Source organism: Zea mays, chromosome 2, assembly GCF_902167145.1.
Source record: "Zea mays cultivar B73 chromosome 2, Zm-B73-REFERENCE-NAM-5.0, whole genome shotgun sequence".
NCBI lineage: Eukaryota > Viridiplantae > Streptophyta > Magnoliopsida > Poales > Poaceae > Zea > Zea mays.
Window position 1 is genome coordinate 68902010 of NC_050097.1, and position 72089 is coordinate 68974098.

General features: G+C 44.8%; 1 protein-coding gene and 1 long non-coding RNA gene across 7 annotated transcripts; both read right to left on the reverse strand.

The window, feature by feature from the left end:
- Window positions 1–4686: 4686 nt before the first annotated feature.
- LOC100284269 (dihydrolipoyllysine-residue succinyltransferase component of 2-oxoglutarate dehydrogenase complex) lies at window positions 4687–46367 on the reverse strand. Of its 6 annotated transcripts, none has more exons than XM_020547783.3 (14): window positions 46140–46366; window positions 41216–45127; window positions 16536–16593; window positions 16422–16461; window positions 16221–16288; window positions 16053–16127; window positions 15916–15971; window positions 15788–15832; window positions 15357–15623; window positions 15185–15279; window positions 6156–6246; window positions 5970–6080; window positions 5377–5571; window positions 4807–5289 (listed from the first exon to the last, which is right to left on the reverse strand). In XM_020547783.3, exons 2-14 carry the CDS (start codon window positions 41381–41383, stop codon window positions 5098–5100), a joined length of 1461 nt encoding a protein of 486 aa, XP_020403372.1. In that variant the 5' UTR covers window positions 41384–45127; window positions 46140–46366; the 3' UTR covers window positions 4807–5097. The 6 variants fall into 6 exon arrangements, with proteins under 6 accessions (NP_001150636.1, XP_020403372.1, XP_020403373.1 ...); XM_020547784.3 differs by having other exon boundaries at window positions 4810–5289; window positions 16221–16285; window positions 46140–46367; NM_001157164.2 differs by lacking the exons at window positions 41216–45127; window positions 46140–46366 and adding an exon at window positions 22280–22583 and having other exon boundaries at window positions 4687–5289.
- Window positions 26532–32296, reverse strand: LOC109944002 (uncharacterized). Its single transcript, XR_002267184.1, has 2 exons — window positions 32257–32296; window positions 26532–26891 (listed from the first exon to the last, which is right to left on the reverse strand). It is a non-coding gene; the product is annotated as an uncharacterized lncRNA (long non-coding RNA).
- Window positions 46368–72089: the final 25722 nt, after the last annotated feature.

Genomic DNA, 72089 nt, shown 5'->3' on the forward strand with positions numbered 1-72089 from the left:
CCTTCATCCAGTCTCCGGGCCATCTCTTCCGAAAAGTCGGCACGAGACAGCTTGACCCAGAGCGAGCACCGAAGCTATAACAGCCAAAATTGTTGTGATATTGCTCTTTACCCAGGGTTTCGTCTCATACACTAGCTCGTGTATATTGCAAAAACTTTTTGCATTCGGCTTCAAAACCTGGCTTCACGGCCCATACGAAGATTCCCATTCTTATTATAGCTTCGGGAGTAAGTTGGTGAAGCTAGACCTGATATATCTTCAGAACTTCAACCACAAATCTGTTTAAAGGGAACCGAAGCCCAGCTTTAAAAAAGCTTCGGAAGATCACGACTTCATTATCTTCGGGAGTTGGCATAGTCCTCTCTCCGTCATCTGCCCTGCCCTCACAGTAGACATGTCTCGAAAATATCTCCCCTCATGTTATCAAGATGACTTTGTTTAATACTCGATTTTCCGAAGGCTGAGTGGCTTGGTCGCCATGGTCGATCTTCGGAGTCTTCACCTCCACTTTCTACATCATAACTATCACTTTCACCGGTATCTTCAGATAAGCCTTCTAAAATTTCTCTAGTAATCTTCTTCATATTTGTTTTCGCTATCGATTCAATGAAGCCCAGATTTTTCTCCTCAGAAAGGCTCAGTTTCATTTCGGCAACAGCTTTCTTTTCCTGAGACATCTCTTTGAAAATGCTGAAAATGCGCTCGTACGGCCGAAGCTAAAAAATCTAGAAAGCTGGGCAAGCGTTTGTAGGCAAAGAGCTATTTGAGCAGGCAAAGCAGATGGCAAGAAAGCGTACCAAATGAGTTCGCGGTCGATCATATTTATACGCCCAGGGCGATGCAAATGGGAGGGTCCCGCTTGTCATTGACTGTTGCTATTCTGGCAAAGGGAAGGTGTTTTTTCGGACCTTCGGCTTAGGGCCTTCGTCCATATCGCAATCCGAATTTATCATCTTAATAAATTAGTATTGCGAGGGGCTACTGTTGGGGGCCTTTGGCTTACGATGGTCCTCAAAAACGTGATTTAACAATGTTTCTGGAGTGTAATACATGAACAGGTACCTTCGGACTTGGATCAAAATCACAGTGTGAAGAAGTACAAGGAATACGAAGAATGGCACAGAGCCGAAGTTATGCGCAGGGGAGCTTCGGCATGATAGCAGAAAAGGAAACCGACTTAAAGATGAAAAGGCTATTTAGACCTCGATGGATTACTATAAAGTTATTAGCAAATGTAAAGGACATGGGTGTAATTTTACATGGGCTGCGTCCTGTGCCTATAAATAGATGAACAGTGCTCCCGTACGGTTCAGGCTGACTTGGCATTTGCTTTTGCGTCACGCTTGTACTTTTGCTTTCAAGCCGAAGGTACACTTGTAATTTAATGTCATTTCTATTTTTCCGTGTTAATAAAATAGAAATGAGTTAATAATGATATATAAATGTTCATGTTATCTTTTATATTTCATGTGTTTCTCATTTTCACTATCATATACCGTAGTGATGAAGATATGTCTTCCATGACCTTCGTCCGAAGATCGTTATATCCGAAGGGAAATAATGCTTCGAAGGACGAAGGACATTAATTATTTAACCTTCTCTTGTGTTGCCTTGTTTTTAACTCATAGCATTTGAGAACAAGTCCCCAACAGTATCTTTGTCGTATTATATCTACTCAAGGTGTTGCCACAGATCCAGCAAAGACATCAACTATGAGGCAATGGCCACAACCTACTAATTCCACCGAGATCAGGCCTTTTCTGGGGTTAACCAGTTATTACAGAATCTTTGTCAAGAATTATGGCACTATTGCCAAACCTCTAACCCAACTATTGCAGAAAGGAAAATTTACTTGGACTGAGGAATCCATATAGGCTTTCCAGATGTTGAAACAGGCTATGAGCTCCACATCTGTTCTTGCATTACCTGATTTTCACAAGCCCTTTGTGGTGGAGACTGTTGCCAGTGATCATGGTCTAGGAGCAGTGTTAATGCAGCAAGGCAGGCCACTGGCATTCCTGACCAAAGCTTTGGGAGCACAAAATCAGTTTTTGCCAATCTATGACAAGGAGTTCTTAGCCTTGATAATAGGTGTGGACAAATGGAGACATTACTTGCAGAGGAGTGAATTTGAAATCCATACTGACCATAAGGCTCTTAGTTTTCTAGGTCAGCAGGAACTTCATTCTGATTTGCAACGGAAGGCTATGGCCAAAATGATGGGCTTACAATTTATGGTGATCTACAAGCAAGGAAAAGACAATATTGTGCCTAATGCCTTGTCCAGAATGGGTCATCTAATGGTTTTAACTACCATTAGTGAAGTTCAACCCTTGTGTATCTAAGAAGTTTTAAATTCCTATTATACTGACCCTGAGGCACAATAGTTAATAGCCCAACTGAGTGTTCAGAGCCCTGATGACAAACGATACCAGTTGTGCAAAGGTTTGATTCGCAAAGGCAGTCTGATCTAGATTAGTAACAACTCTGCACTCAAAACTAAAATAGTAGCCGCTCTACATGACAGTGCTTTGGGGGGGCATTCTGGTGTCCAGGCTACTTACCAACGAGTGAAGAAGCTATTTCACTAGAAAGTCAAGGAGGTGGATGTGGAGGACTATGTGAAACAATGTGCAACTTGTCAACAAGCTAAGGGTGAGAGGGTGCATCCTCCAAGCTTACTTCAACCTCTACCAGTACCTCAGGGTGCTTGGCAGGATATCACCTTGGATTTTATTGAGAAGCATCCAATATCAGAAGGGTATGACACTATTTTGGTTATGGTAGACCTTTTTACTAAGTATGCACATTTTGTGGCTCTTAAACACCCCTTTACAGCAGTCCAAGTGGCTCAGGTCATGTTGGATCAGGTGGTAAGACTGCATGAGATGCTCGTGAGTGATCGGGACAAGGTGTTTACAAGTATTTTTGGACACATCTGTTCAAACTCATGGGAACTAAGCTCAATTTAAGCACCGCATATCATCCTCAGTCTGATGGACAAAGCGAGCATGTTAATCAGTGCCTGGAAATGTACCTTCGTTGTGATGTGCATGCTCAACCCAAGAAATGGAAATCCTGGCTTCCTGTGGCCGAATTCTGGTATAACACTTCGTATCACACCACTCTGGGTTGTTCTCCATTCAAAGCCTATATGGTTATGAGCTCATGTGGTGTCATCTAAGACTGACAAAGATGTGGCCGAGTTGATAACTGCCTTTTCTTCACTTCTACGAGAATAGTTGGCTGCCGCTTGCAACCGAATGAAGCTGTAGGTAGACAGGTTCAGGACTGAACGTCAGTTTCAAATGGGTGAGCTTGTACTCCTCAAACTGCAACCGTATGCTCAGCACTCGGTGGTCAATCGTCCTTGCCCGAAGTTGGCCTTTAAGTTTTTTGGGCCATACAAATATCTGGAGAGAATTGGCGAAGTTGCTTATCCCTTGGAGTTGCCACCATCAGCACAAGTTCATCTAATTTTCCACGTGTCACAGCTGAAGTCATTTACATCCAATTATACTCATGTTTTCTCCACCCTACCTAGGTACAATGAGCTCGCTCAGCATGATGTGGTGCCTGAAGAAATTTTGGAGCGTCGGTTGGTCAAGAAAGGAGGTCATGCTATCCCACAAGTCCTCATCCGTTGGAGCAATATTCCTCGTGAGTCGGCTACTTGTCGAAGATCCCTCATTCCATTGCTTGGGGACAAGCAAGTGCTCGGGAGGGGGCAGATGTCACGCCCGGGATCCAGGGTGACGTGTAGGGAGAGGGCTCAGGCGCAGGGGAACCTGAAGAACCGAATGGAGAACTCTAAGGCTATCCGCAGTCGCTACTGCAAACAGGAACTGTAAATTTTTACAGCTCTCACAAACGATGCAGCGGTAGACTGCAACAGGAACTGTAAATTTTTACGGCTCTCAGGAACTTCACAGCTAGCGCACCTTCTGCGGTGGACTGAATAATCTCCCTCCTCTTTCTATTGGCTGCTAGTTGGATGTGGAAAGGAAAGAGGTGAAAATAAATAATAGAATATATGGTATATGGTATAAGGTAGATATTTAGAGTGAATATGACCGCGGAGTATTATGGGATAGGGTAGAGAATCTCGCTGAACAGGATGAAATATTCCTTTTAGAGTAGAAATTTAGGGTTCTATGAGTGCGGATAGCCTAAAGCGGTGTCAGACCGAAAACAGTGCTCAGATGTGGCTGTATGGATTGGGTTGTAATGTGTGGGCCATGTGTGCCTGTCGAGTTGGGCCATGTGTGGGTCGCGGCGTGAGATGGGTTAAATACTGTAAACACTTGGTGGTTTGGTTGTCGAATAAACAGAACACATACCTTGACGTTGTCCCTCACGGCGACGGCGATCACGAGCGCTCACGTCCCGGCGAACTCATCGGCGGCCATGGGCATAACAGAGCGAAATCATAGGATGTACATATGCAATGGCGATACAGATCGGTTGTTTGGTTCAAATCGTGCCCACGACGAAGAAAACAGCGACAAATGCAGTTCAGCAGTCACGCGGGGAGCAAAGGGAGGGGTCATAGGATGTACCGTTGCAATGGCGATAAAGCTTATCCAACGAAGGAAACGGTGACGAATGCGGTTCGGCGACCGCACAGGGAGCGAAAGAAGGGGCAGACAACGGATTATTGCGGGTTTATTTAAGCAAATTTGAAGACTGTTTTTATAAAATTGTGACCGTGGAACTGTTGAACCATGAAAACTTATGCTTTATAATAGTAGAGATGTAATGCAGCCCAACTCTTTTGAGTCGCAGACTGGCCAGCTGGAGGCGAAATTGTGAACCAACAAACAAAAATGCAGCAGCTTCTATTGCTCTTGCATGGCAAATAAAATTACTGGGAACTGCATCCCGAAATGGAGCATCTTATACCCGAAAATGAAACATGACCTCACATTGAGTTGAGTTTGCTGCTCTCTTCTACGATTATAGAGAAAAACCTCACTGTATCCTCAGCTCAGAATTCGTCTTTCCGAGGAAGCAATTCTTTTTCATCAGTCAAAAATTTGCATGGTATTATTTCCAGAAAGCACAAAACAGTCGGCGGGAAAGCACTGGTAAGTAACTTTATATGTCAAGCAGCAACCTCCTGGGGTCCTCAACGACATCCTTGATGCGACGGAGGAAGAATACAGCCTCTCTGCCATCGATCAGCCTGTGGTCATATGTCAGCGCAAGGAACATCATTGGCCTTGCGAGAATGTCACCATTCACAACCACAGGGCGTTGCACAATGGAATGCATCCCCAGAATTGACGACTGCATTTCACATAGATCATGTTTCAGATCAATATAAACATCTGCATGCTACAAATGTGTTGCAACTGATAAATGTTTAGTAGCTACCTGTGGGGGGTTGATGATAGGTGTGCTGAGGAGGCTTCCATAGACACCACCATTGGAGATAGTGAATGTTCCTCCTGCCATGTCATCAATCGAGAGCGCCCCCTCATTTGCCTTCTTTGCAAGGTTGTTTATCCCTTTCTCAATGTCAGCAAAGTTCATGGTATCAGCATCTCGGATAACAGGCACCACAAGGCCCTGGAGAAGTTTCAGTCAGTGATATACATAGTAAATACACCATCCCAAACTATAGGCTGTTTTGTGTTTTGGCTTTTCTAGGTACAATAGCTTTAGGATAGAGGGTGAGAAAAAAAGATGAGACAGCAATCACCAGAGTAGCAAGTACTCTATCCTAAAAAGAATGCAATTCTAGTACAATATCATGTTTTAACATCTTCAGTGCAACCAACTATAGATAAAAACATCAAATAAATACAATTAGTTAGCTACGAAATTTATTTTCATAATAAATTGATTTGGAGCCTTGAACGTGAATACTACACTAGAAACTTGATCAAATGTGAACTAGTTTAACGGGCACGCAACGCAACCCATGGTTGCATTCTTTTTGGGTCAGGGAGTAAGCAATATGGCACCTTGGAAGTGCCAACAGCAACACTGACGTCTACGTAGTCTCTGTATATGATGTCATCGCCATCAATGACAGCATTAACAATTGGCTGGTTTTGAAGTGCAGAAACAGCAGCCTGACAAAATAAATAAAATTAGCCAGCCATATAAATGTATGGTTCAAAAGCTTTGCAACACATAAGACTAAGTACCTTGACAAAGCAAGACATAAGACCCAATTTGACACCATGCTTTGTGACAAATTCATCTTTATAATCAGAACGAAGCTTCATCAAATTGGTCCTATATCATAAATCGTAAGATACAGAGATAGAGTAAAAAAATTAATACAGCCTTCAAAGGATCATAATGGTATGCCAAATGATCATTATTGAAGTTTACATATAAAAGAACAAAAATAAGTAAAGCTGCACAATGACATACCAGATATTTGCACAATAAAATGACTTGATTATTGTCAGTGCTACTGAATAAGAAAAGCTAAGCTCTATAAACATTCATCAATATAGACAATAATCATATATATTATCATGCAGGTTTGGATACTCTGTTGATGAAGTTAGCTGCACCGGGAGGCAGAGGCAGTGTGGGGGTGACAGCCTGTGAAGACTGCACCAAAAGGGGTTGCTGCTGAACCACTGTCTCCTTCCTTCTGCGGCGAAAATAAGTGATTAGAGGACGAGCCCCCTTCCTCAGAAAAACAGAGGCACCAGGGCGTCGAGAAGCCTCCTCACTGGACCGAGCACAGAAACTCTTACCAGCCCTGCCACCAGATCAGCCTTTCCATCCACCGCTTGGAAGTTGGACTGTAAATGGGGGGAAGGAGGCCCTTTAGAAGGGCATTGGGAAGGAGAAGATATGGCCACACATGAGTCGGAGGCCGGCTGGGCAGGCAGCCTGGGCCCAGCATCTTCCACTGTAGTTCCAATCCACTGATTTGAACAACCAGATTTTGTAGCCACGGATGCCTCATCAATATCATTGTCATTACTTATGGACGCCTCGTGCTCCACCACCGGATCTTCAATCCTAAATGCCGACAGCAAATCCTCCATGCCCAAAGCAGAAATGTCTTTGGAATAAATTGGCGCCAGGGGTGCCTGCGGTGCGCTGTGTGTACCGGGCAGACGATCTTCGCGGTCTCTGGCTGCTCTACCGGGCGCCAGACCAAGGCGGAGCAGGAGGATCGCTGGTGTTCGGGTGGAAAAGCTTCCTGCACCCATGCCGGCAAAGGGGGGCAAGACAAATATTCTGGAAGAATTGGGGATCATCAGTTCTGAGGATGATGAATTTATTAGCGTCAAGGCCCGAGATGAGTATGCGAAAGTGTTCAGCAAGCAATTGTCCGAAGTTCATATCAAGGCCTTGGCAGCTCTCTTTGGCTGGTCCGTGCCAGAGGAGTTCTGTGGTGCCACCTTGGCCCCCTTGGCTTAACCTGCTTTGGTTCTTGTGTGGTCATCCTCTTCCTTTCTTGCTTATGGATAAAAAAGGGTGTACCCAGTGTCGTGGGCTTCCCGAACTGTGTAGGGTCTAGGGAAGTATCTTTAAGCGTCAAGCCTTACCCACATAATATGCAGAGGTTGGAGCTCGAACCCGGGACCTTCCAGTTACAGATGGTAGGTTCTACCGCTGCACCAGGCCCGGGACCTTTCTTGCTTATGGATCCTGACAAGATATTGATTTGGAATGTTAGGGGGCTTAATGGTGCAGCTCGTCAGGATGTTGTTCACGTTCTAGTTGATTCTGTCAATTGTAAGCAACGGGACTCTTACTCTTATAGAGAGGATGACAGTACAAGTTGGGGAAATTTTTCGTTTATTTTCTCAAACACTACACAATGTCATACCCTTCAAAGGGTTGGGATACATACTTATAGCCCCGGGGGTGGGGGGCTGTCGGGCATATGGAATATGATGTCCTACTACTAACTGCACTAACCAGAGGTGTTGTTGTACTCTAGTCAAAAGAAAGACTGCACCAAGCTGCTGTCACTGCAACACGTTGTCCTTGCCGTCAAAAGACAGAGATGTTGCTGCTACTATCCCACGCTGTCCTTGCAGTCAAAAGACTGAGATGTTGCTGCTGTCCCACGCTGTCCTTGCAGTCAAAAACCAACAAGGACTGTTGCTGTCCTTCCCACATACCACAAGACTTATTCCAACAGTTTGGTGATGCTTCAGGTTTAAAGACTAAATGTACAGAAGAGTTGTATTTACCCCATTTGTTGCGAGGCGGATGAGATGAGCTACGTGGGGGATTCGATCCCTTGTCCAATTTCTGATTTCCCGTGCAAATATTTTGGATTACCTCTCTATTAAGAAGCTTCCGAGGGATCAAATTCAGTCCTTGGTGGACCGTGTGGCTATCCTGTTGCCTGGTTGGAAAGCTCAACTCATGTCCAAGGCTGGTAGAGCCATTCATGTCCAGGCGGTGTTAACTGCAAAAATGATATACGCTGCTATGGCTTTGGACCTCCCTGTTTGGGCTGTTAAAGCAATTGATAAATTGAGGAAGGGCTTCCTTTGGAAAGGAAGGAGGCAAAAGGAGGGCAATGTCTCTTAGGGGTTTAGGGTCTTCTGCAGCTTGGCCTGAGGTTACTAGGCCTAAAGAATTAGGGGGCCTTGGCATCAGTGATCTATGGACTCTTGGTTGGGCTTTGCGTGCTCCTCGCTGGCCATGGTTGCAGAAGACTGGCCAGGAAAAGCCTTGGGCTATTTTTCCTGTCCAGGTAGGTAGAGTTGTTCAGAGCCTATTTGATATGGCAGTGGTTTCAACTGTGGGTGATGGAGCTAACACCCTATTCTGGAAAGATCGATGGTTAGATGGCAGATGCATTGGGGATGTTGCACCTGCTGTGTTGAAGTTAGTATAGAAGCGCAGGGCGGTCAATAGATCGGTTAAAGATGCTTTGCTGAATTTCCAGTGGCTGTTTGATTTGAGGGGTCCCATTTCGGTGAGAACTATTGCTGAACTGTTGAGTTGTGCGAGATCTTGGATGGGAAAGTCCTTCAACAAGGGGTTCAGGATCAGCATATATGGAAGCTAAGTGCTTCTGGTGTATATTCGGCCAAATCTGCATACAGAGCCATGTTTCAAGGTGCTATTTGCTTTGAGCCAGCAGATCGAGTATGGACAAGTTGGGCACCTGGGAAGTGCAAGTTTTTTATTTGGCTGGTTCATCATGACAGATGTTGGACTGCGGACAAACTCACGAAATGTGGTCTTGCCCATCCTGAATTGTGCCTGTTGTATGACCAGGCACCGGAAACTATCAACCATCTGCTTGTTGATTGTGCCTTTGCCAAGCAGTTCTGGTTCGAGCTCCTTAAGTTGAGTGGGTTGCAAAACCTTAGTCCGCAGCAAGGTGTTCTTTCCTTTCAAACTTGGTGGAGGAGAAGCAGTTTAGCAGTGGCAGGGCAGGCTAAAAAATTCTTTAACTCCATCGTGATTTTGGGTGCCTGGATCATCTGGAAGCATAGAAATAGATGCATTTTTTAGGGCTGCATTCCCAACCTTATGGTGGCTCTTCAGGCTGCTAGGGAGGAGGTAGGGCTTTAGGCTATAGCTGGCGCCAAAGCCTTCCGCTGTGTCCAGCCTGGGGGTTATCAACAATATAGTGTAGGGCTGGGTTGACTGGTCTTGTCTGTTTATTATGGAGGTGTTCATGTATGCTATTTTTTGGCCACCGTGAGGAGGTGATATGGCGTGGACGCCTTGGACTGCGCAGGGGAGATCGCAGCAAGGCGTGTGATTGTGGAAGGGATCTCAGTGGGTAGGGATCGGCTAGAAGTGAAGCTGATGTCGTCTCCGAGTGCAGAGGGCGCCAGGACGACCAAAGCAGCTCCACCTAACCAGGTAAAACTTCTTTGATAAAACCCTAATACAAACAACGGTGGCCCTTTATAGAACAGGTGCCACCTTATTCATAGCACTACTAACAACTGGAGAGATATTCTCTGCACTAAAAGAGGGGATAAACCAGCTCCTTTTTATTTGCAACTAGCTAACCACATAACAGCACCATACCCGGACTTTAGCCTTTGTGGCGCCTGGCATAGCGCCGGCCCACAAAGTGGTCCACAACATTTCCCCTCGCCGATAAAGAGCTCGTCCTCAAGCGACATGGCCGGGTAACGACGCTTGAAGTCATCCATCTGTTCCCAAGAAGTATCAGTTGTTGATTGGCCTGTCCACTTGACCAACACTTCCCATACTCCATGATTCAGCCTTGCACGGAGAACTTTTTCTGGTGTCGGAATGACTCTGCCATTGAGTAGCTCGGGTAATGGAATAACTTGGGTTGGCGCCTCCCCTTCGAGCTTTTTGAGGAGAGAAACATGGAACACATCATGGATTCTAGCCCGGGGAGGAAGCTGCAGCTTGTAGAAAACATTGCCCACCCTTGACAGCACCTGATACGGCCCAAAAAACTTTGGCCCGAGCTTTTGAGGTGCAGCAGAGGTCTCTCCAACTGTTGTACACTGCTGTAAGCGCAGCCATACCCAATCGCCCAGCTAAAACTCCACTTCGCGTCGCTGCTTGTCATGGTAACTCTTCATTGTAACCTGGGACTGGATCAACCGATCACGAATATTAGCCAAGAATTTGTCGTGATCTTGAAGTTGCCTGTCAACAGCAGCCACCAGTGATGTTCTTGGTTGGTAGGGCAGAAGAGCAGGTGGTTCTCGACCATACACAACCCTGAGTGGAGAGCATTTGAGAGCAGTCTGAAAGGAAGAGTTGTAGCAGAATTTGGTCCATGCTCCATAGAAGCCATTTTAGCCACTCTCTTGGTCTATCTCCTGTCAGGCACCGAAGATACATGGTGATAACTCGTTTGACTACTTCGGACTGTCCATCAGATTGTGGGTGGAATGCTGAACTCATGTGCAGCTTGACTTGTGCAAGTTTGAACAACTCTGACCAAAATGTGCTAGTAAATACAGTGTCTCAGTCACTGACAATGGAGCAGGGCATGTCATGGAGACGGACAACGTGATCAAAGAAGGCCTTTGCTACTGATGCTGCTGTGTAAGGGTGTCCAAGAGCAATAAAGTGTGCGAACTTGGAGAAACGATCAACAACTGCGAGGATTACCGACTTGCTGCCCACCTTTGGAAACGCTTCAATGAAATCCATAGAAATATCACTCCACGCTTCTGAAGGAACTGATAGAGGCTGCAGGAGACCACCTGGATGAAGGTGATCAGTTTTATTTCGCTGGCAGACTGAACAGCCCTTGACAAACTCCTTAACTCGTTGTAATGCATGTGGATTATAGAAGGAAGACAGGAACATGTGAACTGTCCTTTGAATACATTCATGGCTCGTGTCATGGGCATTGGATAGCAGCACTGGCCAAAAAGCAGAGGCATCTGGCACATAAACCTTACCGTTGAAAAGGAGCAAACCATCCACACCTCTGTCCATCCTGGTTGAACAGTTCCGTTGCAATCTGTTGGCGCACAGTATTGACTTGTGGATCGATTGCAGCCTCGGCTAACAGGTTGTCAAACAGTTCAAAGGAGGGTGTTGACATGGTGCTGAGCGCCATGCTTGGCTCGGCACGGCGTGAGAGTGCATCAGCTGTGCCGTTGAGTTTGCCAGGCTTGTATTCCACCACAAGATCATACCCGAATAGCTTGCTCACCCATGTATGTTGGGGAATTGTGGTCAGCCGCTGATCTAACAGAAATTTGAGACTATAGTGACCGGTGCGTACCACAAATTGGCGTCCCCAGATATAAGGCCTCCAGTGATGGACTGTTTCACTAAACCAATCAACTCCCGTTCATATGCAGGCAGCTTCTGATGTTGAGGTGCTACTGCCCGGCTGAAGAATGCAATAGCACCATCTCCCTGGTGTAACACAGCACCAAATCCTGACCCTGATGCATCACAATCAATGACGAAGCGGCGGTCAAAGTCGAGCATCTGTAGTAATGGTGCAGACATTAAGGCCTGTTTGAGCAGATTAAAGCTTCCTCTGCATCGACTGTACATCTGAATGCCTCTCGTTTCAACAGTGCTGTAAGGGGGGTTGCCACAGTGCCATAACCAGTGATGAATTTCCAATAGTACCCTATGAGTCCTAGAAAACCCCGGAGCGCTCGAATGCTGCGCGGTGGTGGTCATGACTCAACAGCTTCAATCTTGGTAGGGTCCATGGCAACTCCCTTCTCAGAAATGATGTGGCCTAGGTAAGCGACCTATGGCTCGCCAAAGGAGCATTTGGTGCGCTTGAGGGCCAGCTTATGGTCCCGTAATAGCTGGAACACCTGCTTCATGTGTTGAAGATGCTCGGCCCAAGATGTCATCGAAGAATACCAGTACAAACTTACGGATGAAAGGCTTGAGGACATCATTCCTAAGCTCCTACAATGTGGATGGCGCATTAGTCAAGCCGAACGGCATGACTAAGAACTCATAGTGGCCCTGGTGCGTGTAGAAGGCCGTCTTGTCGATGTAGTCCGGGTGCATGCAAACCTGATGGTAGCCGCTACGCAAGTCAAGCTTGGTGAAGAACCAAGCGCCCCGAAGTTCATCCAGGAGCTCATCCACCACTGGAATAGGGAATTTGTCCTTGACCGTCTTCGCGTTCAGCTCGCGGTAGTTGATGCAGAAGCGCCATGTTTTGTCCGCCTTCTTCACAAGCAGCACCGGTGATGAGAACGCCGATGTGCACTCGCAGATGATGCCTTGGGACAACATCTCTTCGCACTATCGCTCAATCTCATCTTTGAGCAACTGAGGGTAGCGGTATGGCCACACCGCCACTGGAGCAGTTCCCGACAGAAGACTGATGCGATGATCATGGCGGCGTGGTGGAGGGAGACCCTGTGGCTCGACGAAGAGGTCTTCAAATGACACCAGCAAGGTGTCCAGCAGCTGGTGCGCCATGTCCAGAGCAGTACAGCGAGGTGGCAAGCCACCAATACCAATCCAGCACATCATGTGGTCGTTGCGCCAGAATGTCATCATCAACTTCTCATAGTTGCAGATGAAGAGTCCCAAAGAACGCAGTCCTTCCACGTCGAGGACCACATCAAAGCCATCCAAGGGAAGGGTGTAACAAGTAGTGGTGAATGCCTCCTCGCCGACAGTAGTGAGGTCTAGGAGCAGACACCACCACTCAGCACCTTCTCACCATTTGCAACCTTGACACGCAGGCCTGCTGTTGGAGTTACGTGTAGCCCCAATTTGGAAACAATAGCCTCACGGATGAATGTATGGGTGGAGCCAAAGTCTACAAGAACAATTAGGGGCATGCCATTGATAGACCCAGAGTTTTAGGGCCTGTTTGGTTCACTACCTCAGTTGCCACACTTTGCCTAACTTTTCTGCCTAAGGTTAGTTATTCAATTTGTACGACTAACCTTAGGCAAAGTGTGGCACATTTAGCCACAAACCAAACAGGCCCTTAGTGTGTCGACGATGTCAATTCCAGTAAGAGCATGAAGTGATATGCCTAATTCTTCAGCGAGTGCATCAGTAGCTCCAGTGTCTTCTTCATCCAATTCCAACAGAAAAACTTCGTGTGCAGCGCACTTGTGATCGGTTGTATATTTTTCGAAGCAGTGGTAGCATTCACCGCTGGCCCGTTTGGCGGCAAGCTCCTCCGGGGAAAGCCGGCGCGAACGTGGTATGCTGGTAGCCGAGGATGTCGGCTTTGATGATATTGAGGGCGCTGCTGGTCGCGATGTAGTTGATGTTGTCCTGGATGGGGTCAGGGACAGATCCATGTGACGTTCATAGGCCAGGTGCATGGCGCGTTGCAAGGTTGTTGGAGCCACCAATTCAACATCAGTCCGGAGCGGTTCACCCAAGCCTATTGCAAACATCTGAGCTTGTTGGAGATGTGTCATATCTTCACAGCGGCATAGGATGGACAAGAACTGACGTTGGTTATTCTTCGACGGTGCCGGTACATCGTAGCTCATTGAGGTCAGCCATACCGTTGAACCGTAGAGGTGGTCCAAAACGCATATGGGTGAACTCAACGAAGCGGGACCAGGTGAGCACGTCACTTGTGTCCCACTCCAGAGCGTAGAACCATTCCGCCGCCACACCATCCAAATGTAGGGATGCCTGCCACACCTTGCCGACCGGAGTCCTCATGCCCCTGAAATATGTCTCACATTTATTGATCCATGGCAGGGGGTCGGACTCGCCATCGTAGTGTGGAAAGGGGGCATTGGGTCTTCGATAGCCTCTGTCGTCGACGCGGTCACGGGGAGCGAAGCCCGTGCTAACCAAGCCCCCACCAGTCACGGTTGTGCGTTGGCCTGCGTCGGAAGTTTCCGGCGGGTGCTGGTCCGTCGAGCTCTTCTCCAGGAGAGTGATGCGCTGTCGATGCAGGTCGAGGCGCGAGTTGATGGTGGTGAGCTACGCCAAGATTTGATCCAGCTTGACGTCGAACATGGTGGTCGATGCGTCAGAGGAATCTGATACCAAATTGATATGGCGTGGATGCCTTGGACTGCGCAAGGAGATCGCAGCAAGGCGTGGGATTGTGGAAGGGATCTCATTGGGTAAGGGGATCGGCTAGAAGTGAAGCTGGTGTCGTCTCCAATCGCAGGGGGCGCCAGGACGACCGAAGGAACTCCACCTAGCTAGGTAAAACTTCTTTGATAAAACCCTAATACAAACTACAGTGGCCCTTTATAGAACAGGTGCCACCTTATTCATAGCACTACTAACAACTGGAGAAATATTCTCTGCACTAAAAGAGGAGGGGATAAACCGACTCCTTTTTATTTGCAACTAGCTAACCACCTAACAGCACTATACCCGGACTTGGCCTTTGTGGCGCTTGGCATAGTGCCGGCCCACAAAGTGGCCCACAACAGGAGGCTATGATGTACTTGGTCCTCTTTGGACCTTCTTTCTTCTGCTTAATATATTAATATGCAGCTCTCATGCGTATTCAAGAAAACATATATATTATCATCTAATGTGAGTTAGTACATGCATGTTAACTGTCAAGGTGATAGGTAGAGATAACTAGATAAGCGATGAATATATTGCCATGTAGCTTGGCAGATTACATTCTTTATTGCCTGAATACAGGTCGCATCTTTAAACTGCTCAAAATATGTTAACTTGGTAAGAAATAGGTTCCACCATTTTATACAGTTGCAACGATGACAAGAGCACAAATATAAAATGATCAGACATGTACTGTAGCAATCTACTGGAAGGAATAGTTGAGAACACTTACATGTCAACTTCATTAAATGTAGATAGCATTGCAAAGGTGTTCTGAGAATCCTTAAGACGGTTTGCAATACGCTTCCTGAGCCTTGGCATCGGCACCTGCAATATCATGGTAAAATATGTGCATGTCCCTCATACAACATCTGAACTCTCCAATGGGATATTATCCGCCTTACCCGCCGCTCCCGTTCTTTTGGAGGGAGTTGTGGTTCTGAAGGGGACGTTTTTAATGGTGCAGTTGGCTTCGGTGCTTGCATCTTGGGAGGTTCTACTTTCGGGGCTTTTTCCTCTACCCTTGATTTCTCTTCAACTTTCGGCGGAGAAGACCCTTTTGAAGTTGCTTCCTCAGATGGAGCAACATGTGTTTCAGCAGGTTGAGCAGACTTGGATATGATTGCAACTTTAGTGCCTGGAGTAACTGTGTCGCCTTCACTAGCAATGAGCTGTAAACAACAGTCAGAAAAAGCAACACTTTGTATGTGAACAGCTGCTGATCTTGTTACGAACAGATATGGTATTTGAGTGTCTATTATTGACTTCTGCACATGAAAGGTAAAGTATCGCCATGAAAGCAGGCTGGAAGCTAGAAAGAACCAAAACAATTCACCTTTTCAATAACACCAGCTTCAGGACTTGCGACATCTATAGTGACCTGGAACAAAAGGAAAAGTCATGTGCTTATGGCCACTAGCAAATATAAAGTTCCACTGATGTTCAAACAGAAGCCACCAACACCTTATCAGTTTCAATCTGCGCTATGGGTTCATCGGCCTCGACTCTGTCTCCAGGCTCTGTATAAAAAAAGAAAATGTTATCACAGGGAGGGGAGAGAGAGAGAGAGAGGGAGAGGGAGAGGGAGAGAGAGAGCATACTCTTTAAGAAGTTAGCAAGAGTTCCATCAGTTACAGATTCACCCATGAAGGGCACAACAGCCTCGAACTTGTCTCCTATATAAAAAACAGAACTTGATAAATGCATAACAAGGACCATGTTACATGTTTGTTAAACGCTACCTGTCCCAAAAGACTACTGTGGCTTACCGCTGTCTGAGGCAAATGACCTACTCCAAACTTGGTACAGAGATGGATTAGGTAAGTAATAGCGTCTTCTACAAAATTGAATTGAAATAATGTAATGCATACATACATGTATAAAAAGGGAAAGAGACATAAAAAATATTAGGCATTAGGTTAATAATGGCATCCGTATTCATCAACTAGAGCATGCTATCTGATAATTACCTTGTCAGATTTGAGCATTGAGAAGTAGCTGGAATCAAAGCTGGAGAAGAAAGCATGTATTATAGTCAATATTTGAGACCAAATACTAAAAATAGGGCTAGTTAAAGTATTAACCTGAAAGTTGACTGCTGTAGTTTCTGACATGTGTATGACTCCTTAGTAGCCCTAGAGTCTGCAAGAAAATCAAAACGGTGAGGAAGAAAAAATTGAAGTGGAGTACCGAAACTATAGAACCTTATACTCTGTGTATCATTTGTGTATCAGCATTGCTACTTATTAGATGTCTATAAATGTGTCCTTGTTGTATTTGGTACCATATATAGTCTTTGTTAGATGTCTATACATGTGTCCTTGTTGTACTCGGTCTCATATACAAGGTTATTAAAACGACAAAACGTTGAAACGCTCATGGGTGGAGTTTTGACTTTTAAACGTTTTGAATGAAGTTTAAACATAGTTTTAAACAACATAGGAAAATTTCAATATATCATAATTTCAGACAATAACATAAAGTCAAATACCAAACAACCAACATAAGTTCATATAATAATATTGTGCAAAATAACATGTCCACAACCACATTACCACAATAACACAAGTTCAACTAATAGCAAGTCGACAACCACAAACAAAGTGGAATAAGATGTCTAGTGGTCCACAATCACAAACATAGCACAAAAGCAACTAAAGTGGAATGCAATGTCCACAACCGCAAGCACACATGATTGTGCTATCCACTGTCCAATGCAGAGGATTGCAGAGCATATGATCAAGCACATACCAGATTACCAGTCCAATGCAGAGGATTGTGTGGTGTTGTTGTCCACTGTCCAGGATGAGAGCAGTCGGGACAAGAGGCAGATGGCCAAATGTAGAGCAGAGTAGCAGACGGGAGCCGGCGTGGACAGAGGATCGGACGGCGTCGGCAGAGGAACAATGGGCCAGAGGAACAACATACGACATCGGCGACGGCGGCGTGGATCGGAGCAGACAGTGCAGGCACGCAGCGTCAGTCGGGCGAGAGTGGCAGCCGGCAGACAGGCGGGCAGCGCAGGCACGCAGCGTCATGCCAAGCGAGAGTGGCGACCGGCGAACGGGCAGACAACGCAGGCCGGCAGACGAGCACAGGCATGCAGCGTCAGGTCAGGCGAGACCTCAAGAGTTGCGGCCGGCGGACGGGCGAACGGCGTAGGCCGACGATCGGGCGGACAACGCAGGACTGGAGTGGCAGACGACCGCGAGCAGGCGAACAGGAGGCGACTGGATTGAGTGGCGGCGGCCGGCCTGGAGTGCCCACAGCTGCACGAGAGGAGCACCTGACGACTTGAGCAAAGAAAGAGATGGACTGCAACCTAGGTTGAATGTCTGATAAGGCTGAACTAGGCTAAGCCAAATTGCACATGTGGACACAAGGGCTAAAATGCTTAAAATGTGGCGTTTAAACGTTAGAAAACGACCTTTTACACCATATAGTATAACATTACATCGTCATAATTTTTAAGGCATCCGTAAGGCGACGCTTAAGAGTCACCTAAGCGGTAAGGCGAGGGTGGCTCGCCTTGCCTAAGAGCTCGCCTTAGCCCGCCTTAGCTCACCTAGGTGGTAAGGCGATGGTGGCTCGCCTCATCTCTCCTTATCGCCTTAAAAACTATGTACGGTGTTTCACCTCTCTAATAGTGTTTTATAGTTTAAACGATGTTTTAACGTCGTTTTAATAACATTGATCATATAAACAGTCCTTGTTCTACATGATCTCTATCTTGTATCCGTGTATATATTAAGGCCTAGTGTCCTCACGTCGAATATATCGCATTGAATATAGTGCAATTTATAACATGGTATACATAGCCAATTTTTAGGGTTAGGGTTCTTTCCTTCTCTACGATTTTTTCACGTGTCACATTTGCATGTCTTACGGTCTCACGCAAGGACGCCCGACGCTCTACACCCACGCGAGGCCACATTCCACTCACACCTACGGTCCGTGTGTTGATGTGTTCGCTTGCGCCTGCAGCCCCCTTCCAGATCCGGTTTTGGTTGGATCCGAGTTTGTTGATCTAGTTCTAACAGTTTTTGTTAGGTTTCGATAAAAAAACCATATGTTGTTTTGCGCTCTTGTTGTTGCATGTCGCTGGTCCACTATGCACTCTCGCTGCTGACTGTTGTTAGGCTATCTCCAACAGCTTACTCATCCACATCCCCATATTCAAACTCCACTCTGCAAACAGTGTAATCTATAGTGCAAACAGTGTTTTGGGTGACCATATAGGTACTGCTAAAGACGGTCTTATAGCCCCCGTCTTTGACCTGTCCGTCTAGTGTTTTTCCAGCTCTATGGTGTCTGGTACTCTTTAATGGCATCCATAGTTTTTAAGGCGTCGCCTAGGCGGTAAGGCGGTCCAGCCCGGTAATGTGTTGCCCTTGCCTTGCCCCGACAACTAAGGCGGGTGGGAAACAGGCTACCATGAGCGAGCTTGTGAATGCGACGGTGGCGAGTGCAGAGGCAGCACAGCGGTGTAATAGCTGCTACAGAAGCGATGGCGAGCAAGCTCGTGGATGTGGCGGTGGCGAGTGCAGAGGCGACACGGCGAATGCTGCAAAGAGAGGTGGTGCGACAACGATCGCACGGGATGGAGGCGACTGGGAGAGGGAGTGAGCTAGGAGGGATAAGCTAGGATAGAGGTTGGCGACTGAAAGAAAGGGTGGCATGGAGAGGAGCTGCCTGTAATTGCTTAATCTAATTTTAGCGGGCTAGCTGGGCTAATAACCTTCTTTTTTCTCTTTTTTTATCCTCTTCTCTTATTAATTGATATTTTTGTCCTAAACACTTTCTCAAATATCAATATTTTTCCTATTTTTAAATATATTTAAGGTGTTGCCTTGTCTTACGCTTTACCGCTTAAAAGGTAAAAAGGGGGATGCCTTACCGCCTTAAAAACTATGATGGCATCAATCACCGTGATTGGGTTCCATGCATGTGTTTGCACATGCATGATTTGCACATTTGGGAGTTCCTCACTGATGATGTCGTGTCCTACTTGTCCTTCTGCTCCTACATCGCCAGAGAAGGCTAGGAATTGCTTGAAGACTATGATGGTTAGATGTCCCCTTATGACTTAGTTTAGTGCTTACAGGACTTGGTTGGATTAGGATGCTCATGTTAGTGCTATTCTTGCCTCTAACATGGAGGATTATCCTATTGTTGGTATTGTTGAGTTAGAGTTTGCACATCAAATGTAGGCTTTTTTGCATGATCGTTATGAACCTACTAGTCAGTCTACCTATGTTGTTGCTATTTGTCAAGAGCAACTCTTACGATAGGGAGATTATATAGTGAATGAGTTCTTCAATCAAATGTATGCTATTTAGCATTGGTGTTAGTTGATACTTGGTCCTCGGCTATCATCAGATACTTGTCAATCTTGCTAGGGTCAAAAGGCTGCAATTGAGCTTCGACGTACCTATGACTTCTTGATCTAGCTTCATGACGAGTTTGAGCCCTACGTGCTCAACTGCTCATTTGACATCCCTACGTCTCTATGATGGATATTCTTGCTAGTGTCCATAATGAGGGAATTCGTCTACATGTTGTTGACCTATCGGGTCGTTGATGTACACCATCTTCCTCTGATGAGTTGTCGTCTTCTGTTGTGCCATCTTCCTATGATGAGTCATATTCATTTGATAGTTCACCTTCATCTGATCAAACATCTCCTGTTGAGCCAGCTTCTTTTTCTAATTCTTCATCGTGGTAGATTCTTAGACGAAGTCACCGATTTCGTCAACCACATGACCGGTACTCTGTCAAGTTTTGTTGTTATCGTTCTTTCTGAGCCGACCTCTTATCATGATGCTACCCTTCATCGAGAATGGTAGCATGTGATGGCTAAGGAGATTGCCACTCTTGAGCGTACCGGCACATGCGAACTTGTTCCTTCTCCACCACGTGTTCGTCCTATCACATGTAAGTGGGTCTTTAAGGTTAACACCAAGGTTATTAAGGCATCGCTAAAGCGACACTTAAGCGATAAGGTGAGCCTGACCATGCAAGGCGTCTTGTCGCCTTGCCCGCGAGAGTAATACGATGGCAAAAGGAGGAGACAGAGGCGCGTAGGGCGCAACGCATGGCCCGGGCCAATCAGCAGAAGGAGAGCTACAGGGGAGGGGGAGGGGAGAGAGGAGAGTTGTGGGCAAGAGAGAGAGAGATTGATCGGGTCGGGTCGAGTTTTTTTCGGGCGAGCCGGGCGGGTTGGTCAGGTCGGGTAGCCCATGATTAGGTCTAGCCTTCAAAGCTTCAGTTGGCTGATTTCTTCACGAAGGCACAGAGCAAAGCTCAGCATAGGTTTTATCTCTCCAAACTAAATGCACTATTATCAAAGAAGACTTAGTGCACTATTATCAAATGAACTGTTAAATCGGTAATAGCGATTTGAGCATGTTTGGACCTCATTCATGCTATGGGCCTGATTAGTTTGCCGCCCCAGCTTCACATAGTCTATCGCATCTAAGGTTAGGCAAGTTTATAGGCGTCCGTTTGGTTTCAGCCACATTGTGGCAAGATTCACTTCTATCAAGCTAGGTAATGTGCCAACAAATCAAGAAAAATATGGCAAGATTCTCATAGGCTTGCCAAGGTGTGGAGAAGATTTTCAGCACTTAATGCCCTAACCTTCGGCAAGTTTGGCAAAACTTTGTGGCAAACGGTAGCAAAGTCCATACCACACCGTGTGCCAAAAAATTCCTATGGTGTGGTTAACAATTTGCAAGACACCTTTTAGGCAAGGGTTGGCTACAGGTTGATTGTATGACAGATGGGGTCTAGAGCTGAAAAACTATGACATGCCAGAACAGTGGCATGAACCAAACTGATACTACAAAAGGAGTGTTAAAGATTGCCAAATTAAGGCAGCAAACCAAACATACACACTGTTATTGGCACAACTAAGCACTGTTCGAAATAAGGGACACCATTGCTGCCATATTTTGTGTCAGTTGGAATTGTTGACGACTCAATATGGCATGTTCAAGTTCAATTTCTTATATTTTACAAACTATATGGTTTTCAAAGCAGAAGAATATAAATCCATCTCCCATCACAGGCTTGTAATGCACTCCCCTTGCTATTTCAGTCTGACTCTCGCCCTCTGAACCAGACAGCGTGCACAATCTCATTCCCACTCCTCCCTCTCCATCAACCACTTGAGTCCTTGTTTCTTATGATTGAATTGGTTTCTTAACTTTATTGGTAGATAGAAAACATTCAACAGTTCAACAACAAGGAATAGTATTGGATGACAAAACAATCTGCAATAGCCTTCACATCAGAAAAGGTAGCAAGCAAATCATAATCAGTTCCCTAGACTCCTTTAAATGTCTGATAACAAACTTGACATCAATTTGGAGTTCCTACTTCATAATCCTTGGTGAGTAAATAAGAGCCAAGCTATATTGAACTGCAACGAAGGTTTACGTGGAATGGACATAAAAAACGAAGGAGGAGCTACAACCTAATCCGCGCAAGGCGTACCGAATAATTATCATCAAGTCACGGAATACTCCAAATCGGAGGAGGCGAAGTGCGTGCATGAAGCACCAGCGCACAGCCTTCGATTATCATCACGTCCTGCTTGCATATGCCCCTAGCCAACACTAGAGTAGCAGATTATTCTCCAGACGCAACCACAGACCCTGTCCACGACGGAATTCATCCGAGGGGGATCACACCAATCGGGCAGAGGCACCGCGTTGGGCCACCTCGCGGACCATAAATCTGCTGGCTACCGGAAGAAACAAGGGAGCACAAAAGCTAGCCGCAGACATAGATGCATCGGCGAGTGAAAAAAAAAGAGGGGCATTACGGCGACGGCGCGGCGGCGGAGGAGGCCCGAGGCGACGCGGGACGCCATTCGCCGGAGTCCTCACGGCGGCGGCGGCTTGTGAGGGAGGGGGAGGGGCAGTGCACCACGGATTCGATTTGGTCCCTTTTCTGTAGTTTCCTCGATGCAATCTCGTTCTGAAAAGACTGGAATGGGGACGACCCGCGTGCCGCGGCCGCCCTCTGGTCGCTTCCCGTTCTCCGGTTTGGTCCTGACCCCACACACCAGTGGGCCAACTACTCTGGCGCGGCCGCGGTCCGCGGTTTGCTGCGTTCCTTCACTAATCACTGTCTATGCCGTTGCCTGGTATACGCTTTATTTTCTTTCTTTATTAGTTTCTTTTTTTCTTTTTTAGATACCAGGATTTTTCTCCGGCTCTGTTTGACCGTGTGAGTTCTGGCCCAACACCATACTTTAGTAGAAAGAGACGTCTCTCTGCCTTGAAGCTCAGAAAGTTGTTTTATCTTAAAAGTGAGGGACAACAGGACAAATACGTGGCTTTTATTAAACTTTAATAAACACCTCCTTAGGGCTAGTTTGCAGCCCAAAAACCCATAGGTTTCCTGGCCTTTTTCCTAGGAAGAAAGTTCACACGAACACTTTTCTTGGGTTTATTCATCTGTTTGTTTGGAAGTCCATCATCCGACGGGCTTTCGTCCAGGGAGCCTTTTTCTGGTTGGGAACAACCCTGGCCTCCGGAGGCCAGATGATTCTCTTCGATGATCCCGCGACGCCGCCAACCCTGGCCTCGGCAGCATCTTCCCCAACACTGAGGCCCCTGCTCTCCGCGACGCCAACGTCCAGCCTCGGGAGCACCTCCCCGACGCCATCCCCAGCCTCGCCTCCCCGGACGCCATCCCCGCGAGCAACTATGTTGCCGCTCCACCGTCTTCTCCGAAGGCATCCCCTTCCCCTCGACAATGTCAACTCTGTAGATCTTGATTTTTTTCATGTTGTGTGCTCTCTCTCTCTCTCTCTCTCTCTCTCTCTCTCTCTCTCTCTCTCTCTCTCTCTCTCGGCGACTTCACGGGCGTGAGTCTGTCTGTCTGATTCTTTCTCGGAACTAGACTCGGCGACGAGGGAGTCGACCGAGCAGGCAGGGGAGATAGGATCCGGAGGCAGACGAGGAAAGAAAGGTCGTCGTTGTGGACTCTTTCGCAGTTGGGGAGCTGTCGAGCTGGTCAGGTAGAGACGGGGAAAGAATGGTGATGGCGTCTTGGTCTTGGGTCTGCTAGATGCATGCCTACTGCCTTATCGCAAAGCTAGCTTACCTGGTCATACGAATTGAGGTAGTAGAAATTATTGCTATGAGTCCATGAACGTTAGTTGCAGCACCTCATTTTCCAGTCTGAGCGCAGCCATGAATGCTTCTTGAGGGACATCAACCCTTTCTATTGCCTTCATCCTTTGCTTTCCTTCAACCTGGTTGCAAACATCCAGTGACTATTATTATATCAGATCTCAAATGGGATTCTGCTAAATGGAGCTACTAGTCATTCGTTGTATTCTATGAAAACTTGAAGTCAGTATACTACTTATGTATTATACACAGTGACAATATACTACTTATGTATTATATCAGCATCACTGTTTTTTTACATTTTGTTAATTTCTACAGTTCTGTTGTTTTTTAACATTTTCTTTATTTGACCACGCAACATTGCTGATCATACACCACATTGATCAGTTCAATCATAGGAATCAATGTGGTGTACTGCAGTTCAATCCTTCGTGTTAGCTTGCTGTCAATGCAGTATTTGTTTTGCCAATGCAGTATCTATCAATGTGGTGAACTATAATATCTACTTTGTCAATGCAATATATGTTCAACTCTGGTATCAGTTTTGTCATTGTGGTGTATCTGTTTTGTATGTTCACCTGAAACAATAGACATATTGGTGTTAGAAAGTCAATCCTTGAATATTGGTGTTTTGAGCTATCAGTTCAATCCTTCATATTGGTGTTAGCTTGTCATTTTTTCAGGTTAACAATACTTGTATGTTCAGAGTGTTCAGAAAATTCTCATGTTTTATCTAGTATGTTCAGAGTATTTTTAACAATACATGAGTATTGGTGTTAGCTTTCTGAACACTCTGAACATACGCCTGGAATGAGTGAAGTGTTCAACGGCTAGAATGAGTATTGGTGTATAGCTTTCTAAACATATGCCTGGAAATCTCACATGCTCTTGTTGGGTAGACAGGCAAAATTTTATCTGTATCGTCTTCCAAATGGCAGACATGATTTTATCTATCTCGTGGAAATTTCCCCTGGGAAACCTGTGTTCAGAGGTTCATTGGGTAGAGTTTTCCTTCCAAGGATATTTATCTATTGTTGCCAAACTAGTCCTTAAATTTTAATTCCTCTTCAAGCTCAGAAAGTTGTTTTATATAAGGAGGTGTTTGATTCCTCTAACTAAAGTTTAGTTTGTTCACATCAAATATTTGAATATTAATTATGAGTATTTAGTATAGGTGTTGGTCCTTGCTTTTGGCTTCCAAGAGAAATCAAGAACAAGGCAATACAAATGAGTATACTCTTTTTCTCCCTTTAGTAAATTCTCTTTTTTGAAGGGGTTGACTAAAGCGAGAAGGTAGAATATGAATGAAATCTTAGAGCATTTTGAGTACAAAGAAATTATACTGCAAATAATGATGAAAATAACATAGCAAAACAACTTAGATAATTAACTTAATCACGTCTCCTTTCCTTATGAGTGATTACAAAGATACTTCGGCTTTACAAAAGAGAGCACGAAGGTAAAATGAAACACCTTCGGAGGAGAAGGAATTCTAGTGCACTCTGTTTGTCATCGTGTCGTAATCCATGGTACTATTTCTCTATTTATAGAGATGAGGTATAGATTTGTATGAAATTACAAACATGCCTACAAGTCCTATTTACGTGATCTATGAATTTTGTAGGGGTAAAGTTGTCTTTTCTCCTTTACTTCGAGCTAGTCAAGCATCTGGATTCTTTTTTCCTATCTACTTTATTCATTGATGTCTCTAATCGAAGCTCTTTCATTTGATCTCGTTCTTGTATCAACCCTTCGAAGTTGAAGCTCTTCAACTTCGCTTCCGCTTCATGCGCTAGTTTGGACGAAGGCTAGCTTCACCATTCTTTGATAACACCTTAAATATGTTTTAGTACATAATGCAACACTTCGAGGACCTTCGACAATAGAGGTTCCCAATAATAGGCTTAATTAGGTTTAATAAATGTGTCTCATCTTTTAGTCTTCATCTATGTAATAAGTTTTATAATTATACTATATTTAATACTCGTAATTATGATTCAAACATTTTATGAGACAGTGACTAAACTTTAGTATGGTGAAACCAAACACCCCCTAAGTGTAAGCTCTATGTTATAATTAATACTATTTAAAAATATAAATAGTTCCTTTATCTTTGTGTTTATATATTCTACTTTTATCCACTATTTTGATCATAAAATAGAGAGGGGAAGGTTAGGACTGCTAACAACATCTTTTACAACATGTTATCAGGTTGACAAGCTCTATGTCGATATTGACATTAAAGTCGCCACTAGTCTTCAACACCGACACTTGTGCCGACGTTCTCACCACAACTACCTCGACGACGTCGATATCTGACGTTGCTAACGGAACATACCTCTACCTACATCTAATCTACATTGTATCGGTATGCATTGTCACTATCAAACTATCACGACAATGTTAAACGTGTTAGGGCCTGTTTGGCAATAATTTTTATCAAGTCATGGTTTTACAATACTATACTTTACAATTGTCATGACAATACCGTAGTTTTGCCCAACTCCAAAAATACTATGGTTTTCAGAAACTTTGTTTGGATACAATATTATAAACCATGGTATTATTAGACAAAAGCTAGCAGTGACATTAAAACTTTGGATCGGAGTGGAGTTTTCAATACTCCAAAATAGCATGGTATTTAGAATACTATGGTTTTGAAAACATAGTTTCCAAGAATACAACCAAACACCTTATGGCATAAAATAATATGGTTTTAGTAAAAACCATGGTATTGCCAAGAAACTATAAAAATACATTACGTACAAACATGCCCTTATGTTGTATGTATCTACTAACCATAGTCATGATGGTATGTGAGTTAGGTCAAATCGACGTCCTATAAGGTACGAAAGAACCATATATTGCATATTGTGTTTGTCTAGTCATTAAGTTGGACAATTGTTTTTTCCTAATTATCATACACACGATACATAAAAATGTTAATGGAGTATATATCTGAAGTATATGTATACATGAACAGTTCCTGCTATACATAGATTGTAACTAGGTCATTTATAATAAAAAATAAAAATATATTTGGTCTACATACCATGAAGTCCTTATACAAACATGCTTACAACCACATGTATGTAATGTGTGGTTGCACACACGTATAGAACCCCTATGTGCTAATTTAGGGCCTGTTCGGTTGCGCAGGATCGAAAGGGATTGGTGGATATTTTGAATAGGAGAGGATTAAATCCCCTCTAATCCCTCTCAATCCCCTTCAAAGCCGAACAAAGCCTTAGGGATGTCGGTCGTAGTGTAGCATGTATGGCCACCATGTGTGATCTGCAACCAACAATTATAGATGTTCAAATGTGTAGTTTGATATAGCCTAACACGAACAAGGGACAAATACGACACAAATTGGCCATGCCAGGTACAGGCATATGACATGGCTACAGTTCTATGCCAGGCCATGCTAGCATGACACATTGGTAGCTAGGCCTGCTGGGAGGCTTCTTCTTCTTCTGAAGGTCCCAAAACACTAACTTAACAACTATGTCTTAGCATGCATCGAGTGTTATAGGTATAATGCCGAAGGCAACCTTCGTTTGGACCGAATACACCCGTAAGGATAAAGCCACAAGCTTCAAATGAATGACATGAGCACGTAGCGGATGAACAAGCCAAGGCCAGGTGAAGTCTCCAAGACTTGTTCAACAAGATAACTGAAGGAAAAGACAGCTTTGCCCTTAGCACATTCACTAGCTCAAATGTATATGCTTAAGGGCACGATTGTAATTTTGCTGAAGTTGTACCCTACGACTATAAATTGAGAAACAATGACATGCATTGTCCAGGCTTTTTTGGCTAGAGAGGAACAAATTGCTCTGTCTACGAAACTATACTTCCATTACCTTCATCCAGTTATCTTACAAAGTCGAAGTTATACTTCCTTTACCTTCATCCAGTTATCTTACGAAGTCGAAGGTATATATGTAATCTTCTTTTCACATATCTTCATATTATTCCCCCTACTTTCCAGAGCATGTACATTATCAGCAATCAAAGCCACAACCTTCGGGCTTAGTTGTTTCGACAAGTCCATCATCAAGTCACTGGGTGATGCCTCATCCCTCATACCAGGACCTTCACCATACGAGCAGCAACTTCTAGGCCAATCACAATTTTCCGCACAGAACATGTCACACAAGGTTTAAAATAGGGCTATGCAAAATAGTGACACCATTTAGTTCGAGGCTACAAGGCTATTGCGTGGCTATAGCGCAGTTATAGAAAATAACGGATTTATAAAAAACATAAGAATATGCATGATTTATGAAAAAAAAGTACGGAAGTCAAGATATTTGACTAAAACCAATATGTTTCCAAGGCTCTAGGAGACTAGAGACACTACACAATACATGATTCATGGAATTCAAGTGTTTAGCACTTTAATAACATAGTTAGCCACTAGCTAGGCAGCATCACAGCATGATGATTAATAGGTTTACTTGGTTCTAAATACTAGAGTAGTAAAGAATTTATCATCACTAACATGGTAGCAACACAATACAATGATTTAGTACATACCACAAAAAACTTACTAATGTAATCTATTGAATAAGCATAGAGTCATCTAAATAAGAAGAATGAGCATTAAGGACTATTGATCCATGTCAATATCATGTGCATCATCTTATTATGTATAAAGCAAGTTTGGGTTGTTATGTATGAAGCAAGTTTAGGTTGATCTTCATTGCAATAATTAATATCTGAGCTTCCTCATGACATTCATTTTTTTGGCCCGCCGTGAAAAATAGAAATAGTGTGGCTATTTGTCACACCCGGTTTTAGAAGCGAATGCGAACCATGTACGTGCCAGGATCAGAAATTCACGTACACAACGATTACATAAATAACTCATCATAGCACAATGCTTCGAATAACATTAAAGGATGAGTAATAATATTAAAGACTAGAGTCATTTACATAATATAAATTAAAGTACACAGAATCGAAATGTAGCCAACGTAAACAAACCCACCACATGCAGCTAACTGGGGGTGGTCGCTAGCCTAATCCTCGAACCCGTCGAAGTCCTAGAACTCCTAGAGATCCGCCTCGACACCTTCTTCTTTACCTGAGCATAGATTGCACCAAAGGCAACCTGGTGTTTTGTGAAAGCAAGGGTGAGTACACATCAACGTACTCAGCAAATGTCTCGTTTGGCTGCAGTGGACTAGCTTTATGTGGGGTTAAGGTCAAGTAGTTGCTTTAAGTTGGTCGGGTAATTATTACTAGTAGAGAGCCAGGTTTTAGCATTAACCCAAGTTGTTAACCCAAAAGTACTCTTTCCAAACGGAAAGAATACCAGAAACTATAAACATAATCATAATCATAATCAAAACCATCAACCTCATTATCACATGTAAACAAAACATCTCTGATCAATGTGTCTCTAATCAATGGAGCTCCCTTGGCCGCTCATAACCGGGAGCACGACTGATATATCAGTTTCATAACACTCTGCAGATGTTGCACATTTTACCCACGAGCAGTGATTCCCTCTCTAGCCCGGGCTTGCAAGACCCTTCACAACAACACTGTTTGGCATTTTCGGCGGCCGGGGGTCGGCCGCCGAAAATAACATGTTATTTTTGGCGGCACGCTTCAGCCGCCGAAAATAAGCCCGTTTTCGACGGCTACTGACACAGCCGCCGAAAATTGCGTTATTTTTGGCGGCCTCTGACAGCCGAAAATAACATGTTATTTTCGGCGGCTACTGACACAGTCGCCGAAATTTAACGTGTTATTTTTGTCGGTCGACCCCTGGTCGCCGAAAATAACGTATTTTAAACAACCGGCTCGACTTCTTCTTCCTTCATTCTCTCCTTCTCTTCTCTATCTGCCTCGCGCCGCGCCGCCGCCACGCCTCCCACCCGCGCCGCGCCTGCCTCCCGGCCCTGACATGTCGCTCCTGTCCGTGCCGCCGCGCTCCCGGCGACCCGCCACGACGCCCTGCGCCATTTGCCGTCTCCCGCCGCCCCCGCTCCTCCTCTGCCAAGACCAAGGTTAAATTAATTTTTTGCGCATTTTATTCCATATTTTCACCGGCCATTATTTAATTGCCGCTGAAATTAGTATATAATTGTAATTAAGTTTGTTTGATTAGTGTGTGTGATTATTATTATTGTTTAGTTTGATTTCATTAATATATTAGAGGTATATTGTATTTATGGCATTAATTTCATATTAATATGTGGTACTATTATATTATTAGTTTTATAAGTAAATTATATTGGTAAGTAGAATTATTGCATTATTAGGGTACGTGGTACTTAGTTTGATTTGATTAATATTATATCATTCTTTTTTTATATAAGTAATATATTGTTTAGTGGCAGCGAGGTTATGCTGCCGAAATTTGTTTGGGTCCTGCTAGCTTGCTGTCGCGAGGTTATAGTGCCGAATTTTTTTGGGTCCTGCTAGCTTGCTGTGGGTTTAGAACCTATCCTTGCCTATACATGTAGGACCGAAACCCTTGACGAAGTTAAATAATGTTTTCATGATATGGTTCGGTTTATCAGTCTCAGACATGGCTGAAGATCGTGCATGGATGTACAATGGCTGGAGTAGGAATGGACGTCATTCTGATGATTGGATAGCCAAGACCAAAGATTTTGTAGACCACGTATTCTCCTTGTCATTAACCGGCACTGTTAGATGCCCTTGTAGGCGGCACGAAAACAATATATTTCTTAATAAGGAAAGAGTTAGCCTAGATCTTTGTCAGTTTGGATTTATGCTCGGATATGAGGTGTGGGAACATCATGGTGAGGTAGTACCCAACCGGAATGTAGAAGAGGAGGAGAACAATGATTGGGCTGGCGATGATGCGATGCATGAGATGCTAGATTCGCTACGTCTAGAATTAAACCTAAGCTCCGAGGATCCTGCCACACCAGAGGTTTCCAGATTTTTTAAACTACTAAAAGACTCTGAAGAGCCGTTGCATGAACACACATATGTGAGTATACTCACTTTTGTGACTCGACTCATGGCCATTAAGTCCAAGTACTTTTTCTCGAACAATTGTTACAATGAGATTTTAAAGTTATTAAGAGATGTGCTCCCAAAGCCCAATAAGTTGCCTAAAGACATGTACCATTCAAAGACAATTATCAAAGGTCTCGGTATGGATTATGAAAAGATTGATGTGTGCAAAAATAATTGTATGCTTTTCATGAAGGAGCATGCGGAAGAGAAAAAATGTCTGAAATATGGACAATCTAGATTTGTGGAAGTTGTTAATGATGAGGGTGACAAGGTGATGACAGATGTTGCACATAAGCAGCTCCGCTACTTGCCACTAACTCCTCGAGTGAAACAGTTGTTTCTATCTAAAAAATCGCTATGCACATGCGATGGCACAAAGAAGCTGTCCGTGATAACGATGACCTAATCGTGCACCCTTCAGATGGGGATGCTTGGAAGGCTCTCGACACGTTTGATCTTGACTTTGCAGCTGATCCGAGGAATGTTCGAATCGGCCTCGCGACCGATGGCTTCACACCTTTTGGTCAAATGGCATCATCATACTCATGTTGGCCCATCTTTGTTATTCCATACAACCTTCCACCTTCTCTTTGTATGAAATATGAATTTTATATTTCTTTGCTTAATCATTCCTGGCCCAGACTATCTTGGAAAGAACCTCAATGTCATGTTAAAACCCTTGATTGAAGAGTTGAAGGAGCTTTGGAAAGGAGTTGAAGCATACGATGTTTTTAAAAAATAGGTATTCAAACTTCGAGTTGCGTATTTGTGGTCGGTGCATTACTTCATGGCGTATGCTATTTTTACCAGTTGGAGTACACATGGTAGATTGACATGTCCATATTGCGGTTCAGATACAGATTGCTTCTGTCTTGCTCATGGTGGAAAGATCACTTACTTCGATTGTCATCGACGCTGGTTGCCCAGGAAACACCCCTTTAGGAGCGATAAGAAAAACTTTATAAAGAACAACGTGGTCACCAAAGGACCGCCTAAACGTCTTAATGCAACAGAAATATATGCTCAGCTGAACAACCTTGTCCTAAATGAAAAGGGGGACAAGTACGAAGGATTCGGAGTGGACCACAACTGGACACATATATGTGGTCTCTGGGAGCTCCCTTATATGTCGTCATTGATTCTTGTGCACAACATTGATGTCATGCACCAAGAAAGTAATGTTGTTGAAGCCCTCATACACATCTGCATGCATTTTGAAAAACAAAGGACAATCTGAAAGCTCGAAGAGATCTAGCAATGCTTTGTGACCGACCAACCCAAGTGCTCAATGACAACGGCAAGCCGCCACATGTCTTGTTCTGTCTTACCTCTAAAGACAAGATCGAGGTAATGAGATGGATGAAAAAAATTAAATTTCCCGATGGTTATGCTGCGGGCTTGAAAAGAGCTGTGAATTTGAAAATGGGAAAACTAACTGGGTTAAAGAGCCATGACTTCCATATATTAGTGGACAGGATTATCCCTGTCATGTTTCGTGGTTACATGCCCGACACCATGTGGCAAGCAATAGCTGAGCTAAGTTATTTTTACAGGCAGATCTGTGCCAAAGAAATAAGTAAAAAAATATGATGGAGAAGTTGGAGAAAGAAATACCAGTGTTGTTATGCAAGCTAGAAAAAAATATTCCCACCTGGATTCTTCAATCCGATGGAGCATCTACTTATTCACATTCCATATGAGGCAAAGGTTGGTGGACCTGTGCAATATAGGTGGATGTATCACATTAAACGTGCACTCAAAAACCTGCGAGGCATGGTTCAAAATAAGGCTAGAGTAGAAGGATGCATCACTGAAGCTTTTTTGCTAAAGGAAGTTTCATACTTCACGAGTGTGTATTTCGTAGAGGAACATAATGTCTATGCTGCTACCATGCGATACAATGTCAATGAGGAACCTCCTGTCAGTGATCTCAACATTTTCCAATGTAGAGGCACAAGTACTAGTAAGGGCACGTTCTACCACCTTAGCATGGATGAAAGAATGTTTGCATTGCTATACATGTACTCTAATATGGAAGAGATGGAGCCATATTTCATGTAAGTCTTTATTTTACCCCATACTTTCTTTGCCAAGGAGCCATATTTAATTACCTATTTGTCGTACATTAAGTTCAACGAGGAAAATTGGACTTATTCCCATCAGCCTACAAGCAAACAACTAGATATGATGCGACGACATGGGAGGCAAGGAAGACCTAATTTTGTTGACTGGTTTCGGGAGCATGTAAACTCTTTATGTTCCTTACTTTGATGTCATTTAGCCTTTTACGCGAGGTAGTCATTTTAACTGTATATTATTTGCAGTGCATAAAGACTCCTAACATATACGAGGACTTGAAAGTCCTTTTTCCGAAGTATGGCAAATGATGTAATCATGCTCTCTTTTAAAGCTTCAGGAGCAGGAGTTGCAACCTTTTCAGACGAAATTTGCACTGTGGCCTTTTCTTCTGTTGCCTTTTCTTCAATTTCGGCAGGCTTTTTCTCAGTGGGCTCTGAAGGCCCAGCTTTGGTTTCAGTTTGAATTATTGTAGCTTCGACTTGTGCCTGTTTCGTTTCAGCTTCGGGTTGCGCCTTAGAAGCTTCGACAATTTTTCTGGCAAGAGCAGGACTCAAGGTTTTGGCTGTTTCTATCACATCCAGTACATTTACCATTCTCCTCCTCTTAGGAGTTACAACAGAACCCATTTGTACCTTCGGTGCTGTTGCCTTTTTTGGAGGGCTCAAAACCTCTAGCATCTTCGTTATTTCTTCAATTTCTGGCTTTTCAGTCTTATCAACCTTCGTCTCAACCACCTTGACTGAAGGTAACTTCGGCATTATAGCCGGCTCTTCAGTCCTCTTCGCAGGAGGAGCGGTCTCTTTTGTTTTGGCGGCTGAAGAGGTCCCTTCATCAAACTCAGGCACCACAGCCGGTTCAATGCAACGTGGCCGGTGGGTAAGTACCTTCATCTTTTTGCCCGCAGCCTTCGACATAGGCTCAGCTGGGGCAGCCAAAGCAGCAGCTTTTCTCTTCTTCCCCTGTCCCCACAGCGGGTAGCGGTAGTCAGGGTAGACGAAGCCGATGGTGTCAAAAACTCTGTTCATTCTCTTTTTTCCTCTACCTCCAAAGACTGCAGATAGCGCATTATCTTCTGCCTTGGAATAAGCTCCAAGCAGCTCATCACTTGTAGCTTCGATGCATTTCTGCTAGTCATCATTTGGTTCATTGAACTTATCCCCATACCTGAATGTATACTTCAGTCGGACCAGATCACCTTCGCTAGACTTGGTGATGGTCTCCTTCGGCATTTCCCAGCTCTCTACAAGCGGCCATACTCTGAATGCTATATGCTCTTGAATTAAATATCTTGTACCAATGAAGAAGCAGACAGTACCGAATGCCTTCTGACATGCTTCGGCGGCGTCATCAACTTCGACCTTCGACTTTTGGAGACCGAAGCAGGACCATATCGGGCGCATGATAACCTCCTTGATGTCCTCCCTCGCTGTCAAGTCGTTCTTCACATAAAACCATTCTTCCATCCAAGCTCCGGGCCATCTCTTCCGAAATGTTGGCACCGGGTGGCTCGCGTTGGGGCGAGCGATAAATCCATAACCGCCAAAATTGTTATGATATTGTTCTTTGCCCATGGCCTTCGTCTCATATACTAGCTCGTGCATACTGCAAAAGTGAAAGGGAAATGTGCCCTTGGGCCATTTCTAAGTATTTTGGTGATTGAGTGCAAACACAAGTGCTTAAATGTGAAAATATGCCCATGGATGAACAAAGTGCAAATCACAAGTAAAGGTATGTTTCTAAGCCTTAGTACATTGGTTTTGTGTACTAATATCTTGTCCAAGTGTTAGAAACAGGAAGAAGAAGAAAAGAAAGGAAGTGGAGAGTGGCTGTGTAAAGCCAAAGGCTACTTCGGGCTGGGGCACCGGACTGTCCGGTGTGCACCGGACAGTGTCCGGTGCGCCAGACCAGCGCGGAGCAAACCAGCCGCTCTCGGGTTTTTCTCCGGCGACTTCGGCTAAAATTCATCGGACTGTCCGGTGTGCACCGGACTGTCCGGTGAGCCAACGGTCGGCCGGGCCAACGGTCGGCCGCGCGATCGGCGCGCGACACGTGGCCGAGCCAACGGTCGGAAGGAAGCACCGGACTGTCCGGTGTGCACCGGACTGTCCGGTGCGCCAGATCTGCAACGGTTGGCAACGGTCGGCTTCGCCATTTAAGGAAAGGAATCGGGCACCGGACAGTGTCCGGTGTGCACCGGACTGTCCGGTGCGCCCGACGACAGAAGGCAAGGATAGCCTTCCAGATGTGCTCTCAACGGCTCCTAGCTGCCTTGGGGCTATAAAAGGGACCCCTAGGCGCATGGAGGAGAAAACCAAGCATTCTTTGAGCACTCTTGATCACTCACACATCAATCTCGCGCACTTGTTCGACATTCTAGTGATTTGAGCTCCGTTCTAGTGTGCTAGTCTTTTGAGCTCAAGTCTGGGTCTTGTGTGTGCGTATTCGCTGTGATCTTTGTGTTGTGTGTGAGTTGCTAATCCCTCCCTTGCTCTGTGATTCTCTGTGAACATCTTTTGTAAGGGCGAGAGGCTCCAAGTTGTGGAGATTCCTCGCAAACGGGATTGAGAAAAGAAAAGCAAGAACACCGTGGTATTCAAGTTGATCATTGGATCACTTGAGAGGAGTTGAGTGCAACTCTCGTCCGTTGGGACGCCACAACGTGGAGTAGGCAAGTTTTTGTACTTGGCCGAACCACGGGATAACCACCGTGTCATCTCTGTGATTGATTTCTTGTGGTTATTGTGTTTTGACTCCTCTCTAGCCACTTGGCCATACTTGTGCTAACCCTTAACAAGTTTTGTGGCTTAAGTTTTGAAGTTTTACAGGATCACCTATTCACCCCCCCCTCTAGGTGCTCTCAATTGGTATCAGAGCCATTCTCTTCACAAAGGGACTTACCGCCCGAAGAGATGGATCCTAAGGGGAAGGGAATCGTGATCAACGACAAAGAGAAGGAATCCTTCGTCAACGAGCCAAGGGACGACAAGCCTACCGACTCCGGCTCGGGGCATAGACGGAAGGAAGGGAAGAAGAAGAAGACAAGGCGCATCAAGGAGATCATCTACTACGATGATAGTGATGAATCTACTTCTTCCCAAAAGGATGATGACAACGACTATAAAAAGACGGTCAATTCGAACTTTTCATTTGATTATTCTCGTATTCAACATAGTTCGAATTCGCATTTGCTTTCCATTCCTCTTGGCAAACCCCCACACTTTGATGGGGAGGACTACGGATTTTGGAGTCACAAAATGCGTAGTCACTTATTCTCTCTCCATCCAAGCATATGGGAGATTGTGGAGAATGGAATGAAATTTGATAGCTCGGATAGCCCTATGCTTATAAATGAACAAATTCATAGAAATGCACAAGCTACTACTGTTCTCTTAGCATCTTTGTGCAGGGAAGAATACAATAAGGTGAGTGGCTTGGACAATGCCAAGCAGATATGGGACACCCTCAAGATCTCTCACGAGGGGAACGACATCACCATGCTCACCAAGATGGAGTTGGTGGAGGGCGAGCTTGGACGATTCGCCATGATAAGGGGAGAGGAGCCAACTCAAACCTACAACCGGCTCAAGACCCTTATCAACAAAATAAGGAGCTACGGAAGCACGCGTTGGACGGATCACGACGTCGTCCGCCTAATGCTCAGGTCCTTTACCGTTCTTGATCCTCATCTCGTGAACAATATTCGTGAGAATCCCAGGTACACGATGATGACGCCCGAGGAAGTGCTTGGAAAATTCGTGAGCGGGCGGATGATGATCAAGGAGGCAAGATACGTTGACGACGCATTGAACGGTCCACTCCACGAGCCTCAACCCATTGCTCTAAAGGCAACGAGGAACAAGGAGGCGCTACCCAGCAAGGTGGCGCAAATTGAGGCGGCCGGTCTTAATGAAGAAGAAATGGCCCTCATTATCAAGAGATTCAAGACGGTGCTAAAGGGTCACAATGGACAGCCAAGCAAGACTAAGACCAAGGGGAAGCGATCATGCTTCAAATGCGGTAAGCTTGGTCATTTTATTGCTAACTGTCCCGATAATGATAGTGACCAGGAAAAGGGAAACAAGAGGGAAAAGAAGAAGCATTACAAGAAGGCAAAGGGCGAGGCGCATCTAGGCAAGGAGTGGGACTCGGATTGCTCCTCGTCCGACTCCGACAATGAAGGACTCGCCGCCACCGCCTTCAACAAATCAACCCTCTTCCCCAACGAGCGTCACACATGCCTTATGGCAAGGGAGAAGAAGGTATGTACTCGCAACTCTACCTATGCTTCTTCAAGTGAGGACGAATCTAGTGATGAGGATGAAGTAGATTATTCATGTTTGTTCAAGGGCTTAGATAGATCTAAGATAGACAAAATTAATGAATTAATTGATGCCTTGAATGAAAAGAATATACTTTTAGAAAAGCAAGAGGATTTGTTGTATGAAGAGCATGATAAATTTGTTGAGGCACAAAAATCCTATGCTTTAGAAGTTAAAAGAAATGAAATGCTTTCTTTTGAACTATCTACTTGTCATGAAACCATTTCTACTTTGAAAGGTGTCAACAATGATTTAAATGCTAAATTAGAAGTAGCAAATAAATCCAATTCTTGTGTAGAAAATGTTGTTATTTGCAATAGATGTAAAGACTTTGATATGGATGCTTGTAGTGAACACATAGCTTCTATTGCAAAGTTAAATAATGAAGTGGCTAGTCTTAATGCCCAACTTAAGACTAGCAAAAGTGAATTTGATAAGTTAAAATTTGCAAGGGATGCTTACACAATAGGAAGACATCCCTCAATTAAGGATGGACTTGGCTTCAAGAGGGAAGCCAAGAACTTAACAAGCCATAAGACTCCCATCTCCACCAAGGAGAAAGGGAAGGCTCCTGTGGCTAATAGTGTTAAGAAGAATCATGCTTTCATGTACTATGATAGGAGATATTCTAGAAATGCTTTTAGAGGTCATGATGTTTTTGATTCACATGCTTATGACTCTTATGCTATGACTGCTTCTAGTTCTCATGTTATGCATGGTAGAAATGGGCTTAGAAGAAATGTTGTTCATCAAATGCCTAGGAGAAATGTTGTTAGGAAAGTAGTAAATGAACCCTCTACAGTTTATTGTGCTTTGAATGCTTCCTTTGCAATTTGTAGAAAGGATAAGAAAATTGTTGCTAGGAAGCTAGGGGCAAAATGCAAGGGAGACAAAACTTGCATTTGGGTCCCTAAGGATATTTGCACTAACCTTGTAGGACCCAACATGAGTTGGGTACCTAAGACCCAAGCATAAATTTGCCTTGCAGGTTTATGCATCCGGGGGTTCAAGCTGGATTATCGACAGCGGATGCACAAACCATATGACGGGGGAGAAGAAAATGTTCACCTCCTACGTCAAGAATAAAGATTCCCAAGATTCAATCATATTCGGTGATGGGAATCAAGGCAAGGTAAAAGGGTTAGGTAAAATTGCAATTTCCAATGAGCATTCTATTTCCAATGTGTTTTTAGTAGAGTCTCTTGGTTACAATTTACTATCTGTTAGTCAATTGTGCAGCATGGGGTATAACTGTCTATTCACTAATGTAGATGTGTCTGTCTTTAGAAGAAGTGATGGTTCACTAGCTTTTAAGGGTGTATTAGACGACAAACTTTATTTAGTAGATTTTGCAAAAGAAGAGGCCGGTCTAGATGCATGCTTAATAGCTAAGACTAGCATGGGCTGGCTGTGGCATCGCCGCTTAGCACATGTGGGGATGAAGAACCTTCACAAGCTTCTAAAGGGAGAACACGTGATAGGACTAACTAATGTTCAATTCGAAAAAGATAGACCTTGTGCAGCTTGTCAAGCAGGGAAACAGGTGGGAGGCTCTCATCACACCAAAAATGTGATGACGACATCAAGACCCTTGGAGATGCTGCATATGGACCTTTTTGGACCCGTCGCCTATCTGAGCATAGGAGGAAGTAAGTATGGTTTAGTTATTGTTGATGACTTTTCCCGCTTCACTTGGGTATTCTTTTTGCAGGAAAAGTCCGAAACCCAAGGGACACTCAAACGCTTCCTCAGGAGAGCTCAAAATGAGTTTGAGCTCAAAGTGAAGAAGATAAGGAGCGACAACGAATCCGAGTTCAAGAACCTTCAAGTGGAGGAGTTCCTTGAAGAGGAAGGGATCAAGCACGAGTTCTCCGCTCCCTACACACCACAGCAAAATGGTGTGGTAGAGAGGAAGACACACCCGGGTTTCGGGGCACCAAGACCCGAGCGCGAACATAATCATCAGGTGTGCTGGGACCAAGTCTCACACATATGATGAATCATGGCACAGGATCGAATGTCACATCTTTACTATATAATAGGAGTTCTATACAAAATAAATAAATAATTACATTATAAGGAGACAACGGTCCAGCAACCCAAAGTTGACTGGGAGACGATGGCCTAGATCTCTCACGAACTCATCACAGCATCCTCCATGCGCCTCATCCTGTGGTACCTGTTCTTGACCTGTGGGGGGGTGTGAGACAGCAAGAGTGAGCTCACATACGTTCATCGCTCAACAAGTTGTGGGGAATAATGTGCATGAACTCGCCAAAGGTGGGAGCTCACGTGAAGTGTAAGGCTTACCAAAGAGGATGGTTAGAGTTGAGCATTGCTTTTAAAGTTGGTCAAAATTTTATTAGCAATCACTAAGTATAAGTAAATACCAACCCAATTAAGTAGTAGAACAAAAGTAACAACCTCACCTGCGATGCAATGCATATGACAAATTGAGTTTAAGTTCCATAATTTAATCATCAGAGAGTCCTGAGCTGCTCATGACCGTGAGCTCGGCTAGTATACCAGTTTTACACTCTGCAGAGGTGGTACCCTTTACCCACAAGTCATGTTACCCATCTGCCAAGGGATCGCGACTTCCCATACACCTCTACCGAGGAGGCGAGGCAGGGTAACACTACGAGGCCTTTACAAAGTTCCACTAGCTTCAGAAAACCCGCTACAGTTTATGGGAAGCTCCAATGCAGGAATCCCTTGCAGGACCGCCATCGCAGCAAAATCCTCCCGAGGGCCTCCCTACACTGACCACTCCCCTACTGCCCTTGCCCCTTTCGAGTAAGGTAGTCCTCCACTAGCTTTCCTAATTAATCAGCCAAGGGCGTCCATAAACCCTTGTGGTGGCACGTGTTTCTCAAGTTAAGCTCTATGTTCCAATTAACATTAATGATCTTGACATGAACATAAATAGAATAACAAAATAACTGGAACATAGATATGATAAATAATTATCCCAAATCCATGTAAAGCAATAGCAAACTACCCAAGTGATTCAGGGGTAAACAAGGTAATGAGATGAACAATCTAGGGTTACCTATTGGGTCCCATCAAAATTAACCTATGCATGATCATTATGATTAATTAGAACATGAGTGGGTAAAAGAAGTGATCAAGGGCACAACTTGCCTGAGACTTGAGATTCCAGGTACCAGGATGATCTTCAAATGACTCGCAACCTCACGCTAGTCGTAGCAATACAACAAACATGGTATAGGCAAAAATTAACATTACACCAAACATAAGAATAAACTACGCAATAATAATCTACGCGATGTTACGAGATCGTAGAAACAAGAACCACTAAATTCGGAGTTGCGCTTACCAAGATATGAATTTCGGAAATTATTTAGTGCTTAGAATAGATTAATCCAAATGAATAATTTTAATTCAAGTTTCATGGCTAAACAGTGTTACTAGTTGGTAGACAATATTAATACAAAATTATTGCAACTGGAATGACTCAATTTGGAGCTAAAATGAATTATATATGAATTTCTCAAGTTTCTAGAATTGTTTTTGTACTAAAAACTAATTTCTATAATTATTTCTCTATTTTTAATCCCTTCTGGACTGGGCCTCGAATTCCAGAAACATCAGGGGCTAGCGCGTAAGTTTTCCCGAGACTCAGAACACAGTGAGCGTGGACGGCGGGTTTATTATGTGAAAACAGAGGGTCTCTTTATGAAGTTTGCCACGCGAAGGGGTATCCGGAAATCCAGACCGTCCGATCTCTGCCCATCGGCCCAGATTATGTCTACGCAGCAAATAACGTATAACTATTTTCGATCGCCAGATCTAACATCCACGGTTCTCATTCGCTTACCCCCAGATCTAATCCTAGACGTCTGGAACCGATCCAACGGTCACGATGCCATTAGCCGAACAAGTACGCCTGACCCGATCCGAGACGTCCGCGGTTTGATCAACAGCGCAGCGCCCAGCGACCTTCCCGCCCTAACCAGTACCGTCCACTTCCAGATCGACGGACGCGCCCGCGTCTTCTACCTACCGACGGCTAAACGCAGCGGCGCGGCTCCGCCCAGTTCTTCTCCAACGCCGAGACCCCGACGATGGAGCCACATGCCGCGACGGTGTTGCCATAGGATCAACCCGACCGCCCACCAGTGCTCGATTCTCCACCCAGAACATGGTCACCAGTAGCGGGGAAAGAAGAACGCCCGAGAGCTGTCTTACCTGATATCGTACCGCAGAAGCTTCCGTCCATGACGTAGAGCCGGTCCATGCCCATCTCTGCGGCCACCACCACCATTTGCCACTGTTGCCGTACTCTGGTGTCCGAGTAGCGGCACATCGCCACGGCCACCGCTTTGGTTGCAGCAGCAGAGGGCTGTTCGCGTGCATGGGGAGGGAGGAGAGATGAGAGGACACGGCGACGAAGACTCCAACCCAACCGTGAGGCGATTGATGAGCAAGGGCGAGCGCTGGGATTATATAGTACGGGCACGGGGGCAGGTAGAGTCCGCACGGATGGCGAGAAACACGGCCGGGATCTGTTAGGAGTTGCGCAGTTCGTGGGAAAGAGAAAGCTCCGCCATATGGGTCCACTCGTCAATGGCACATAGGATTGAGTCATCAATGACATCATGCTGATGTCGCTCCGGCTAGAAAACATAAAATATTTCATGGATCCTGGACTTCAAATCGTGCTGGGAACGTGGCAAATCATGGCATGTTGAGACGGAAATGGGCCGGTACAAGTGAAAAATTGTAAAACAAAGTCGTACGACGTATATAACGTATATATTATTCGTAATGTAATTGTTTTTCTTTTCTTTTCCACAGGTGACATGTACATCAAGTACGTGGAGGACAAGACCATGGCCCATTTTGCAGGTGGCAAAAATGCCCCAACGTTCTTCGACTAATTAATCAGCTCGCTAGTTACTGTTAGGGCTTATCATTTCATGCTTCGAATAGGTAAGCAAAAGGTACGTTCTTGTTCGTTTTTGTGTTTATTTTCTATCATTTTCTATTTTATCAAATTCAAATTTAAATAAGTTTTGGAATTTCAAACACAAGGCAAATGTAGCAAACAAAATTGCGTCATGAGATGCAAGATTAATTTCCCTCATTTAATTAAATGCTTCAAGTAGGCAAAGAACACACAAATCAAACTCTTTGAATACATAACCTAATTACAACCCTATTCAAACAAACGATTTTAAATATGTAATTCATACACACATAAATAAGTATTTTTAAGAAAAATAATTTGTAGTGTATAAAAATTCTTTAGAGAGTACTTATAAATATATATTTCGACAAGGGATAGCTAAAATCATATAGGGATACTTTTATTAAATCTTTCTTAGAAACCATATTTATTTTAGGATAAGCAATTCAATGGTACTGGAATTCTATAAAAGGTACTCTATCTTAAATATTTGGAGAGAACTTACTAAAAGCTTATCATATGATTTTCAGGTGTTACAAATCCTACCCCCCTAACAGAAATCTCGTCCTCGAGATTTGTAAGAAAAAGGGATACAATAAGTTTGGTCTAGAATTTTGGTTTCTCATTTGGTTTTTTTTGAATCAAAGTTTTGTTTAAAGTTTTTTTATGGATATGTATGTCTAGCCATTTATTATGTCAGATGAGGCATGGTTACGGCAAGTATGTCTAGCCATTTATTATGTCAGATGAGGCATGGTTATGGCAAGTATAGGTTGTGGCAAGGAAGAGTATAATAAGGAAAGACTTTATCCAGAACTGTGGATCTTGATTCATCTGGTGAACCCGCTTGATCCTTGAAGCCTTGAGTTGGTGCTTATCCTTTCTTGATGGGGTCGATCATCTTCGGTCTCCAATCTCGGTGTCTCCATCTGAGCAGGGGGTTATAGTTAAGATAGCTGGGGTTTATGGGTAAGACATTTTTTCAATAGGTTCACATAGGTGGATTATGTAACCTATTGGGAGTGTATGGCTAAGTTGATCTATGGCACTAACTTAGGCTTAAGTGAATTAGGAGTATGGTTTTATACTTTGTACCAGCATTAAGTAATTCACACTAGATTGGATCAAATCTAGAATAAATTGATATGATTATTTTAGACTAGATAAGATCTACATAAATTTTGGATTATCTCATGGTGGTTATTCTAGAGTGGGATACATATACTAATGAGGGCAAGATGAATCCATAAGGATAAGGTAGAATCTTTTGAGGTCAGTTAGATCTATCTTTCCAAGATAAAATGAATCTATTAAAGTAATAAAGTATCTTTTAAGATAAGATAGATTTATCAAACTAGATATATTTTAATTAGGATAAGTTAGGATCTTTTGAGATGAGATGGATCTATGAGTGTATGATAGAATCTTTTTAGATGAGATGGATATTGTTAGGCTAGATACTTTAATGAGGAATAATCTAGTTTATCTAGTTATTTTATGAATTTTATTTATTTATATTTATGCCTATATGTATATGCAGATGTAATTGTGGACATTACTCCACAACCCATCACACTCAATCAAAGATCCAAATCAGACAAGTATCATAAGAACAAGCATTCAAGTTCATAGATATCTATATAAAAAAAATAGTTGTGTTTTTTTTTGTTCCTAGGAATAGGTCTCCTACTCCTAAAAGTTACTTTAGATACAGGACTTCAAAGTGTGAAATCCACATTTGTCTTTAGAATGAAGAGGTAAGAATAATCAGAGTGAAGCGGAAGTAGATGAGAAAAGATTTAAGAAAAAAAATTAGAAAAGAATCAGAGTAAGGTAAGTAGGTAAGGGTTGTCCAGTTCTATCTAGGTTTCGTCCTACAGTCAACATTCCTCTGATACCACTTCTATCACACCCGGGTTTCGGGGCACCAAGACCCGAGCGCGAACATAATCATCAGGTGTGCTGGGACCAAGTCTCACACATATGATGAATCATGGCACAAGATCGAATGTCACATCTTTACTATATAATAGGAGTTCTATACAAAATAAATAAATAATTACATTATAAGGAGACAACGGTCCAGCAACCCAAAGTTGACTGGGAGACGATGGCCTAGATCTCTCACGAACTCATCACAGCATCCTCCATGCGCCTCATCCTGTGGTACCTGTTCTTGACCTGTGGGGGGGTGTGAGACAGCAAGAGTGAGCTCACATACGTTCATCGCTCAACAAGTTGTGGGGAATAATGTGCATGAACTCGCCAAAGGTGGGAGCTCACGTGAAGTGTAAGGCTTACCAAAGAGGATGGTTAGAGTTGAGCATTGCTTTTAAAGTTGGTCAAAATTTTATTAGCAATCACTAAGTATAAGTAAATACCAACCCAATTAAGTAGTAGAACAAAAGTAACAACCTCACCTGCGATGCAATGCATATGACAAATTGAGTTTAAGTTCCATAATTTAATCATCAGAGAGTCCTGAGCTGCTCATGACCGTGAGCTCGGCTAGTATACCAGTTTTACACTCTGCAGAGGTGGTACCCTTTACCCACAAGTCATGTTACCCATCTGCCAAGGGATCGTGACTTCCCATACACCTCTACCGAGGAGGCGAGGCAGGGTAACACTACGAGGCCTTTACAAAGTTCCACTAACTTCAGAAAACCCGCTACAGTTTATGGGAAGCTCCAATGCAGGAATCCCTTGCAGGACCGCCATCGCAGCAAAATCCTCCCGAGGGCCTCCCTACACTGACCACTCCCCTACTGCCCTTGCCCCTTTCGAGTAAGGTAGTCCTCCACTAGCTTTCCTAATTAATCAGCCAAGGGCGTCCATAAACCCTTGTGGTGGCACGTGTTTCTCAAGTTAAGCTCTATGTTCCAATTAACATTAATGATCTTGACATGAACATAAATAGAATAACAAAATAACTGGAACATAGATATGATAAATAATTATCCCAAATCCATGTAAAGCAATAGCAAACTACCCAAGTGATTCAGGGGTAAACAAGGTAATGAGATGAACAATCTAGGGTTACCTATTGGGTCCCATCAAAATTAACCTATGCATGATCATTATGATTAATTAGAACATGAGTGGGTAAAAGAAGTGATCAAGGGCACAACTTGCCTGAGACTTGAGATTCCAGGTACCAGGATGATCTTCAAATGACTCGCAACCTCATGCTAGTCGTAGCAATACAACAAACATGGTATAGGCAAAAATTAACATTACACCAAACATAAGAATAAACTACGCAATAATAATCTACGCGATGTTACGAGATCGTAGAAACAAGAACCACTAAATTCGGAGTTGCGCTTACCAAGATATGAATTTCGGAAATTATTTAGTGCTTAGAATAGATTAATCCAAATGAATAATTTTAATTCAAGTTTCATGGCTAAACAGTGTTACTAGTTGGTAGACAATATTAATACAAAATTATTGCAACTGGAATGACTCAATTTGGAGCTAAAATGAATTATATATGAATTTCTCAAGTTTCTAGAATTGTTTTTGTACTAAAAACTAATTTCTATAATTATTTCTCTATTTTTAATCCCTTCTGGACTGGGCCTCGAATTCCAGAAACATCAGGGGCTAGCGTGTAAGTTTTCCCGAGACTCAGAACACAGTGAGCGTGGACGGCGGGTTTATTATGTGAAAACAGAGGGTCTCTTTATGAAGTTTGCCACGCGAAGGGGTATCCGGAAATCCAGACCGTCCGATCTCTGCCCATCGGCCCAGATTATGTCTACGCAGCAAATAACGTATAACTATTTTCGATCGCCAGATCTAACATCCACGGTTCTCATTCGCTTACCCCCAGATCTAATCCTAGACGTCTGGAACCGATCCAACGGTCACGATGCCATTAGCCGAACAAGTACGCCTGACCCGATCCGAGACGTCCGCGGTTTGATCAACAGCGCAGCGCCCAGCGACCTTCCCGCCCTAACCAGTACCGTCCACTTCCAGATCGACGGACGCGCCCGCGTCTTCTACCTACCGACGGCTAAACGCAGCGGCGCGGCTCCGCCCAGTTCTTCTCCAACGCCGAGACCCCGACGATGGAGCCACATGCCACGACGGTGTTGCCATAGGATCAACCCGACCGCCCACCAGTGCTCGATTCTCCACCCAGAACATGGTCACCAGTAGCGGGGAAAGAAGAACGCCCGAGAGCTGTCTTACCTGATATCGTACCGCAGAAGCTTCCGTCCATGACGTAGAGCCGGTCCATGCCCATCTCTGCGGCCACCACCACCATTTGCCACTGTTGCCGTACTCTGGTGTCCGAGTAGCGGCACATCGCCACGGCCACCGCTTTGGTTGCAGCAGCAGAGGGCTGTTCGCGTGCATGGGGAGGGAGGAGAGATGAGAGGACACGGCGACGAAGACTCCAACCCAACCGTGAGGCGATTGATGAGCAAGGGCGAGCGCTGGGATTATATAGTACGGTCACGGGGGCAGGTAGAGTCCGCACGGATGGCGAGAAACACGGCCGGGATCTGTTAGGAGTTGCGCAGTTCGTGGGAAAGAGAAAGCTCCGCCATATGGGTCCACTCGTCAATGGCACATAGGATTGAGTCATCAATGACATCATGCTGATGTCGCTCCGGCTAGAAAACATAAAATATTTCATGGATCCTGGACTTCAAATCGTGCTGGGAACGTGGCAAATCATGGCCTGCTGAGACGGAAATGGGCCGGTACAAGTGAAAAATTGTAAAACAAAGTCGTACGACGTATATAACGTATATATTATTCGTAATGTAATTGTTTTTCTTTTCTTTTCCACAGGTGACATGTACATCAAGTACGTGGAGGACAAGACCATGGCCCATTTTGCAGGTGGCAAAAATGCCCCAACGTTCTTCGACTAATTAATCAGCTCGCTAGTTACTGTTAGGGCTTATCATTTCATGCTTCGAATAGGTAAGCAAAAGGTACGTTCTTGTTCGTTTTTGTGTTTATTTTCTATCATTTTCTATTTTATCAAATTCAAATTTAAATAAGTTTTGGAATTTCAAACACAAGGCAAATGTAGCAAACAAAATTGCGTCATGAGATGCAAGATTAATTTCCCTCATTTAATTAAATGCTTCAAGTAGGCAAAGAACACACAAATCAAACTCTTTGAATACATAACCTAATTACAACCCTATTCAAACAAACGATTTTAAATATGTAATTCATACACACATAAATAAGTATTTTTAAGAAAAATAATTTGTAGTGTATAAAAATTCTTTAGAGAGTACTTATAAATATATATTTCGACAAGGGATAGCTAAAATCATATAGGGATACTTTTATTAAATCTTTCTTAGAAACCATATTTATTTTAGGATAAGCAATTCAATGGTACTGGAATTCTATAAAAGGTACTCTATCTTAAATATTTGGAGAGAACTTACTAAAAGCTTATCATATGATTTTCAGGTGTTACAAACAGGACGCTCATCGATATGGCGAGGACGATGCTAGGAGAGTTCAAGACCCCCGAGTGTTTTTGGACTGAAGCCGTTAACACTGCTTGCCACGCCATCAACAGGGTCTACCTTCATCGCCTCCTCAAGAAGACGTCGTATGAGCTACTAACCGGTAACAAACCCAATGTATCGTACTTTCGTGTATTTGGGAGTAAATGCTACATTCTAGTGAAGAAGGGTAGAAATTCTAAGTTTGCTCCCAAAGCTGTAGAAGGGTTTTTATTAGGTTATGACTCAAATACAAAGGCGTATAGAGTCTTCAACAAATCGTCGGGTTTGGTTGAAGTCTCTAGCGACGTTGTATTTGATGAGACTAATGGCTCTCCAAGAGAGCAAGTTGTTGATTGTGATGATGTAGATGAAGAAGATGTTCCGACTGCCGCTATACGGACCATGGCGATTGGAGAAGTACGGCCACAGGAACAAGATAAGCAAGATCAACCTTCTTCCTCGACCATGGTGCTACCCCCAACTCAAGACGATGAACAGGTTCATCAACAGGAGGCGTGTGTTCAAGGGGGAGCACAAGATGATCAAGTGATGGAGGAAGAAGCACAACCGGCACCTCCAACCCAAGTTCGAGCGATGATTCAAAGGGATCATCCCGTCGACCAAATTCTGGGTGACATTAGCAAGGGAGTAACTACTCGATCTCGATTAGTTAATTTTTGTGAGCATTACTCCTTTGTCTCTTCTATTGAGCCTTTCAGGGTAGAAGAGGCCTTGCTAGATCCGGACTGGGTGTTGGCCATGCAAGAGGAGTTAAACAACTTCAAGCGCAATGAAGTTTGGACACTGGTGCCTCGTCCCAGGCAAAATGTTGTGGGAACCAAGTGGGTGTTCCGCAACAAACAAGACGAGCACGGGGTGGTGACAAGGAACAAGGCTCGACTTGTGGCAAAAGGTTATGCCCAAGTCGCAGGTTTGGACTTTGAGGAGACATTTGCTCCTGTGGCTAGGCTAGAATCAATTCGTATCTTGCTAGCATATGCCGCTCACCATTCTTTCAGGTTGTTCCAAATGGATGTGAAGAGCGCTTTCCTCAACGGGCCAATCAAGGAGGAAGTGTACGTGGAGCAACCCCCTGGCTTCGAGGATGAACGGTACCCCGACCATGTGTGTAAGCTCTCTAAGGCGCTCTATGGACTTAAGCAAGCCCCAAGAGCATGGTATGAATGCCTTAGAGACTTCTTAATTGCTAATGCTTTCAAGGTTGAGAAAGCCGATCCAACTCTTTTTACTAAGACTTGTGATGGTGATTTGTTTGTGTGCCAAATTTATGTCGATGACATAATATTTGGTTCTACTAACCAAAAGTCTTGTGAAGAGTTTAGCAGGGTGATGACGCAAAAATTCGAGATGTCGATGATGGGCGAGTTGCACTACTTCCTTGGGTTCCAAGTGAAGCAACTCAAGGACGGCACCTTCATCTCCCAAACGAAGTACACGCAAGATCTGCTAAAGCGGTTTGGGATGAAGGACGCCAAGCCCGCAAAGACTCCGATGGGAACCGACGGACACACCGACCTCAACAAAGGAGGTAAGTCCGTTGATCAAAAAGCATACCGGTCAATGATAGGTTCTTTGCTTTACTTATGTGCTAGTAGACCGGATATTATGCTTAGCGTATGCATGTGTGCTAGATTTCAATCCGATCCTAAGGAGTGTCACTTAGTGGCGGTGAAGCGAATCCTTAGATATTTAGTTGCTACGCCTTGCTTCGGGCTCTGGTATCCAAAGGGGTCTACCTTTGACTTGGTTGGATACTCAGACTCCGACTATGCTGGATGTAAGGTCGATAGGAAGAGTACATCGGGGACGTGCCAATTCTTAGGAAGGTCCCTGGTGTCATGGAACTCTAAGAAACAAACATCCGTTGCCCTATCCACCGCTGAGGCCGAGTATGTTGCCGCAGGACAGTGTTGCGCGCAATTACTTTGGATGAGGCAAACCCTCCGGGACTTTGGCTACAATCTGAGCAAAGTCCCACTCCTATGTGATAATGAGAGTGCTATCCGCATGGCGGAAAATCCTGTTGAGCACAGCCGCACAAAGCACATAGACATCCGACATCACTTTTTGAGAGACCACCAGCAAAAGGGGGATATCGAAGTGTTTCATGTTAGCACCGAGAACCAGCTAGCCGATATCTTTACCAAGCCTCTAGATGAGAAGACCTTTTGCAGGCTGCGTAGTGAGCTAAATGTCTTAGATTCGCGGAACTTGGATTGAATTGTAGCATACATGTGTTTATGCATTTGATCAGGTTCATTCTGCATTTTGTTGCTTATTATGGTGCTCAAGTTGTACAAACACTCCCTGGACCTCACAAGTCCGTTGCAAAGTGATGCACATGTTTAGGGGGAGATGTGTTACAACTTGACCCTTTGAGACTAACCTTGTGCTTGAGTTTGATAATTTAGTCTCGAAGGAGGATTGAAAGGGAAAAGGTGGACTTGGACCATGAAAGACTTCCACTGCACTCCGATGAGAGGGTAACTAATTCCAAGTTCATCTCATGAAATCTTATTGCCATTTGCTCTTAATTGAAGACTTTGGTGAGGCAATGGGGTTAACGGGCCAAGATTGCTCCCGTTTTGGTGCTTGATGCCAAAGGGGGAGAAAATAAAGGCCAAAGCGATAAATGGATCAGCTACCACTTGAGAGATTTTGAAAACAGTAGAATAGAGCTTTTTGTTTTAGCAAAACTCTTTTATTGTGTCTCTTATCAAAAGTTGGCTTCTTGTGGGGAGAAGTATTGATTATGGGAAATTAGGGGGAGTTTTTGAAATCTTTGATCAATCTCTTTTGGAATGACTCTTTATGCTTCAACATGTGTGTTTGACTTAGAGATAGAGATTTGAGGTTGATTTGCAAAAACAAACCAAGTGGTGGCAAGAGATGATCCATATATGCCAAAATTGAATAAAACTCAAAATCAGTTTTTATTTGAAGTGATTTTGCACTTGTTCTAGTTGCTTTATGTTGTGTTGGCATAAATCACCAAAAAGGGGGAGATTGAAAGGGAAATGTGCCCTTGGGCCATTTCTAAGTATTTTGGTGATTGAGTGCAAACACAAGTGCTTAAATGTGAAAATATGCCCATGGATGAACAAAGTGCAAATCACAAGTAAAGGTATGTTTCTAAGCCTTAGTACATTGGTTTTGTGTACTAATATCTTGTCCAAGTGTTAGAAACAGGACGAAGAAGAAAAGAAAGGAAGTGGAGAGTGGCTGTGTAAAGCCAAAGGCTGCTTCGGGCTGGGGCACCGGACTGTCCGGTGTGCACCGGACAGTGTCCGGTGCGCCAGACCAGCGCGGAGCAAACCAGCCGCTCTCGGGTTTTTCTCCGGCGACTTCGGCTAAAATTCACCGGACTGTCCGGTGTGCACCGGACTGTCCGGTGAGCCAACGGTCGGCCGGGCCAACGGTCGGCCGCGCGATCGGCGCGCGACACGTGGCCGAGCCAACGGTCGGAAGGAAGCACCGGACTGTCCGGTGTGCACCGGACTGTCCGGTGCGCCAGATCTGCAACGGTTGGCAACGGTCGGCTTCACCATTTAAGGAAAGGAATCGGGCACCGGACAGTGTCCGGTGTGCACCGGACTGTCCGGTGCGCCCGACGACAGAAGGCAAGGATAGCCTTCCAGATGTGCTCTCAACGGCTCCTAGCTGCCTTGGGGCTATAAAAGGGACCCCTAGGCGCATGGAGGAGAAAACCAAGCATTCTTTGAGCACTCTTGATCACTCACACATCAATCTCGCGCACTTGTTCGACATTCTAGTGATTTGAGCTCCGTTCTAGTGTGCTAGTCTTTTGAGCTCAAGTCTGGGTCTTGTGTGTGTGTATTCGCTGTGATCTTTGTGTTGTGTGTGAGTTGCTAATCCCTCCCTTGCTCTGTGATTCTCTGTGAACATCTTTTGTAAGGGCGAGAGGCTCCAAGTTGTGGAGATTCCTCGCAAACGGGATTGAGAAAAGAAAAGCAAGAACACCGTGGTATTCAAGTTGATCATTGGATCACTTGAGAGGAGTTGAGTGCAACTCTCGTCCGTTGGGACGCCACAACGTGGAGTAGGCAAGTTTTTGTACTTGGCCGAACCACGGGATAACCACCGTGTCATCTCTGTGATTGATTTCTTGTGGTTATTGTGTTTTGACTCCTCTCTAGCCACTTGGCCATACTTGTGCTAACCCTTAACAAGTTTTGTGGCTTAAGTTTTGAAGTTTTACAGGATCACCTATTCACCCCCCCCTCTAGGTGCTCTCAAAAAGCATTTCGCGCTTGGCTCAAGCCCTTGGCTTCTTGCAGCCCAGACAAAAATCCCCATTCTAATAATAGCTTCGGGGGTCATCTGATGAAGGAAAATCTGATATATTTTCAGCACTTCAACCAAAAACCTGCTCAGTGGGAACCGAAGCCCAGCTTTGAAGAAGCTTCGGTAAATCACAACTTCGTTTTCCTCGGGGGTAGGGACGTTGTTGTCTCCACCAGCCCTCACAATAGACATATCCCGAAAGTACCTTCCTCTCATATTGTCAAGATGACTCTGTTTAATTGTTGTTTTCCCAAAGATTGTATGACTTGGCCTCTAGGGCCGATCCTTAGAATCTTCGCCCCCACTTTCCGCATCATAACTATCACTGTCACCAGTATCTTCAGACAGGCCCTCCAGTATCTCCTTAGTAATCTTCTCTGTATTTGTTTTTGCCATTGACTCGATAAATCCAGCAATGTAAGGATTCACAGCCTTCTTCTCCTCAAAAATCTTCTCCTCTTCAGTCAGCTTCGTCTCAGCAGCAACCTTCTTGTCTTGAGACGTTTCTCCTTCAAAAATGATGAAAATGCGTCTTTTTAACCGAAGCTCAGAAAGCTTGGAAAACTAGCAAGTGCTAGTGAGAAAGAGCTATGAAATTGAGAAAATAAAGCAAATGGCACAAGCAGCGTATCAAATGTGGTTGGTGTGAGTTCTTATTTATACGCTCAACATGCCCCAAATTGGGGGGTCCCGTCCGTCATTGACCGTTGCTATTCTAGCAAAGGGAAGGTGTTTTTTTGGACCTTCGGCTTAAGGCCTTCATCCATGTCGCAGTCTGAATTCGTTATTTTAAACAAATTAATACTGCGAGGGGCTACTGTTGGGGGCCTTCGTCCTCCGAAGGTCCTCAAAAACATGATTTAACAATGTTTTCCAAGTGTGACATATGAACAGGTACCTTCGGTCTTGGGGTAAAAGCATATACGGTATGAAAAGCAGGATTGGAACGAAGGATTGAACCAGCGCCGAAGCTACGCGCGAGGAAGCTTCAGCTCAATAGCAGAAAGAGGAACCGACTTAAGGAGGAAAAGGCTATCTAGTCCTCGATAATTTGTTCTTAAGTCAATAGTAAATATGAAGGGCATGAATGTAATTTTACACAGGATGCGTCCTGTGCCTATAAATAGATGAATAGTACCCCCGTACTGTTCACGCTGACTTGTACTCGCTTGCGCGTCACGCTTGTACTTTCTACCTTCTGTCAAGCCGAAGGTATATATGTAATTCAATATTGTCTCTATTTTTCCATATTAATATAATGAGGATGAATTGATAATGTTATGTGATCATTCATGTTGTCTCTTATATTTCATATACTTCTTCTCTCATTAACATATACTACGATGATGAAGGTATGTCCTTCAAGACCTTCGTCTGAAGATCATTATATCCTAAAGGAGATAATGCTTCAAAGGACGAAGGACATTAACATTTAATATTCTATGTTGCCTTGTTCTTAATTCATAGCATTTGAGAACAAGTCCCCAACAGTCCCGTTTGGCTAAAGTGGACTAGCTGTATGTGGAGTTTAAGGTTAAGCAGTTGCTTTTAGTTAGTCAAGTTTTATTACTATAAGTAGAGCCAAATTTTAGTAATAACCTAGTTATTACCCAGAGGCACTCCATCCAAGAGGAAATATCATATATCAGATTTATAACCATCATTGCTATTTATAATCATAAAAGTAACCATTTGTTCTTCTAATCGAAGAGGATCCCAAGGCTGCTCATAACCGCGAGGACGACTGACATATCAGTTTCTAACACTCCGCAGAGGTCACACACTTTACCCACAAGCCGTGATTCCCATTCTGCCCGGGGTTCTAGCCTCCCCATTGATCACTACCAAGGTGACCTAGCAGGGTCTCACTACGTAGCCTTTACAAAGATTTCCTAGAGGACATAGCCGCCCGTTAGGTTTCTCCAGTTTGATAAACACAGTACATCTCCCCAAAGGAAGGGTGACTAACAAAACCAAATCAAAGAACCTCTGCACCCAGCCTCGGCAGAGCAAGTACTGTGCCTGGACCCCATTGACGGCCCTACGGCGAAGCCAACTACTCCTCTGGTTCCTCTAACTAATCAGCTAAGGGCGTCTCATTCCACCCTCATGGTTGCACTGTTATCCCTAGTTGTCACTCCCCAAACAAGTCCTTATGGAGAGGCACTCAGGAAACAACCTGAGCCCCCTAAAGTAATCACAAGGACCTCATCGAGATAACATCATCGTATTATAAAAGATCACATCATGTTCATTGATTAAGTTAAAGCAATAGCATAAGCTAACCATGATTAACCCAAAAAGGTAAACAAGGGTAAGGGAAATACAAACTAGTCAAACCTTAAGTTTCAATAATGTAATGCGGGACAGTGAATTAAGAAGTATAGTAGGACATAGTAGGTATGAGGACACTTGCCTTCACCAGGTTGTTGCTCATGGAGGTCTCCAACAACACACTCAGGAACCTCGGACTGTTCGTTGTCTAAATAAAACGAGCATGCATTCAATACATTTGGAAAGTACAAATGAACAACACACCAAACATGTACACACATAGGAATGCATCTTAGAAACACGATGGGGAATAATGAGATCAAAGTATAACATGAACTATAACATAAACCAAATTTCTTTTGGAAATGGATTATTATTTCTCTAAGTATTACCCGCAAATACATAACATAGTCCAATTTATTTTATTGTGGCCTAAAAATTGGAACAGAGGTAAACTCATGCAATATACATTATTAATCTCACAAGTTTACACGTGTTTAAATCCCTAAGGTTCTTCTTTTATTTATTTTATTAAGTAAACAAAAATGCATCTACATTAGTTCATATTCAATCCTAAAAATTAGAGTGTGCAGACAGTAAGTGAAACCATTTTATTTAAACAGAGGATAATTCTATGAACATTTTGCAATTTTAATCAATAATTTTGGAGTTCATATGCAAAAGTTATGAATTAAACAAGTTTGGGAATTCAAAATATGAAATTAGGGCTAATTCTGTGAATATTTAAAAGTCCAGGGGTCTAATCAAAACAAACCAGGGACCTAGGCGCTAAAATAGAGGACGACAGGTTGATTTCCAAAAACCAGGGGATTTTTAAGCAAAACAACCACGCTAAGGGGTATCGGGCTTCCTCAACCGTTGGATCAGAAACCGACGGATGAGATTAGATCGCACGGGCGCGCTCGCGGGTGCTGGCGCGCAGACGCGGCTGACAAGCGGGGCTAGGGCGTCAGCGGGTCCGGGCGGGCTGACCGGTCGGGCCCAGAGGCAGAGGCGCGAGTGAAGAGGGAAGAGAGGGAGCGGTCAGATCCCGATTGGAGGGCTAGGACAAGATCCACTCGGGTTGGGGTCCGGACCACCCGATCACGGACGGACGGCTGAGATCTAACGGCCAGAGGCGCGCACGCAGGCGAACGAGCGCTGACAAGCGGACCAGGGGCGTCAGCGACAGGGGAAAAGAGCACACTGACCGCACGGGCCCAGCACCAGGGGGATTGGGCGCTGACAGGCGGGCCAGGGATGCAGGCGCGCGTGCGCGAAGTGGTATCCCAAGGTCCGAGCCGTTCGATCTGAATCGGACGGAGGAGATCGGACCAGGGGAAAACAGACGCAACCGGGGTCCGAGCCATTCGATCTGAATCGGACGGAGGGGAAACAGACCAGGGGGAAACAAACGGCTGCTGGCGGTGCTGTTCCTCTCCACGGCGGTGAGGTCGCCGGAGTTGAGGCTAGCGCGTGCTAGGGTGGCTCCGGGGTCGCCGGAGTTGGGCAGAGAGGAAGAGGGCGCCACGACGAACTCGATGGCGGGGAAGAGGCCATGAATCTACGGGCAGAGAGGGGAGAGCGGCGGTGAGAAGGTCTCGGGCGGGCCAGAGTAACTCCGGTGAGCCATTCCGGCCACGGGGAGGGGTCCTAAGGCGCGCTAAGGCCTTGGCTAACTTCTGCAGAGGCAGGGGTGACACAGGGACCTACTCCGGTGAACTAAGCCGAGCTAAATCGGCCGGCCACCGTGCAAGCACGGCGGACCGCCGCGGCCGAGCACCGACGAAGGTGAAATTGGACGAACACAGGGCGCAATAGGGGAATTTGGGCACGGGGACGAGTGTCTCACCTCGGGGCGGAGCTCGAGGAGGCTTGGAGCAGTCTCCGGCGAGCTGGATGGCCGGGAACGCGGACGCGGGTCTCAGGCGGCTACTAGCGGCGAGTGCAGAGCGCGAGAGAGAGCGAGGGTGTGCGAAACGAGGCGAGGGGCGAGCGCAGGTGAGAGCACCTAGAGGGGGGGTGAATAGGTGATCCTGAATAACTTGAAACTTAAGCCACAAAAACTTGGTTTAGTGTTAGCACAATAATCGCCAAGTGGCTAGAGAGGTGTCTCAACAAAACACAATAACCACAGAGATATCAATCACAGAGATGGCACGGTGGTTATCCCGTGGTTCGGCCAAGACCAACGCTTGCCTACTCCACGTTGTGGCGTCCCAACGGACGAGGGTTGCAATCAACCCCTCTCAAGTGGTCCAAAGACCCACTTGAATACCACAGTGTTTTGCTTGCTTTTCTTAATTCCGTTTGCGAGGAATCTCCACAACTTGGAGTCTCTCGCCCTTACACTTGAAGTTCACAAAGAAGCACGGAGTAAGGGAGGGATGAGCAATGCACACAAGACACAAAACCAGAATGTAAACACGCACACAAGTCGCAACAAGAGCTCGCAACACAACCCGACGAGTTCACAACTAGGGGTGGGCGTTCGGGTTACCCGAAATTTTCGGGTCGGGTAATTTGGGTTTTAAAATTTCGGGTTTTGAGAATCGATACCCGAAATTACAACGGGTTTTTCAATACCCGAAAATTCGGGTACCCGGAATTTTCGGGTTCGGGTTCGGGTATTCCCGAACTACCCGAACTATTGTGTTGGCTTCATAAAAACACATACACCCTATTAAATTAGTATAAAAATATAGTTTGAATAATGATATACATGGACATATAAAACACAAGCAATCTACAATTACAAGTTATGCACACTTACACATAATTATAGATGTACAAGTTAATAATTAAGCATGACATAAGTACATGACACATGAAAGTTCGGGTAATTCGGGTATTTCGGGTACCCGATTGTGATACCCGAATTACCCGAAATAATTTCGGGTTTTGCAAGTTGCTACCCGAAATTCCCAAACAAAATTCGGGTTTCGGGTATTTCGGGTTCGGGTATTCCGGGTTCGGGTTTCGGGTTTTTTGCCCAGCCCTATTCACAACTCAACAAGAGCTCTAGATGCTATCACAAAGAAACAAATGCGTGGAATCAAAGTCTTGGTGCTTAGGAATGCTTTGAGTATGCTTGATATTCTCCTCTATGCGCCTAGGGGTCCCTTTTATAGCCCCAAGGCAGCTAGGAGCTGTTGAGAGCATTCTAGGAGGGCAGATCTTGCCTTCTGTCGACTGGCGCACCGGACAGTCCGGTGCACCACCGGACACTATCCGGTGCGGATTTCTTTCCTTCTTTGGCGAAGCCGACCGTTGGCGCACCGGACACTGTCCGGTGCACACCAGACAGTCCGGTGCCCCCTTCTAGCCGTTGGCCCGGCCACGCGTCGCGCCCGGATTACGCGGCCGACCGTTGCCTCGGCGACCGTTGGCTCACCGGACACTGTCCGGTGCACACCGGACAGTCCGGTGAATTATAGCCGTACGCCGTTAATTTCTTCCCGAGAGCAGCAAGTTCGCCTGAGCCAGCCTGGCGCACCGGACACTGTCCGGTGCACCACCGGACAGTCCGGTGCACCCAAACAGAGCTGGCTTTGGCAGAACAAGGCCATCTCTTCTTCAATTCGATTTCTTCTGTTTCCAGCACTTAGACACAATACATTAGTCTCTAAAACAATGTACTAAGTCTGAGAAACATACCTTTATACTTGATTTGTACTTTGTCCACCATTTGACACTTAGGCACTTGTATTGGACACTAAATCACCAAAACACTTAGAAATGGCCCAAGGGCACATTTCCCTTTCAATCTCCCCCTTTTTGGTGATTTATGCCAACCCAACATAAAGCAAGTAGAACAAGTGCAAAATCAATTCAAATGAGAACTCAAAATTGTTTTGATTCAAATTTGACATATATGGATCATTCTTTGCCACCACTTGGTTTGTTTTTGCAAATCAACCTCAATTTCCTATCTCTAAGTCAAACACACTTGTTGAAAGATAAAAGAGAGTTGTTCCAATAGAAATTTGATCACAGTATCAAAAACTCCCCCTATTTCCCATAATCAACCATTCACCCCACAAGAGACTAACTTTTGATAATAAGAAGCAAACAAGAGTATTTTGACAAACAAAAACTCTAACTCTACTTTTTCAAAATTCTCAAGTGGTAGTTGATCCATTTATTGCTTTGGCCTTTATTTTCTCCCCCTTTGGCATCAAGCACCAAAACGGGATCAATTTTGGCCCTAGAACCCCATTGCCTCACCAAAATCTTCAATAAGAATACAAAGGCAATAAGAGTACGAAGATGAACTTGGAAAAGTTACTCTTTCATCGGAGTGCAGTGGAAGTCTTGCATGGTCCAAGTCCACCTTTTCCCTTTCAAACCACCTTTGAGACTCCTTTGTTGAGGTCGGTGTGTCCGTCGGTTCCCATCGGAGTCTTTGCGGGCTTGGCGTCCTTCATCCCAAACCTCTTGATCAAATCTTGGGTGTACTTCGTTTGGGAGATGAAGGTTCCATCCTTGAGTTGCCTCACTTGGAACCCAAGGAAGTAGCTTAACTCGCCCATCATCGACATCTCGAATTTCTGAGTCATCACCCTGCTAAACTCTTCACAAGACTTTTGGTTAGTAGAACCAAATATTATGTCATCAACATAAATTTGGCACACAAAAAGATCACCATCACAATTCTTAGTAAAAAGAGTTGGATCGGCTTTCCCAACCTTGAAAGCATTAGCAATTAAAAAGTCTCTAAGGCATTCATACCATGCTCTTGGGGCTTGCTTAAGTCCATAGAGCGCCTTAGAGAGCTTACACACGTGGTCGGGGTACCATTCATCCTCGAAGCCAGGGGGTTGCTCTACGTACACCTCCTCCTTGATTGGCCCGTTGAGGAAAGCACTCTTCTCATCCATTTGGAACAACCTGAAAGAATGGTGAGCGGCATATGCTAGCAAAATACGAATGGACTCTAGCCTAGCCACAGGAGCAAAAGTCTCCTCAAAGTCCAAACCTGCGACTTGGGCATAACCTTTTGCCACAAGTCGTGCCTTGTTCCTTGTCACCACCCCGTGCTCGTCTTGTTTGTTGCGGAACACCCACTTGGTTCCCACAACGTTTTGCTTGGGACGAGGCACCAATGTCCAAACTTCATTTCTTTTGAAGTTGTTGAGCTCCTCCTGCATGGCCAACACCCAGTCCGGATCTAGCAATGCCTCTTCTACGCTGAAAGGCTCAATAGAAGAGACAAAGGAGTAATGCTCACAAAAATTAACTAATCGAGATCGAGTAGTTACTCCCTTGCTAATATCACCCAAAATTTGGTCGACGGGATGATCCCTTTGAATCATTGCTCGAACTTGGGTTGGAGGTGCCGGTTGTGCTTCTTCCTCCATTGCAAGATCATCTTGTGCTCCCCCTGATCACACGCCTCCTGTTTATCCTCTTGAGTTGGGGGTTGCACCATTGTTGAGGACGAAGGATGATCTTGCTCATCTTGTTCCTGTGGCCGCACATCTCCAATTGCCATGGTGCGTATTGCGGTCGTTGGAACTTCTTCTTCATCTACATCATCAAAATCAACAACTTGCTCTCTTGGAGAGCCATTAGTCTCATCAAATACAACGTCACTAGAGACTTCAACCAAACCCGATGATTTGTTGAAGACCCTATACGCCTTTGTATTTGAGTCATAACCTAATAAAAACCCTTCTACAGCTTTGGGAGCAAATTTAGAAGTTCTACCTTTCTTCACAAGAATATAACACTTGCTCCCAAATACACGAAAATAAGACACATTGGGTTTGTTACCAGTTAGCAGCTCATACGAAGTCTTTTTGAGGAGGCAGTGAAGGTAGACCCGGTTGATGGCGTGGCAAGCCGTGTTCACGGCTTCCGACCAAAAGCGCTCGGGGGACTTGAACTCTCCAAGCATAGTCCTCGCCATATCGATGAGTGTCCTGTTCTTCCTCTCTACCACACCATTTTGTTGTGGTGTGTAGGGAGCAGAGAACTTGTGCTTGATCCCTCCCTCCTCAAGGAACGCCTCCACTTGAAGGTTCTTGAACTCGGACCCGTTGTCGCTCCTTATCTTCTTCACCTTGAGCTCAAACTCATTTTGAGCTCTCCTGAGGAAGCGCTTGAGGGTCCCCTGGGTTTCAGATTTATTCTGCAAAAAGAATACCCAAGTGAAGTGGGAAAAATCATCAACTATAACAAGACCATACTTACTTCCTCCTATGCTTAGATAGGCGACGGGTCCGAAGAGGTCCATATGAAGCATCTCCAAGGGTCTTGATGTGATCATCACATTTTTGGTGTGATGAGAGCCTCCCACCTGTTTCCCTGCTTGACAATCTGCACAAGGTCTATCTTTTTCGAAATGTACGTTAGTTAGACCTATCACGTGTTCTCCCTTTAGAAGCTTGTGGAGGTTCTTCATCCCCACATGTGCTAAGCGGCGATGCCACAACCAGCCCATGCAAGTCTTAGCAATTAAGCATGCATCTAGACCGGCCTCTTCTTTTGCAAAATCAACCAAATAAAGTTTGTCGTCTAGTACACCCTTAAAAGCTAGTGAACCATCACGCCTTCTAAAGACAGACACATCTACATTTGTGAATAGACAATTATATCCCATATTGCATAATTGACTAACAGATAACAAATTATATCCAAGTGACTCAACTAAAAACACATTAGATATAGAGTGCTCGGATGAAATAGCAATTTTACCTAACCCTTTTACCTTGCCTTGGTTCCCATCACCGAATATTATTGAATCTTGGGGATCCTTGTTCTTGACGTAGGAAGAGAACATCCTCTTTTCCCCCGTCATGTGGTTTGTGCATCCGCTGTCGATAATCCAGCTTGAACCCCCGGATGCATAAACCTGCAAGGCAAATTTAGGCTTGGGTCTTAGGTACCCAACTCTTGTTGGGTCCTACAAGGTTAGTCACAATTGTCTTAGGGACCCAAATGCAAGTTTTATCTCCCTTGCATCTTGCCCCTAACTTCCTAGCAATCACCTTCTTATCCTTTCTACAAATAGCAAATGAAGCATTGCAAGCATGATATATTGTAGAAGGTTCATTAACTTTCCTAGGAACATTAACAACATTTCCCCTAGGCATATTATGAACATCATTTCTCCTAGCAACATTTCTATCATGCATAACATGGGAACTAGAAGCAGTCATAGCATGAAAATCAAAAGCGTCATAACTTCTAAAGGCATTCTTAGGATGTCTCCTACCATGATACATGAAAGCATGGTTCTTTTGCACACTACTAGCCATAGGGGCCTTACCTTTCTCCTTGGCGGAGATGGGAGCCTTATGGCTTGTTAAGTTCTTGGCTTCTCTCTTGAAGCTAAGACCATCCTTAATTGAGGGGTGTCTACCAATCGTGTAGGCATCCCTTGCAAATTTTAGCTTGTCAAATTCACTCTTGCTAGTCTTAAGTTGGGCATTAAGACTAGTCACTTCATCATTTAATTTAGAAATGCAAACTAGGTGTTCACTACAAGCATCAATGTCAAAATCTTTACACCTAGTGCAAATCATAACATGTTCTACACAAGAGTTAGATTTATTTGCTACTTCTAGTTTAGCATTTAAATCATTGTTAATTCTCTTTAAGCTAGAGATAGAGTCATGACAGGTAGACAATTCACTAGAAAGCATTTCATTTCTTTTAACTTCTAGAGCAAGTGAATTTTGTGCACTAACAAATTTATCATGCTCTTCATATAAAAGGTCTTCTTGTTTCTCTAAGAGTCTATCCTTTTCATTCAAGGCATCAATCAGTTCATTGATCTTATCTATTTTAGTTCTATCCAATCCCTTGAACAAACTAGAGTAATCTATTTCTTCATCACTAGACTCATCATCACTAGAAGAATCATAAGTAGTACTGTCTCGAGTACATACCTTCTTCTCCTTCACCATGAGGCATGTGTGACGCTCGTTGGTGAAGAGGGATGACTTGTTGAAGGCGGTGGCGGCGGGTCCTTCATTTTCGGAGTCAGATGACGAACAATCCGAGTCCCACTCCTTACCAAGGTGTGCCTCGCCCTTAGCCTTCTTGTATGCCTTCTTCTTCTCCCTCTTGCCCTCTTGTTCCTTTTGGGAAGGAGTGGACTCATCGCTGTCGTCGTAGTAGACGATCGCCTTGATGCGTCTCGTCTTCTTCTTCTTCTTCCCATCTTTGCGTTTGTGGCCCGAGCCCGAGTCGGTAGGCTTGTCATCCTTCGGCTCGTTGACGAAGGACTCCTTATCATTGATCACGATTCCCTTCCCCTTAGGATCCATCTCTTCGGGCGATTAGTCCCTTCGTGAAGAGAACGGCTCCGATACCAATTGAGAGCACCTAGAGGGGGGGTGAATAGGTGATCCTGAATAACTTGAAACTTAAGCCACAAAAACTTGGTTAAGTGTTAGCACAATAATCGCCTAGTGGCTAGAGAGGAGTCTCAACAAAACACAATAACCACAAAGATATCAATCACAGAGATGACACGGTGGTTATCCCATGGTTCGGCCAAGACCAATGCTTGCCTACTCCACGTTGTGGCGTCCCAACGGACGAGGGTTGCAATCAACCCCTCTCAAGCGGTCCAAAGACCCACTTGAATACCACGATGTTTTGCTTGCTTTTCTTAATTCCGTTTGCGAGGAATCTCCACAACTTGGAGTCTCTTGCCCTTACACTTGAAGTTCACAAAGAAGCACGGAGTAAGGGAGGGATGAGCAACGCACACAAGACACAAAACCAGAATGTCAACACGCACACAAGTCGCAACAAGAGCTCGCAACACAACCCGACGAGTTCACAACTCAACAAGAGCTCTAGATGCTATCACAAAGAAACAAATGCGTGGAATCGAAGTCTTGGTACTTAGGAATGCTTTGAGTATGCTTGATATTCTCCTCTATGCGCCTAGAGGTCCCTTTTATAGCCCCAAGGCAGCTAGGAGCCGTTGAGAGCATTCTAGGAGGGCAGATCTTGCCTTCTGTCGACTTGCGCACCGGACAGTCCGGTGCACCACCGGACACTGTCCGGTGCACCACCGGACACTGTCCGGTGCGGATTTCTTTCCTTCTTTGGCGAAGCCGACCGTTGGCGCCTGAGAGCCGTTGGCGCACTGGACACTGTCCAGTGCCCCCTTCTAGCCGTTGGCCCGGCCACGCGTCGCGCCCGGATTACGCGGCCGACCGTTGCCTCGGCGACCGTTGGCTCACCGGACACTGTCCGGTGCACACCGGACAGTCTGGTGAATTATAGCCGTATGCCGTTAATTTCTTCCCGAGAGCAGCAAGTTCGCCTGAGCCAGCCTGGCGCACCGGACACTGTCCGGTGCACCACCGGACAGTCCGGTGCACCCATACAGAGCTGGCTTTGGCAGAACAAGGCCATCTCTTCTTCAATTCGATTTCTTCTGTTTCCAGCACTTAGACACAATACATTAGTCTCTAAAACAATGTACTAAGTCTGAGAAACATACCTTTATACTTGATTTGTACTTTGTCCACCATTTGACACTTAGGCACTTGTATTGGACACTAAATCACCAAAACACTTAGAAATGGCCCAAGGGCACATTTCCCTTTCAGCAGGGCACTGGTGGGGCTCTATGAAGGGAGCTGGGCGCGTGGGTGGCGTCGTGACCGAGAAATCCGGCGACGTGCGCGAGTGCGCACGCGCCGGTCCACGGCGAGCGCGGAGGGGGCGGAGCTGACAGGGCTGGCCCACGGCACAGAGAGAGAAAAGAGGGACGCTCGGGGCAACGATTCGACGAATGGCGATCCGGGCCCACGAGACAGAGAGAGAGGGAGCGCGCGGGTGAAGGAAACTGGCGCCAACAGGTCGGCCCCACTGGGCAGCGAGCGAGAGAGGGAGGGCGCGCGCGAGAGAGAGAACTGCCGCTGACAGGCGGGGTCCACCCGTCAGGCGGTGCGGGCGCGCGGCCTGGCTGGGCCAAGCCGGGCCGGCTGGGCTGCTTTCGCTTTTCCTTTTTCTCTGAATTTTCTAATTCCTTTTCTTTTTCTTTTCTATAGGGTTTTCAAATCCAAATTCAAACTAGGTTTCAAATTCAAATAAATTCAAACATGTTCAACACTTCAAAGAATATTTTAAGCTCAGCATGATGCAACATGTCATGACCCACAATATTTTGGCAAAAATAAATATTTAACCTCCACTAGTTTAATCTATTTCTAATCAAAAGGAAAAAGGGAGAAAGAATCTAGAGAGAGGGAAAGCCTAGAGTGAGAGAAGGAAGAGTAACACCTGATTTTGGGTGATAATTAGAAAGAAATTTTATACCCCCAAAATCAGGGTGTTACAGACCTACCCCCCTTAAAAGAATCTCGCCCTCGAGATTCAAGGTTGGCTAGCAAAGAGCTCAGGGTACTTGGCTTTCAAATCATCTTCTTGTTCCCAGGTGGCTTCCTCTTCTGAGTGATGACCCTATTTGACTTCGCACATCCTGATGGTGCTTCTCCGGGTGACCCGATCTGCTGTCTCCAGAATTTGAGTTGGCTTCTCAGATAAAGAGGAAAGTGGAGGTAAATGGATTATCCAACTAAATGACTGACTTTATTAATAACTACACCAAGTTGCAGGGAATACCCACAGCTTGATGACAATCATTACAAAGATCCAACTTTAGTACATGTTCATCATAACAAGAATTCAACATAAAATAAGCAAACTAACTCTAACTAAGACTGAATAGACTAAGACACTGAGGTCAAGGTAAGAGTAGGGGTCTATAGTCCTTAGATCGACCATTCTAGTCTAGGTTAGCGGTCCGACAACCAGCAAGGCTTTGATACCACTTATGTCACACCCGGTTTTGGAAGGCAAACCGAATGCGAACCATGTACGTGCCAGGATCAGAAACTCACGTACACAGCGATTACATAATTGGACATCATCACACACTGCTCGAAATAAATAGCGGAAAGATACTTTATTACATCGAGATGTCCAAGACATCCACAGAGTCTATTACATATCCATGGAGTTTAACAATAACATCAAAGTGCGGAGTAACCAAACGTAGAATGTAAGCCTACACAGGCAGCTGGCTGGGGGTTTGCCACTAAAGTAAACTAGAACTCATTATATTCCTGGAACTCCTCGAAGTCATCCATGTTGCCAACTTCACCTCCTGAGCACTGAGAACAGTGGGGACAACCTGGGGTGGGGTGGTTTGTAAAGCAAGGGAGTACACATCAACGTACTCAGCAAAAGTCCCATTTGGCTAAAGTGGACTAGATGGATGTGGAGTTTAAGGTTAAGCAGTTGCTTTTAGTTAGTCAAGTTTTATTACTATAAGTAGAGCCAAATTTTAGTAATAACCCAGTTATTACCCAGAGGCACTCCCTCCAAGAGGAAATACCATAGATCAGATTTATAACCATCATTGCTATTTATCATCATAAAAGTAACCATTTGTTCTTCTAATCGAAGAGGATCCCAAGGCTGCTCATAACCGCGAGCACGACTGATATATCAGTTTCTAACACTCTGCAGAGGTCGCACACTTTACCCACAAGCCATGATTCCCATTCTGCCCGGGGTTCTAGCCTCCCCATTGATCACTACCAAGGTGACCTAGCGAGGTCTCACTACGTAGCCTTTACAAAGATTTCCCAGAGGACATAGCCGCCCATTAGGTTTCTCTAGTTTGATAAACACAGTACATCTCCCCAAAGGAAGGGTGACTAACAAAACCAAATCAAAGAACCTCTGCACCCAGCCTCGGCAGAGCAAGTACTGTGCCCGTACCCCATTGATGGCCCTACGGCAAAGCCAACTACTCCTCTGGTTCCTCTAATTAATCAGCTAAGGGCGTCCCATTCCACCCTCATGGTTGCACTGTTATCCCGGGTTGTCACTCCCCAAACAGGTCCTTACAGAGAGGCACTAAGGAAACAGCCTGAGCCCCCTAAAGTAATCACAAGGACCTCATCGGGATAACATCATCGTATCATAAAAGATCACATCATGTTCATTGATTAAGTTAAAGCAATAGCATAAGCTAACCATGATTAACCCAAAAAGGTAAACAAGGGTAAGGGAAATACAGACTAGTCAAACCTTAAGTTTCAATAATGTAATTGAGAGCACCTAGAGGGGGGGGTGAATAGGTGATCCTGAATAAACTTAACTTATAGCCACAAAAACTTGTTAAGGGTTAGCACAATAATTGCCAAGTGGCTAAAGAGGAGATCTTGCACAATACGACTATCACAGAGAATTCAACACAGAGGAGACACGGTGATTTATCCCGTGGTTCGGCCAAGTACAAAACTTGCCTACTCCACGTTGTGGCGTCCCAACGGACGAGGGTTGCAATCAACCCCTCTCAAGCGATCCAAAGACCCACTTGAATACCACGGTGTTATGCCTTGCTTATCTTTATCCCACTCACGAGGAATCTCCACAAATTGGAGTCTCTCGCCCTTACACTTAAGATTCGCAAAGAAACACGAAGTAAGGGAGGGAAGCAACACACACAAATCCACAGCGAAATGCGCACACACGCGGCCAAGAATCGAGCTCAAAGACTATCTCACAGTTTCTCACAAGAACGGAGCTCGAATCACTTAGAATCACAAACGGATGCGCAAAGACTTAGTGTGGATGATCAAGAGTGCTCAAGAGTTGCTTGGTTTTATCCTCCATGCGCCTAGGGGTCCCTTTTATAGCCCCAAGGCAGCTAGGAGCCGTTGGGACCAAATCTGGAAGGCCATCCTTGCCTTCTGTCATCGGGCGCACCGGACAGTCCGGTGCACACCGGACACTGTCCGGTGCCCGATTTATTTCCATAAACAGCGCAGCCGACCGTTGCCGACCGTTGCAGATCTGGCGCACCGGACAGTCCGGTGCCTCCTTCCGACCGTTGGCCAGACCACGTGTCGCGCGCAGATTCTGCGGCCGACCGTTGGCTCGGCCGACCGTTGGCTCACCGGACAGTCCGGTGCACACCGGACAGTCCGGTGAATTTTAGCCGTACGCCGTCGGCAAATTCCCGAGAGCAGCGTCTTCAGGTCGAGGCAGCCTGGCGCACCGGACACTGTCCGGTGCACCACCGGACAGTCCGGTGCCCCAGACCGAAACAGCCTGTTGGCTGTACACAGCCAACATTCTCCTTTTCTTCTTCGCTCTGTTTCTAACACTTAGACAAATATATTAGTACACAAACCAATGTACTAAGACTTAGAAACATACCTTTGTTGAAGATTTGCACTTTGTTCATCCATGGGCATTGATTCACATTTAAGCACTTGTGTTGACACTCAATCACCAAAATACTTAGAAATGGCCCAAGGGCACATTTCCCTTTCAATCTCCCCCTTTTTGGTGATTTATGCCAACACAACATAAAGCAGATAGAACAAGTGCAAAATTACTTCAAATAAAAACTCAAATTGGTTTTGATTCAATTTTGGCATATATGGATCATCCTTTGCCACCACTTGGTTTGTTTTTGCAAATCAAACTCAAATCTCTATTTCTATGTCAAACACACATGTTGAGGCATAAAGAGAGTCATTCCAAAAGAGATCGATCAAAGATTTCAAAAACTCCCCCTATTTCCCATAATCACCACTTCTCCCCACAAGAAACCAACTTTTGACAAGAGACACAATAAAAGAGTTTTGCCAAAACAAAAAACTCTACTCTACTATTTTCAAAGTCTCTCAAGTGGCAGCTGATCCATTTATTGCTTTGGCCTTTATTTTCTCCCCCTTTGGCATCAAGCACCAAAACGGGATCAATCTCGGCCCCTTAACCCCATTGCCTCACCAAAATCTTCAATTAAGAGTACAAAGGCAATAAAATCATAGAGATGAACTTGGAATAAGTTACCCTCTCATCGGAGTGCAGTGGAAGTCTTGCATGGTCCAAGTTCACCTTTCCCTTTCAATCCACCTTCGAGACTAAATCAAGCAAACTCAAGCAAATGGTTAGTCTCAAAGGGTCAAGTTGTAACACATCTCCCCCTAAACATGTGCATCACTTTGCAACGGACTTGTGAGGTCCAGGAAGTGTTTGTACAACTTGAGCACCACAATAAGCAACAAAATGCAGAAAGGAACATGATCAAAAGCATAACTACATGTATGCTACAATTCAATCCAGGTTCCGCGAATCTAAGACATTTAGCTCACTACGCAACCTGCAAAAGGTCTTCTCATCTAGAGGCTTAGTGAAGATATCGGCTAGCTGGTTTTCGGTGCTAACATGAAACACTTCGATATCTCCCTTTTGCTGGTGGTCTCTCAAAAAGTGATGTCGGATGTCTATGTGCTTTGTGCGGCTGTGCTCAACAGGATTCTCCGCCATGCGGATAGCACTCTCATTATCACATAGGAGTGGGACTTTGCTCAGATTGTAGCCAAAGTCCCGGAGGGTTTGCCTCATCCAAAGTAGTTGCGCGCAACACTGTCCTGCGGCAACATACTCGGCCTCAGCGGTGGATAGGGCAACGGAAGTTTGTTTCTTAGAATTCCATGACACCAGGGACCTTCCTAAGAATTGGCACGTCCCCGATGTACTCTTCCTATCGACCTTACATCCAGCATAGTCGGAGTCTGAGTATCCAACCAAGTCAAAGGTAGACCCCTTTGGATACCAGAGCCCGAAGCAAGGCGTAGCAACTAAATATCTAAGAATTCGCTTCACCGCCACTAAGTGATATTCCTTAGGATCGGATTGAAATCTAGCACACATGCATACGCTAAGCATAATATCCGGTCTACTAGCACATAAATAAAGTAAAGACCCTATCATTGACCGGTATGCTTTTTGATCAACGGACTTACCTCCTTTGTTGAGGTCTGTGTGTCCGTCGGTTCCCATCGGCGTCTTTGCGGGCTTGGCGTCCTTCATCCCAAATCTCTTTAGCAAGTCTTGCATGTACTTCGTTTGGGAGATGAAAGTGCCGTCCTTGAGTTGCTTCACTTGGAACCCAAGGAAGTAGTTCAACTCGCCCATCATCGACATCTCGAATTTCTGCGTCATCACCCTGCTAAACTCTTCACAAGACTTTTGGTTAGTAGAACCAAATATTATGTCATCGACATAAATTTGGCACACAAACAAATCACCATTACAAGTCTTAGTAAAAAGAGTTGGATCGGCTTTCCCAACCTTGAAAGCATTAGCAATTAAGAAATCTCTAAGGCATTCATACCATGCTCTTGGGGCTTGCTTAAGTCCATAGAGCGCCTTAGAGAGCTTACACACGTGGTCGGGGTACCGTTCATCCTTGAAGCCAGGGGGTTGCTCCACGTACACCTCCTCCTTGATCGGCCCGTTGAGGAAAGCGCTCTTCACATCCATTTGGAACAACCTGAAAGAATGGTGAGCGGCATATGCTAGCAAGATACGAATAGACTCTAGTCTAGCCACAGGAGCAAAAGTCTCCTCAAAGTCCAAACCTGCGACTTGGGCATAACCTTTTGCCACAAGTCGAGCCTTGTTCCTTGTCACCACCCCGTGCTCGTCCTGTTTGTCGCGGAACACCCACTTGGTTCCCACAACATTTTGCTTCGGACGAGGCACCAGTGTCCAAACTTCATTGCGCTCGAAGTTGTTGAGCTCCTCCTGCATGGCCAATACCCAATCCGGATCTAGCAAGGCCTCCTCTACCCTGAAAGGCTCAATAGAAGAGACAAAGGAGTAATGCTCACAAAAATTAACTAATCGAGAACGAGTAGTTACTCCCTTGCTAATGTCACCCAGAATTTGGTCGACGGGATGATCCCTTTGAATCATCGCTCGAACTTGGGTTGGAGGTGCCGGTTGCGCATCTTCCTCCATCACTTGATCATCTTGTGCTCCCCCTTGATCAAGCGCCTCCACTTGAGGTACCTGTTCGTCATCTTCGGTTGGGGGATGCACCATGGTCGAGGAAGAAGGTTGATCTCGTTCATCTTGCTCCTGTGGCCGTACTTCTCCAATCGCCATGGTTCGTATAGCGGCCGTCGGAACATCTTCTTCATCTACATCATCACAATCAACAACTTGCTCTCTTGGAGAGCCATTAGTCTCATCAAATACAACGTCGCTAGAGACTTCAACCAAACCCGATGATTTGTTGAAGACTCTATACGCCTTTGTATTTGAGTTATAACCTAACAAAAACCCTTCTACAGCTTTGGGAGCAAACTTAGAATTTCTACCTTTCTTTACTAGAATGTAGCACTTGCTCCCAAATACACGAAAGTAAGATACATTGGGTTTGTTACCGGTTAGTAGCTCATATGAAGTCTTCTTGATGAGGCGATGAAGGTAGACCCTGTTGATGGCGTGGCAAGCCGTGTTCACGGCTTCCGACCAGAAACACTCGGGGGTCTTGAATTCTCCAAGCATTGTCCTCGCCATATCGATTAGCGTCCTGTTCTTCCTCTCTACCACACCATTTTGTTGTGGTGTGTAGGGAGCGGATAACTCGTGCTTGATCCCTTCCTCCTCAAGAAATTCCTCCACTTGAAGGTTCTTGAATTCTGACCCGTTGTCGCTCCTTATCTTCTTCACCTTGAGCTCAAACTCATTTTGAGCTCTCCTGAGGAAGCGCTTGAGGGTCCCTTGGGTTTCAGACTTATCCTGCAAAAAGAACACCCAAGTGAAGCGGGAAAAGTCATCAACAATAACTAGACCATACTTACTTCCCCCTATGCTCAGATAGGCGACAGGTCCGAAGAGGTCCATATGCAGCAGCTCCAGGGGTCTTGAAGTGGTCATCACATTCTTGCTGTGATGTGCTCCTCCCACTTGTTTACCTGCTTGACAAGCTGCACAAGGTCTATCTTTTTCGAATTGTACGTTAGTCAACCCTATCACGTGTTCTCCCTTTAGAAGCTTGTGAAGGTTCTTCATCCCCACATGTGCTAAGCGGCGATGCCACAGCCAGCCCATGCTAGTCTTAGCTATTAAGCATGCATCTAGACCGGCCTCCTCTTTTGCAAAATCAACTAAATAAAGTTTGCCATCTAATACACCCTTAAAAGCTAGTGAACCATCACTTCTTCTAAAGACAGACACATCTACATTTGTGAATAGACAGTTATACCCCATGTTGCATAATTGACTAACAGATAGTAAATTATATCCCAAGGACTCAACTAAAAACACATTAGAAATTGAGTGCTCATTAGAAATTGCAATTTTACCTAACCCTTTTACCTTGCCTTGATTCCCATCACCGAATATAATTGAATCTTGGGAATCCTTATTCTTGACGTAGGAAGTGAACATCTTCTTCTCCCCCGTCATATGGTTTGTGCATCCGCTGTCGATAATCCAGCTTGAACCCCCGGATGCATAAACCTGCAAGGCAAATTTAGGCTTGGGACTTAGGTACCCAACTCATGTTGGGTCCTACAAGGTTAGTGCAAATTTCCTTAGGGACCCAAATGCAAGTTTTGTCTCCCTTGCATTTTGCCCCTAACTTCCTAGCAATTACCTTCTTACCCTTTCTACGAATAGCAAAGGGAGCATTGCAAGCATAATAAATGGTGGAAGGTTTGTTCACAACTTTTCTAGGAACATGAGCAAAATTTCTCCTAGGCATATGCACAACATTTCTCTTACACATATCTCTATCATGCTTATAGGAAGAACTAGAAGCAAACATGGCATGAGAATCATAAACATGTGAATCAAAATCATTATAAGCATTTCTAGCATGTCTCCTATCATGGTACAAGAAAGCATGGTTCCTTTTAGCACTACTAGTCATAGGGGCCTTCCCTTTCTCCTTGACGAAGATGGGAGCCTTATGGCTTGTTAAGTTCTTGGCCTCTCTCTTGAAGCCAAGACCATCCTTAATTGAGGGGTGTCTACCAACCGTGTAGGCATCCCTTGCAAATTTTATTTTATCAACTTCACTCTTGCTAGTCTTAAGTTGAGCATTAAGACTAGCCACCTCATCATTTAGCTTTGAAATTGAGACTAAGTGTTCACTACAAGCATTAACATCAAAATCCTTACACCTAGTGCAAATTGTAATATTTTCAACACACGAGTTACTTGCTACTTCTAGTTTAGCAGTTAAAACATTAATTTCACCTTT

Coding starts and splice junctions, on each gene's coding strand:
- LOC100284269 (XM_020547783.3), bottom strand. CDS start 41,383: ATGCACGCGAACAGCCCTCTGCTGCTGCAACCAAAGCGGTGGCCGTGG. Junction 15,833..15,915: donor CGCAGATTGAAACTGATAAG/GTGTTGGTGGCT, acceptor CTTTTGTTCCAG/GTCACTATAGATGTCGCAAG. Junction 6,081..6,155: donor TTATGTCTTGCTTTGTCAAG/GTACTTAGTCTT, acceptor TTATTTTGTCAG/GCTGCTGTTTCTGCACTTCA.